We start from the raw sequence: 72,089 nt of genomic DNA, 5'->3' as shown, positions 1-72,089 counted from the left end.
CAAGTGGCGGGTTATGGGGAGGACTAAACTGGATGCCAGGTAAGAAGGAGGCTCTTGCTAGCCGTAGTCATCTCCCTACAGCCTCATCCCCACACTCCATATAAGGAACAGTGAGAGCCATATTTCCCAAATTGTCTTCAGAAAAGAATGTTCTGGGAAGGTTTGTCAAAAAAAGGCCCCTCCTTGCAGATGGGAATAGATGTTGGTACAACCACCTTGGGAACCTTTGTGGTACAACATGCTAAGTTGAATGTGGACATACCCTATGACTCAGTGATTCCACTCCTAGGTGTTTAGCCAATGAAAATGTGTACTAATGTCCACCAAAATACATGTACAAGAATTATTGTAGTGATTTTTTTTTTGGTAATAATATTTTTTTTAGATTTATTTATTTTGTTTTTATTTTAGAGAGGAGTGGGGAGGGGCAGAGGGACAGGGAGAGGCAATCCAAGCTGAGTGTGTAGCTTGACATGGGGCTCAATCCCAGGACCCTGAAATCATGACCCAGGCAGAAGGCAGAACACTTAACCGACTGTGCCACCCAGGCACCTCTGTAGTGATATTATTCTTAATTGACAAGCAGAGAAACAACCCAAATGTCTGTCCAGAAAATAGGCTACTATTCAGCAAGAAAAGTGAACTGCTAAACACAAAAGTCTATAAGAATTTCCCACACAAAATGAGCTATAGAAGTGAGAACACAATGCATAAATTTTCTTTGTATAAAGGTCAAAAATATGCAAAATTAATCTGTGGTGTGAGAAGTTAGAACAGTTGGTTTTCTTTGGGGGAGGAGTGTAGGGGTATTGATTTAGAATAGCCAGGAGGGGGCTTCTGTGGCCCAGAGATTCTATTTTTTAATAGGGAAAATGATTATAGGGACATGTTCTCTTTGTGATACATTATCAAACTGGGGTGCCTGGGTGGCTCAGTCGATTAATCGTCTGCCTTTGGCTCAAGTCATGATCCTGGCATCCTGGGATCCAGCCCCACCTCGAGCTCCCTGATCAGTGGGGAGTCTGCTTCTCCCTGTCCCTCTGCCCCTCCCACCACTCATGCTCTCGCTCCCTCTCTCTCAAATAAATAAATAAAATCTTTAAAAAGTTATTGCATTTTAAAATTATTTATTAAAAAGGAAAAATATCACTTTTAAAAGAGGATGGTATCATTCATTTATTCCTTTTGTTGATGCAATACTGGAACATATTTTCAAATGCAGAATCACAGAAAAAAATGTCATCAGTATCTAGATCCAAAGGTGTTTTGATAGTTTAGAGAAAGGCGCAGTTCCTCTGAGAACACAGAGAAGAGGCAGTATAACTGGATAAAGGTTCAACAACTTTGTAAGTTTTGTTTTAGGGGTGCCTGGGTGGCTCCATCAGTTAAACGTCCCACTCCTGATTTCAGCTCAGGTCATGATCTCACAGTCATGATCTCAACAATCATGAGATTGAGCCCCGCATAGGGTTCTGCGCTTAGAGCAGTCTGCTTGAGATTCTCTCTCTCCCTTTCCCTCTGCCCCTCCCCCAACTCTCTCTCTTTCTCTAAAATAAATAAATAAATCTTTAAAAAAGAACAGTTTTGTTTTAAAACTTGGCAATGCCAAGTAAAACCGAACATTTGTGCACTTAGCAACCATCAGACTTTTAAGTAGAAAAGTGACACAATTTGATGTGCTTTTTGAAAAAGATCATTCTTGTAGGGTATAGGACAGATGGTAAGAAGGCAGAGATGGAAGTGAGGAGACCAATAGGAAGTTAGTGCAGTATTTTAAGCAAGAAATTAGGTGGCTTGTATTGAAGACATAACAGTGGAAATGGCGAGTTTGTGTCCTGAATAATAATAGATGTGTCCTCTGGGCTTTTTGTTTCAGTGGTTTCTTAGGCCAATATATAATAAGTTGGTATCAACTACAGGAAGTCTACCATCCATCCCTGGTCTTTTTTGTTTAGAATTCTCTTGATGTTTCTTGGACAATTACTTTTCCACAGAGATTTTAGTATCAGTTCACCAGAGTTCTTGGAAACTATCGATTAGAAGCACATCAAATTTAAATATTCACTTGGGGGACTTCAGACCCGCTCGAGCTCAAGCTTCCCTTTTGTGGTGACTATGGCTGGGAGTGAACTCATTCCTTGTTACCCCCTTAGGTCAAGGACCTTTTGGCACTTCAGTGCAGCCACCATTCAACTTAAGTTCCCCTTTGCGATTGTCCTAACTGCCACTGCAGCTTCTAAAGATCAGACTGGTTTGGCGACGCTTGGGTGGCTCAGCTGGCGAAGCTTCAGCCTTTGGCTCAGGTCCTGATCGCAGGGTCTCTGGGATCGAGTCCCGAATCAGGCTCCCTGCTCAGTGGGGAGTCTGCTTCTCCCTCTGCCTGCCACTCTCCCTTTTTGTGCACTCTCTCTCTCTCTGACAAATAAATAAAATATTTAAATTAAAAAAAAAAGGAGTCTCTAAAAAACAAAATGATCGGGCTGGCTTGAAAACTAAGCAGCTGCCTCATGGGCCTCCTCATTTGATCAGTTCTAACCTCTGACAAGCTCATTCAACATACGCTTGCAGTTTCTTGATCTGTGCCACTTAAAATACATGTACATCCGTATCTCTCCCTATACTTACATCTGTACCATTACCAATACCCGTACCTACATCAAACATGTGTCTATATCCAGCTATCTTAGGATTTCTAGATGTAATGGACAGTGTGCCTAAATGACACGTAACACCCCTACGGTATCCACATAGCCCCTAGAGATGCCAAACAACCCAGTGAGAAGTGTCGGTGTAGATAGTCAGGCTTTTACCCCTGGGTAACACAAATACTGTTGTTCTAGTGATCTTTGATTTAATGTAATCCTCATGTCAACTCCTGTGGGATAAATGCTAGTTTACTTCCTACCTTATAGCTTAGAAAACTGAGGTAAAGGTCCCAGAGTTATATTGCCAGGAGGTGGTAGAGACAGTCTGGTGCCAGAATCGGGATCCTAAACCTCTGAGCCACATCACCTATTGCGAAGTGCTTACCTTCAGAAAATGGGCTTTTGGTACCATAGCTTGATTTGTTTCAAGTCATTCTTTTCAGGTAACCTTCCCCAACATCTCTCAATCCCCAAAGTCTTGCTGGTTTCACCTAAATTCACCCTTGGAATTATGCTTTCAGTTTATTCCGAGAATCACCTCAAAAATCAGTTCGTTGCAGCCATTACGGTAACAGTATGGACGTTCCTCAAAAAACTAAAACCAAAACTACTGTATGATTTAGCAGTCCCACTTCTGGGTATTTATTTTTAAAAATTTACATCAGGACCTCAAGGAGATGTTAGCATTCCTTTGTTCATTGCAGCATTATTCGTAATACCCAAGATGTGAAAATAACCATCGATGGATGGATGGGTAAGGAAAATGTGTGTACGTACACAATTCTGCTGTCTGTGACAACAAGGTGAACCTTGAGGACGTCAAGCTAAGTGAAATAAGCCAGTAGCACAAGGACAAGTACTACACAATCCCATATATAAGACGTATCTAAAATAGACAAACTCATAAAAGCAGAGAGTAGAAGGGTGGTTGCTGGGGCTGAGGAGGGAGAAATGTGGAGTTGCTCCCCAATGGGTATAAAGCTTCAGCTATGCAAAATGAGTAAGTTCTAGAGATCTGCTGTACGTTATGCCCATCTTAACCAAAACAGTATTGTGCACTCAACAATTTGTTAAGAAGGTAGATCTCATGTTAAGTGTTCTTAGTACATGAAAGTAAAACAGTCATTTCCTCTGATCTCAAATTTTATGACTTCTGGCTTTTTACAAAATTCAACTTACTCTTAGCATACAGTCCAGCAAAGCATGCCCTTTGGTATTTTACCCAAAGTAGTTGAAAACTGATGTCCACACCAAAGCCTATACACGTGTGTTTACAGCAGCTTTATTCACAATTGCTAATACTTGGAAGTAACCAAGATGTCCTTCAGTAGATGCATGGGTAAATAAACTGTGATACATCTGGAAAATGGAATATTATTCAGTGCTAAACAGAAATGAGCTATCGAGCTATGAAAGGACATGGAGGAAGCTTAAATGCATATTACTAAGTGAATGCGGTCAATCTGAGAAGGCTACATACTGTATGATTCCAAGTGCGGGACACTCTGGAAAAGGGTACCAATAGACCATATATTATATATATAGTATACCAATACTGTATATAAGTAAGACCAGTGGGGCACCTAGGTGGCTCAGTCCGTTCAGCATCTGACTCTTGATTTCAGCTCAGGTCATGATCTCAGGGTTGTGAGATCGAGCCTACACAGGGTCCCATGCTCAGTGAGGAGTCTGCTCAAGATTCTTTCCCTCTCCCTCTGCCTCTCCCTCTGCTCTCTCTCTGAAATAAATAAATCTTTTTAAAAATCTAAAATAGGGGCGCCTGAGTGGCTCAGTCGTTAAGTGTCTGCCTTCGGCTCAGGGCGTGATCCCGGCGTTATGGGATAGAGCCCCGCATGAGGTTCCTCCCCTGGGAGACTGCTTCTTCCTCTCCCACTCCCCCTGCTTGTGGTCCCTCTCTCTCTGGCTATCTCTCTCTGTCCAATAAATAAATTAAAAAATCTTAAAAAAAAATCTAAAATAAAAAAAATAAAGTAAAAACCAGGAACCAATATAAAATAAATTTAAATTAATTTCTATGTGGTATACAGTTGACCCTTGAATAGCATGGGTTTGAACTCGTGGGTCCACTTATAAATGGATTTTTTTCTTTTTTTGAATTGAAGTATAGTTGACACTTTAGTTTCAGGTGTACAGCATAGTGATTCAACAAGTCTGTATGTTATCTATGCTCACGTACATGAATTTTTTTTTTTCAATAAATACAGTAAGGCACTCTAAATGTATTTTCTCTTCCTTATGATTTTCTTAACATTTTCCCTAGCTTAACTTTATTTTAAGAGTATGGTATATAAGACATATAGCCTACAGAATCTGCATTCATCTACTGTTTATGTTATCAATAAGGCTTCTGGTCAACAGTGGTCTATCAGTTGTTAAGGTTTAGGGGAGGTAAAAGTTATATGTGGATTTTCAACTGCTCAGGGATCAGTGTCCCTATCCATATGTTTTTCAAGAGTCAACTGTATACAGATAAAAAGTACATATCAGTAAATTAAGCAGACACACACGAAGCAGTATTTAATATTTTACAAGAATACATCCACACTTAAAGAAAAATGAAACACATCAAGTGGGTGCTCAGTGGGGGTATGGAGAACAGGAGGGAGGATAGAGAAAGAGGAGAGAAATTTAAAAACAAAACAAGAGGGGCACCTGGGTGGCTCAGTCAGTTAAGCGTCTGCCTTCGGCTCTGGTCATGATGCCCAAGACCCGGGATCAAGCCCCATATCACATCAGTCTCCCTGCCTGGTGGGGAGTCTGCTCCTCCCTCTGCCCCTCACCCTGTTCTCTCTCTCTCTCAAATAAATAAAAAACAAAAAAAACAAAAACCACCCAAAGAGAGTGGCCTTGTGTGAAATGATAATGAGTCTGAACTAAAGAGTAAGATTAAATAAGCTGCCTCCAGGTTCCCAATCAAGTTACCGTTGTAGGTGCATTATGTGTAATTCTTTCATTTTAAACACTGCCGTGGTATATCATGTGCCATAATTTAAACAGTCTGTTGGGTTTTTTGGGTTTTTTAAAGATTTTCTTTTTAAGTCTCTACACCCAACCTGGGACTCAAAGTCATAACCCTGAGATCAAGAGTCACACGCTCCACTGATGGAGCCAGCCAGGCACCTCTAAATAGTCTGTTATTAATAGCAACTTATGCAACCTTCTCCGTAGTATTTCTGTAAATCTTAGGAATAGAATTACTGAGTCAAACGTCCTGAGAGTTTCTACTGAGAAATATTGACAATTGCTGTATTAAGTCTGTCATGTTGCATGTACCCACAGTAAACTTCTAACTGCATGTACATTTTACCTCCATTTTTTAAAAGTGTAATAGAAGAAAATCTGAACCCATAGCATTTCTACTGATAGTGTATGACTTTTTTTTTTTTTTTTTGGTACCAGGAGTGGGGTACGAGATAGTGTATGACTTTTGTCACAATTCCCGACAATTGGATTTTTAGGATCTTTTTAATTTTTTTTAATTGCATGGAAGAAATGTGCATTTGAATTAGCTGTTTTCCCTGATTGCCACTGTCAGTATCTGTCCACTCATTAATTTGTATTTCTTAAGAAATTGTCTGGAGAACCCTCCTTTTGTCTTTAGCTTCTCTCTCTAGTTATCATCCCTTCTCAGCACCATTTAAGACACCTTTGTGCTGATGGCTCAAAATTTTTCTGCAGTTTGTCCCGTTTCTGGACCATTGGTCTTCTGTATGCAACATCTAATGCAAGTATCCACTTGGATTTCTAATGCATCTCCAAATGCACAAGTCCAAAACAGAAATCCCATCACGTGCTACGACATGGATGAAGCTTGAGGATGTCATGCTAAAGCAAAGGAAGTCAGTTACAGAAGAACAAATGTTTTATGATTCCACTCATATGAAATATACAGGCAAAATTATAGATTCAGGGGCGCCTGGGTGGCACAGCGGTTAAGCGTCTGCCTTCGGCTCAGGGCGTGATCCCGGCGTTATGGGATCGAGCCCCACATCAGGCTCCTCCGCTGGGAGCCTGCTTCTTCCTCTCCCACTCCCCCTGCTTGTGTTCCCTCTCTCGCTGGCTGTCTCTCTCTCTGTCAAATAAATAAATAAATTCTTTAAAAAAAAATTATAGATTCATAGAAACAGAAAGTAGAAAGGTGGTTACCAAGGACTAATGGGAGAACGGATGGGGAATTAGTGTTTAATGGATGTAGAGTTTCAATGTTGCAAAATGAAAAAATACTAGAGATCTGTTGCACAACCATGTGAATATATTTAATCCTACTGAACCGTACATTTTAAAATGTTTACAATGGTAAATTTAATGTTATATGTTTTTTACCATAATAAAAATAAATTTAAAAAATTTAAAAATTTAAATATAGCCTGAAGTACTTCCTTAAATACAAAAGTTATGTATTGTTTGAAAAAATCTAACAGAATTACAATATTAGGTAAATCTTTGTCACTGATATACGAGCCTATCATTTATATATATATATACACGTATATACACGTATATACATATATACGTGTATATACGTGTATATATATGTATATATATGTATATACGTGTATATACGTGTATATATATATACACATTTTTCCGCCTTGCTATTTTATGTTGAAGAAATCAGGTCCATTGTCCTGTTGAGTATCCCACAATCTGAAATTCTCTCCGTGGTCATTAATTTCCATCACATCTTGAAGCTCTTTCTCTCTCTTGACAAAGAGGATTAAGAGTCAAGATGAATTTGAGTAAAGTTGATCCAGAGCTAGGGGATCAGTGGTTGTCTTCTCCTGGCAGCTTCTTCTAGAACTGAAGGAAGGGAAGCAGAAACAGGCTTGTGGGGTTCTGGTTTCCTGGGACCCTAGAAGACTTCAGCTTTCTTCAGGAAAGTGAACACTGAGGAGACATCAGTTTCTTATCTTTCCTACTTCATTGGATCACACTTACCCCGAGGGGAGTTTCCTCAGACAGAAACCCTCCCTGCACAATGCCCTTCGCAGCCTCCCTGGCCGAGCTCCAGGTAGAGGCCAGCTGCCCCACCTGCCTGGATTATCTGAGAGACCCAGTGACCACTGACTGTGAGCACAACTTCTGTGGCTCCTGCAACCACCAGTGCTGGGAGGACCTACAGGACACCCTCCCCCGTCCTGTCTGCCTCCACCACTGTCCCGACAGGAACTTGAAGAGGAACATCCGGTTAGGTCACGTGGCTGGTATCCTCAAGCAGCTTCCTGCCAGGAGGAGCCAGAGAAGACTGCAGGAAGAGAAAGCCCTGTGTGAGCAGCACAGTCAGGCTCTGGCCCTGTTCTGTGAGAAGGACCTGGAGCTGCTCTGTCCCCAGTGCAAGGTCTCCTCGGGCCTCCTCCTCCTCCAGGGGCCACCCCCTGACGCCCATCAAGCAAGCTGCGCCGGCCACGGGAAGAAGCTCCAAAGCTACATCGAGCCCCCGCAGAAGCAGGTTAAAGATGCTGAAATGAGGTGTGAAATCCAAGTTTCAAAATTTCTTGAAGTGAGGAGGAAGATGAAAAATTGGAGGGAAGAGTAGCTCTCAGAATTTGAAGACCTTAAGGGTTTTCTGAGAAAGGAGCAAGCCGCAATTCATGCCAGGCTGCTTATGGAAGAGAAGGAGGTTGAAGAAAAACTAACTGAAAACAGCAGCCAAATTTCAAACTATATGTCCATACTGAACAATTTGTTAAGTAAAATAACAGAGAAGTGTTTGCAGACAGACCTAGATTTACTGACAGGGACTGAAAGTATCCACAACACATATGAACACCTACAACCACCAGCAGCCTCCCCATATGAATTAAAGAAGGAGGTATGCAGTCTCCCCCCACGGTATTTTGGCCTGCAGAAAACGATCAGCACGTTTCAGGTAGATTTGACGCTAGATCCCAAAATTGTCCATCCATACCTTATTATCTCAAAAAATAGAAAAAGTGTAATACTTAGAACAATGAAACCAAACTGTCTTGATAATCCCCAGGTCTTTACTTTTACCCAGCTGTCCTGAGTTGTGAGGAATTTGAGGCTGGCAGGCATTTTTGGCAGGTAGAAGTAACAGGCACAGGGGAATGGTCCTTAGGTGTGTGTAAGGAATCTTTCCCCAGAAATGCTCTTCTATCCCTGTCCCCAAACAATGGCTGCTGGCAAATTCAGCAGTCAACTAATACACGTGATCATGGGCTTACAGTACAGCCATGCGGATTGGCATCTTTCTGGACTGTGAGTTGGAAGAGGTTTCATTTTATAATTTGAATAGCAGGTCATATTTGTGTATGTTCACTAATATCCTTACAGGGAAACTTATGCTGTATTTCTCTATTGGAACTTCTTCATTTAAAAAAAAAAATTATTTATTTGACAGAGAGTACAAGTAGGGGAAGCGGCAGAGGGAGAGGGAGAAGGATACGCAGGCTCCCCACTGAGCGGGGAGCCCGATGCGGGGCTCAGGGCTCAATGTGGGGCTTGATGCGGGGCTTGATGTGGGGGCCCAATCCCAGAACCCTGGGATCAGGACCTGAGCCGGAGGCAGATGCTTAACCAACCCAGGCACCCCATTTTGGACCTTCTTCAAAACCTCTTAGAATCAGTATCCTCATGGCTGAACGATGAACTGCTTGGAGGACCTTCGTGTATGTGGCTATATTCCTGTGTTCTTGGGGGGTACTGGCAATAAAGATTTTGATTCCATTTTTGATGTTTGATTGCTGAAAATTTTAGGACTCACCCTTCTCTCTCCCCTTTTCCTTACACCTGGGAAAACTAATGCAAAGCATGAGTGTGCCATCCTCTGGTGCATGTAGTTCAAACCAAGAAAGCCCCGAGCAATGCCGGAGCCCTCACACTAGTACTGCCCATAACCACCATAAACACCACTCACTGGTCTCTTCCTGTTTTCTGGAGTCATTTGGGGAAGTACTGTGGTGGCCTGCCTCCTCCTCTCATACAACTTCATTATGTGAGTAATAAACATTTTTATACTCATCTGGTGTGTGTGGAGGGGGGGCATTATCAGCCTTGACATTTGAACCAAAAAAATTTTAGGTAAGCTCTGACCTACCAGGGGTTCAAACTCACGACCCTGAGATCAAGAGTCAGGGCGCCTGGGTGGCACAGTGGTTAAGCGTCTGCCTTCGGCTCAGGGCGTGATCCTGGCGTTACGGGATCGAGCCCCACATCAGGCTCCTCTGCTAGGAGCCTGCTTCTTCCTCTCCCACTCCCCCTGCTTGTGTTCCCTCTCTCGCTGGCTGTCTCTATCCTGTCGAATAAATAAATAAAATCTTTAAAAAAAAAGAGAGAGAGATCAAGAGTCACGTGCTCTACCAACTGAGCCAGCCAGGTGCCCCCCTGAACCAAGTTTTGGATGGGGATCCACCATAGCTATGCAAGCTGGTGTTGTGAGCAGGATCGTGGAGATGTTGAGTGCCATGACCAGGAATTTCTCCTCTGCCTTTGGCTTGTAACCACCGGCTCTGCTGCCAGAGGAAGGCCCGCACTTTCTTCCGTGCTGCATTTTCTGGGTTTTATTGAGGCTTACTTCTAGATTTAACTATCCTGTGTCAGATGTTTTCATAATTATTGGCATTTAGGGATTGAAGAATGGATCGAGCTCTTCTGTAATGTGGCTCTGGGTCATGTGTCTCCATCTAGACCTATCTGCAAGTCTTAGAATGAATTAGCGTGTCTAGATTCTGGCATCAGCTGTGACCCGTGTGGTTTCAGGGGAAAGTCTCTAGCCCCTGACTGATTGGTTGAACGTCTCACTAGACATTGGCTCCTGCTCTGTAGAGCACTCAGGGTAAAGATTCTATGTCTGTGACATCCCGGATGCTGAGTAGTCACATGTGTGGGGCAAGGGCAGTCATATGTCAATGACCATCATTATATGAAGATTTGAATTACTCAGCCCCATGCTCCTCAAACAGATGGCTCACTAAGACTCTATAAAACGGCTTTGCTTCTTCTGCCACTGCTGCCTGTGTCTTTGTCAAAACAAAGACCCAAATCTTCAAGGTTACAAGGCAAAACACCCAAGGCTCTCCTGTGGCACACTGAGGGCACACTAGACTTAAGCCCGGGGTCCTTTTTTAAAAAAAAAAAAATTATTTGAGACAGAGAGAGTGAGAGAGAGCACGAGAGAGTGAGCACAAGCTGGGGTGGGGGCGGCAGAAGGAGAGGGAGAAGCAGACTCCCTGCTGAGCAGAGAACCCGATGCGGGACTCGATCCCAGGACCCCGGAATCATGACCTGAGCTGAAGGCAGACACTTAATTGACTGAGCCACCCAGGTGCCTCTAAGCCCAGGGACCTTAAACTCTATAAGCCAACCATAGCCATGGGGGACTTACATTTTGATCATACAAATTTGAGGTTTTCTGAGTGAGAAATTTACAAATATGAGCAGGAACAGAGGACCAACTCATGAAGTATACCCAGTGTCCTCAAATGTCCAGTGTCCGTCCTCAAATGAAAAAAAAAAAAAAGAATAAAGGAGCGGGGGGATGGAGGGATATAGGGAGGAAAGAAGGAAAAAAGGAAGGACAAGAGGAAGGAAGGGAGGGACTTTCCCCTTTCTGTTCCATTTTGCGGAAAGAAGGAGGAAGGAAGGAAGGAAGGAAGGAAGGAAGGAAGGAAGGAAGGAAGGAAAAAGTGAGCTGAATTCATTGGAAGGGAAGAAACACTGGAACAGAGGTCTGTAATTTGACCCAATTAGAAATTCAAAATTTATTAAAAGAATTCATACAACAAAAAAGATTGAAGGGCGCTGATTAGGTTTTGGCCTCTACCACCTGGATGCAGTTTTAAATTCAGCATCTGCTAAAATGCACCTTTTATAAAATTTCCATGAAGTTAATCAGTGCTGAGCTTCAGATGAGTTACACCCAAGGATCCCAATAATTTAAGGATCCCAATAATTTAATCAAGATGCCCCTTAAATCTTAGTGATGTTACTGCACATAAAATAGAGGTCAAAAGAGCTGTGCCTCATCTTAACCATCAGAACTGCGGTCCTGACTAAATTCCCGTGAGTGGACATACATTGCCCTAAAGTATCCTGAGAAGGCATGGTTCCTCTGAATTGATGTGTAATAAATTAAAATTAAATTAAGTCCTTGGCACTTACAGATCAGCCCACCTCTAATGGGACCCCTCTAGGAAAAGGCTCTAATATTTCTCTAAATTGGAATAGACATTCCTATTAGTACTGCCAGAGACATCTTTACTAGAGAGCCTTCAGCAACTTCCTCTCATGCTTTTTGGAGTTCTGGACCATGAAGGTGACCATAGATTGGCCCTGGGCTCCTGAGGCAAGACACTGACCTGCTTAGCTTTATGCCATTGCCATTACTAGCCATTTGCAGGCATCTCCCTGGAAACAGAGGCTCCTATAGTCCCTGAGTCTATAACCCTCCATACCCAACTGTTCAATATTCCCATGTGCAGTGGTCACAACAATACTTAGAATATTGTATAATCACAATTCTTGGGATGTTCTGATCCCAGGAAGCACAGTGGATTTGTGCTTTCCAACTACTGAGAAATAGTTTTTGGACCCTTTTTTCCGCTATAATTACCTATAATATTGTATTTATTATTTCTATTTCTCATGGCAAAGGTACAATAATCTCGTATAATTTCTTTGCAATTCTAAAATAAAAATCTTTACAAACCAAGAAAGGAATATACTACTGGTTCGCCACAAAAACGGATATAAATAAAATATATCTCAGGTTTTACACTGAAGAGGCAATGACTGCTAGAAGCAATAGATGAGGGACGCCTGTGTGGCTCAGTTGGTTAAGCGGTGGACTCTGGATTTCGGCTTAGGTCATGACCTCGGGGTCATGGGATTGAGCCTCACATCTGGCTCCGTGCTCAGTGGGGAGTCTGCTTGAGAATTCTCTGGGTCCTTCTCTCTCTGCCCTTTCTCCCTGCTCTCTTTTTCTCTCTCTCTAAAATAAATACATCTTTTTTTAAAAAAAATAATAGATGAAATGGATCTATAATGTGGATATGAAAAAACCCTCTAGATACACCTAAGTGTAAAAAGCAAAGTGCAGAAGACTGCACATAGCATGCCCATACTGTGTAATTAAAGCACCATAAAAAGGTATCTAGGCTTATATACTGTATACAAATAGGATTTTTCTGGAAGGTACAGTAAACACTTAGAAAGGTCCTGCTGGGGAGGAATGAGGAGGCCTGGTGACCTGAGGAGTGAGAGCAATTTGCTTTTCAGTCTGTCCTGAATTGACAAATTGTTTCCTGGAAAATTGCTACAATTCAGGTGTTAGTTTTGCTTATTAAGGAAAACCTTCGTTTATTTATTTTTAGATTTGAACAAAGAGCATTTTCCTTTTTTTTTTTTTTTTAAGATTTTATGTATTTGAGAGAGAGTGAGAACATGAGGGAGAGTGAGCATGAGTGGGAGAGGGGGTGTGGTGGGAGGGGCAGAGGGAGAGGGAGAAGCAGACTCCCCACTGAGAGGGAGCCTGACTCAGGGCAAGATGCCAGGACTGGAGCCTCCAGGAGAGGTCTCCTTCTATGATGGGTACCTGCTCTCCAGGCTTCCTTTTACTCACATCACAGATCTGTCTTACCTTTGTGGAAGCAGGACCTGGGCCTATTAGAATAACATTCAAACAGGATGAAAGGGTAAAAAGCCCAGCAATATGGTCTTTACAAGAGACCTGCAGGAAATGCCCAAATGCACATCCAGCATGCAGTTCCTGGGAGGCTGGGTAAAGGTGACCCTCAGAAAGGCCCAGGCCAGGCACTAGTAACGCCAAACCATCCCTCTGCCAGGAAAAACTTTATTTTATTCCTTGATTGGACACAGCCATCACATGGAGGAAATCCTCAGTCCACACTGTCTGTCTTTGTTCTCTAGACTGTGAGTTCTCTGACGGTGGGGACGCCAGATGGGATCTTTGCATCTAGGCTTCTAACTCAGCGTCTCCCATCTAGTGAGAGCTCATAAAAAGTCTACTTGATGCATAATGAACTAAGATGCCTACCTGGGATTTATGAGATCAGGAAGACCGGGTTAGAAATGCAGATCTGTTTTCAGCCTCTATGCGAATGAATTTAACAGGAGCAACAGGCAGAACATACCAGAGATCTCAGTCCAACCCAAAAAACTCAAGGTATTACAGTGAAGCCTGTAGGGAAGCCCGGATCTGCTCCCACCTTTATGCTGTTCTCTTCTATATCAGTGCAGTGCCACAGAGGGTGGAACTGTTTGGTGGACTTTCTTCTGCCTGGAAACCCTGGGGGATGAAGAACCAAAGATGTCAGTGGAGAAGAGAGCCATCAGAAGAAACCCGGGCATCAAGCACATTTGGGGGCAAAGGAAGCCTAGATGAGAAGGTACAGCGGAGACCAGTCAGCAAGATTTAGATCCTGAGCAATCAAGAAACCTAAAAGCTATTTCAATATAGGGGACAGGTCACTGATAGAACTTGGAAATAGCTTCAAATCAGTGGTGGAGGTAAATGACAGATGGCTTCTTGTTGAGAGGAGGACACAATGAGTATTTCTGGTCCAGAATATATATTTAACATGGGAACACTTTTTTTTTTTTTAAACAGTGTGTGTGTCATGGGTTAAATAATCAGGTTTGTCTTTCATGATATAGTCATTGCATCTAGTTTTCATACTACAGAATAGATGAAAGAAATGATCAACACCCAAAGTAATAATACCTAATAAGTGATTTGTTCTTACCAGATGCTGGACAGTTTTAAAATACTTGTTGTGGGGGCGCCTGGGTGGCTCAGTCGGCTAAGCGTCTGCCTTCGGCTCAGGTCATGATCTCAGGGTCCTGGGATGGAGCCCGCATCAGGCTCTCTGCTCAGCGGGGAGCCTGCTTCTCCATCTCCTTACTGCTTGTGCTCTCTCATTCTCTCTCTCAAATAAATAGAATCTTTTAAAAATAAAATAAAATAAAAAATAAAGTTAAATACTTGTTGCGTATTAACTTACTAATCTTCATGTCATTAATATTATAGTCATCCTATAGCAACCCTCAGTTTGCTCCCTACTGTTAGGGGTCTCTTATGGTTTGCCTCCCTCTCTGTTTTATCTTATTTTATTTTTCCTTCCCTTTCCCTGTGTTTATCTGTTTTGTTTCATAAATTCCACATATGAGTGAAATCATATAATTGTCTTTCTCTGACTGACTTATTTCTCTTAGCGTAATACCGTCCAGTTCCATCCATGTCATTGCAAATGGCAAGATTTCATTCTTTTTGATGGCTGAGTAATATTCCATTGTGTATATATACCACAACTTCTTTATCCATTCATCTGTCGATGAACATCCGGGCTCTTCCTATATTTTGGCTATTATGAACATTGCTGCTATAAACATTGGAGTGCATGTGCTCCTTCGAACCATTATGTTTGTATCCTTTGGCTAAATACCTAGTAGTACAATTGCTGGGTCTTAGGGTAGTTCCTATTTTTAACTTTTTGAGGAACCTCCATACTGTTTTCCAGAGTGGCTGCAACAGTTTGCATTCCCACCAACAGAGTAAGAGGGTTCTCATTTCTCTGCATCCTCGACAATATCTGTTGTTTCCAGAGTTGATAATTTTAGCCGTTTTTGACGGGTGTGAGGTGGTATCTCATTATGGTTTTGATTTGTATTTCCCTGATGCCGAGTGATGTGGAGCATTTTTACATGTGTCTGCTGGCCATTCATATGTCGTCTTTGGAGAAATGTCTATTCATGTCTTCTGCTGGCCATATAGTTCATTTTTAATGTAAAATTATACTCATGTGTTTGTGAGAATCACAGAATTTTAAGGGTCAGAAGAGACTTGAGGGTGCTTAGTTCACCTTCTGTCTTTTGATGTGCACAGTGTTTTGTATAATCAGCCAACGAGAAATCAAACAGACCTAAGGCTAAAGAATTCAAATCAATGACTGGAATGTGTTAGTGTGTTTTTGTCCCAAGAAATTTCTGTTATTTAAGAACAAAATATCCCACAAGCTTTCTACATTCTTCCTTTGATTTCCTGACAAGGTAGGAAAGAGATGAGAGATTTACCCAGCGTCCCTGAATCCTTGTCAGGAAGGTTGAACTATTCACCCCAACCAGCTTACACAGCCTCAAGTGAGGAGTCAGAACGGGCTCCAATCCGTGTAACATCTATTTGAATCCAAACAGTTGCTTTTTCTACAACCCCAGTCAGCCCAAGTCCAGTGATTTCAGGTGCCCAGGGTGTGGGGAGGAAAGAGAGAATGGAAACCGGAGGGATATGTAGCCATAGTGTGGGAAGGATAAAACTGCAGCTAATGGGATAAAGAGTGAGGCAGGAGCCTGGACAGAATGTCTTCTCACTCACAGAAATAAAACAGGGTGAGCTGGGCAGCCTGTCAGGGGAAGTTCACACTTGAGTTTAGCTTTGTTGTTTTTTCTTTTTAAGATTTTATGTATTTATTTGACAGAGAGAGAGAGTGCGTGTGTGCACAGGTGGGGACGGGGCGGGGGAGGCAGAGGGATAAGTAGGCTCCTGGCTGAGCAGGGAGCCTGATGCGGGGCTCGATCCCAGGACCCTGGGATCATGACCTGAGCCGAAGGCAGACACTTAACCGACCGAGCCACCCAGGCGCCCCGAGTTCACACATTAGTTGCCTGAGGACATCTTCAGACTCCCTCTACCTGTGGAGTCCACAGCTTTATCCCCCAGGGGTCAAAGATCTTCCCTCTAAAAGGTCACTGTTTTCTTGAGTGCCCTGGATTCATTCTTGTGGCATCATTTCACGGGTTCCTTCTCCCAACAATGACTGCACAAGACACTATGCTAAGGCTCTGGTCAAACAGAGGTGGATCCACCCAGTCTCTGCTTTCCCTGAGTTGCTAGTCCACGAGGGAGTTTGCAGTCGAGTCCGAGGATGGGCACGACCTGAGCCATTTCACTAGACATGCTGAGTGTCAGATGACAAAACAGGAGACTGGGCAGCGGGTGACAGGCTCACCCCACCACCCAGCACACAGGGGCCACCGAGGGCCCCCTTGGGGGTGACTAAGGTCAAGTGAAGTCCAGTCTCCGCAGCGGTGATCCGGGCAAAGGAGACAGGACAGTCCAGTCCAGGCAAAGTGAACAATTAAGGGAGTTCTGGTGCAGAAAGGGACATGAGGTGGCTGGAAGGGCAGGAATGCTAGGAGGTGTGCAGCACTGGTAAGAGGGCGGGCAGGGGAGACTTGGCTTAGGTGAGGCAGGGGGCCAGGTGAAGGTCAGATGCTTGGGGTCCACTAGGCCAGGGAGGTCAGACCAGAGCCAGGCAAGCCAGAGAAGGAAGGGGTCCCCAGGTGTCCCTGGGAGGGGGGATCAGAATCCAAGGACAGAGTGCAGCAGACAGACAACAGGACGCGCTGACAGGAGACAAAGCAGAGATGCCACTAGGTTTTTGCTCTAGCTGGGGAGAGACAGGAGCTGCCATTGACCGAGAGGGAGAAGACCGGGGCAGAGGGCGGCCCTGAGAAAGGCCGATCTGGGAAGGACGGGGAGAACAGTTATTCTGCAGATGCCTGTTCCTAGTGCAAGCAGTTCACAGCTGAGGAAAGGACCTTCCAAACTGCCCGTCCCCACCTCCATCCGGGTGTTTCCAGAGGAGCAGGCTGAGGCTTGGGGTGGTGGAGGAGCTTTCCCAAGGCACCAGATGAAAAAGGGGAGCCAGGATTTACTGAGGGTCTATGGTGAGCCAGTAACTAAGCCAAGGGCCTGCGAATATAATGATTAAATTTCTCTTCCAAGCTTTTTTTTTAAAAATGTAAACTATAGACAAATGCTGAAAGAATAGTATAACAAACACCTTTTAACAATTTAAGAATAATTTGTCACATTTGCAAATACATTTCACCCCAAATGCTTAAGCATCAAACTTCCTAAGAATGAGGATATTCTTCTCCTAAATGGGGTAATATTATCATAAATATGAAAATGAATAGAAATTCCACTATTATTTTATGTGCTCTGTTTTTAAGTTTCTCCAGTAGTCTCCCAAATGCCATTTACCTTTTCCGCCCGCCCTTGGTCCGATTAAGGTTAGTGCATTGCTCTGTAGTCTCTTGGAATCTGGGAAAATTGTCCTGCCCTTTTTATCTTTTCAAGAGACATTCACTTTTTGAAAAGTCCAGCCTAATTGCCTTTTAGGGTTGTGAAAGAATTTCAATCTAAAATGGAACTGGAGGATACAAAATGGAAAATCGCATGCAGGTGTCCTCAGGAAAATAAAACTTAAGGACTGAGAGATTGCTTTCCCATAAATGCCTAATTTATAGAAACCTGATAATTTTGGAATTTTCTTAAATGATAGGGAGTTGGCCAGGGATTGCCTCATATTAACCTTGGGAAGTTTTGCTTAGGGTTTCCAGAGGCATGAACAAGAAATGACCCTGGTTGGGTTGGTCTCACAAAATCAGCTGAATTGAACTTGGTTTTATGACTGGACTGGTTTTCTCTGCTTGGGGAATCTTCAAAGCTGGCCTCTCTTTTTGATTTTCAGACTCGAACTAAACTCCCTCCTCTTCACATTCCCTGCCCATAAATACAGCCCACCCCCGATCCTCAACAGACTTGCCTTAGCTTGCTATAGTTTGCATGTCCCAAATTGCAATTCTTTGCTATTCCCGAATAAATTCATCTTTTTGACAATTTTGAATTTGCTTCAGTTTACCTCTTTCTTTAGGTCTGCAAGGTGGGCCACGTTCTCAACTGACTGATGATTCCCTCGTGGTGTTCTTTAGTCCCTCTTTCCCCTGTATTTCCCGTAAACTGAAAACCAGGTCTAGAGACTTGATTCAAGTAAAGCATATTTGCAAAGAATCTAGCACGAATGACACTGAGAACTTGTTAAAGTTCTGTATACCTTTTGTACATACGTGTGAACGGTGCTATCTTTGCACATGTTTCTACTGGGGTTTTGATCATTTGCTTCTCAGGTAGTCTGAGGCCAGTCTCTATTCCAATACTAACCTGGATAAGGGGGTTTACATTCATCTACTCATCTTTGAGCTCACTGCCAAAAAATACAAGGGCAAGAGATGAGTAATAAAAAAGCAACTCCCACCAATCATGGAGAGTATTTTATTCTCTATATTATTCAAAATTACCTATTTCATAAGGCAGAATACAAATTATGTTTTATATTAATATTTTAAATCAAAATTATTTAAGCTGAAAGTTGCACTTTTTGAAAATTGAGTTAATCGTACTAGACATGCAAAGCGGAGTTCTCTCATAGTTGGCTGTGGTACAACTCACGAGTCCCCACGACACCCAGATAGAGCAACCACTTTTGTTGAGTGGACAGATGGCAAGACATTTTGAAAAGCATTTTTCTGGGGCCTGACTGGTGTTAGCAACAAGTGGACGCTTAGTATTACAGGTGCTTAGCATAGCACCACATTCTGAGTGACAGAGGCAATCATGAGTTTCTTAATAAATTTGCATGTGTTGTAATATGCTGGATCCTCTGAAGCATGAGGACTCTGGTAGGAATCCTTTTTAACTTGACCTAAAGATAGAACAATATCTGTAGCCCTTTGTCAGTTATATGCGTTGTAAATATCTTCCTTCAACTCCCTTTTCATTCTCTTTATATTTTCATTTTATTAAAAGGAAGTCTAAAATTTAATACAGTCAAATTTATAAATCTTTTCTTTTATGGCAGGTACATTTCCAATTTTAAGAAATTAATTTTAATACAGAAATCATGAAGATACTCCTCTACTTTAGCTTCTTTTTTTTTTTTTTTTAAGATTTTATTTATTTATTCGACAGAGACAGAGACAGCCAGCGAGAGAGGGAACACAAGCAGGGGGAGGGGGAGAGGAAGAAGCAGACTCCCAGTGGAGGAGCCTGATGTGGGACTCGATCCCAGGACCCCGGGATCATGCCCTGGGTGGAAGGCAGATGCTTAACAACTGAGCCACCCGGCACCCCTACTTTAAATTTTTTGAATTTAGATGAGAATGACGCTATGGCAGTTGACATTTTCATAACTCACGTGGAAACATGTTCTCGGGCTCTCCTGTCCGGTGGAAGGACATAAAATCTAATCAGTGGTATCCTGGCACTTTAATTACCTGGGGAAAAGGCTGTGCTTGTGTCATGCTGGACGATGCTATCAAGCCAGTCTGGGGCCAATCTGGGTCGCTTCTCGTTTATTAAAGGTTCGACATGAGCAAGCGGAGGAGATTCGCGTTCCATCCAATGCCTCTGATAATCGATCTCAAGGGCCTTACCCTACAGACCACCAAGATCATGCTGCCAGGAACTGAGACGGCGAAGATGCCCACATGGGGTCAGATCAAGAAGCTGACCCAGAAAGCAGAAGTAGTGCTGCGTAATGAACAGCACCCCATTACCCCTAGCAATATGGCTGTTACTATGATGGCCTTATTGATGGCAGCCGTAAGTATCCCACTGTCACACGGCATCAGCCACCAATTTTACTTACTGGGCCTATGTACCCAATCCCCCTCTTACCAGGCCAATTGAATGGGATGATAATGTCCCTGTATACATTAATGGATCTAAATGGATCCCAGCGATAGCAGACCCTAGACTCCCGATTTTCCCTAGAGGAGGAGGACAAGAAATTAATATCACATTGGGCTTTAATACGAGACCTGTATGCATTGGCTGTTAATGAAAATTTGCTTAAGATCGTTAAACCAAGGATGGCTGGTGACCTCTCCTGGAGACGTTAATTCCTCCAGAATGCAACTTTATTTGGTATCTACTGTGGGCTTTGCCTACGATTTTACTGAAGACAATTTAACTCTTGATATTAAACAACTACAAGATACCATTCAAGGCATCACTCATGCTGACTTAACAATGTACCAGGCTTAAGCTTGGGGGAAATATTGATGGGACACTCTCCCCCTCAAATCTTTTCCAGTGGTTCAGCAATAATGGTACTAGCCTTCTAGGAGCTCTACTATTACTTTTTATGTCTTTGTTTGCAATATGCTTAGTCCTCAGATGCCAAAGAAGAGCCTTCGACGATGAGTGATGGAACGCGAAGTGGCCAAGTCTGCCTTCCTGCTTCTGCAAAAAGAAAAGGGAAATGCAGCAGCCCCTGGCCGAGAACTTATGCTAAGGATACAATAGGAAAACATGTTTGTGACCCTGAGGGCTTCAGTGTAAATATCAGAGCCAAGCGGACGGGAATGCCCCGCCCACCCAGCGGCTGGGAACGCCTGGCTCATCCAACAGTTGGGAACGCCCAACTCCTTCAGGGCAGAACACTGCTGATTGCTCTTGACAATAGCCCATAGGGTCCAAAGAAACATGTTTAAGAATAGGGCCCCCTTGCTGAACATCACATCATCTGATCCCGACCTTCCCCATGATGATCTATGCCGTGAGCTTCCCCTTGCAGTATTCACTAGGATGTAATGCGGATCACTCCCTTGTTTTTGATTGTTGCCAATAAATAGCAAGGTTGCAGCTGTTCAGGGCAATTGCACTCATGGCAGTGGCGCACCACGCGGTTGTCCCCTGCACCCACGCTCTTTCGCAAGCCAACGTGTCTGCCTTGTTCACCCGAATCAACGGGCCGCAGCGCTGCGGGTGGTGCCGCGGCAAGAGCACATGTCTTAAAATAACCTGAACCCAAGTCTGCTTTCCCTTAAGGCCTAATCTTAGGTGCTATACAGAGCAGGCATCAGGAAGACACCAGTCTTACCATGCTCCAGCCTCCTGCACCCACCTCGTACCACCTTTGGGCTTCACCTGGAGCAGGTGGCAATGGGCAGGTCTGAGGCCAGTCCCTAGGAATGGTGTCAGAAGCCAGTTTCGCAGACGATTGCTGGGTCAATGATGTGACCATTGCATGCATATATACATCCCAGTAGCAAGGTGGAGCTATTAGGATCCCGCCCACCAAAAGATGGTGGCTCCTCCCTGGCGGAGGGAGGGCAAGATCTGGTTGAGGTCACATCTTGGATAGAGGTGTGGAAACTTACCTCCCATGATTAAATCAAGTCAGCATGGACACCGTTAATGTGCATAGTTAATTTGCATCTTTGTAATCTTCCCTTGACCTCAACTTTTTTTTTGAGGGGGAGGGAGGCAGGGAGGGGCAGAGGCAGAGGGAGAAAACCTAGCTAGGAGCCTGATGCAGTGCTCAATCTCAAAACCCTGAGATAACCTGAGCTAAAATTGAGTCAGATGCTTAACTGAGCCACCTAGGTGACCCTCAACATCTTTCAATCCCATCTTTACGAGGAAGATGAAATGTAAAACGCTATGTGAAGCCTATTTCTCACTCAGGGATGTTTAACTCTGGGCCTCCAGTTTCACCCTCCCTCTACGTTATGTAACTTGTAGCACCGTACAGTCCTGCCCTCTCCTCCACACTTAGGACATGGCATCCTCTGGCCACAGGACCTTTGCATGAGTGGCTGTCATCCATGGCAGGTCCCTTGCCCTATATACATTACTGCCTTGTTTACTGGCACTCTATACATTACTGCCTTGTTTACTGGCACTCAAAGATTTTAGAGAAAGTGGCGGAAGGGGCAGAGCATCTTCAAGTAGACTCCCCACTGACCTCAGAGCCCGACTTTGGGCTCAGTCCCACACCCATGGGATCACAACCTGAGCCAAAACAGCTGCCTGAGCCTCTCAGATGCCCCACTGGCACCTCTTCTAAAGATCCCAGCCTAATTGTCACTTTCTTTGACACATTCTCTGAGCTCAGAAATTCTGCATTACAGTTTATTTTCTGGCTCATTACTTTTTAGGTAAATTGGAATTCATATTCATTGTCAAAAAAATTCACCCACATTGTTCTCATGATCATATGCTATGAATACATAAAACAGTCCTAGGAAGCAGAAAACTAGTACAGAATCACAGCTGATTCTTAACCAATCTCACTGCCAAAACAGTCATTAAGCAAAGAGACGTGAAGACCGAATAGTCAAGTAACTGCTGCCAGATGAGTAATGAAATTACTGAAGACAATTTCAGTGGCTGATTAGCTCAGGTGCCAGATCGCCCCTCGTGAAAACTGTGAAGAGACAAGGATATGTTTTCAAACTAGGAGATTCAATTCCATGAGGATTGTTTTCCCCTCCAGTTTATTTCCATAATCTAATCCCTATTACAGACAATGGGACTTAGCAGCCCAACAGGGAGCCCATGAACAATAAGATAAATTAGCCTTAGAGAATCAACCCTCTGAAGACACAGGACAGCTGGTAAAAAAAGTGAAGTTGAGATTGTAAGGGAAGTTTGTTTTCGTCTCTCCTAATGGCATACTTTTTTTATTTTCTGAGATAAGATGGGTCAATTTCTGTATCTAGTGTCAAATGGACCTTAAATAGGTTGATCATTCTCTGTAGGTTAAAATACTACTCAGAAAAATACATTTTTTTAATTCATATGTGAAGAGACTGATGGAATGTCCGTTTTCATAACTGTTACAGTTACTTTCAGTATCTGTGAGTAACGCCTGTCCTGACGGCTCACAACCTTCTGCTGCTTCAATCGGTAGATTCTTTGGGGGTGGAAACATGCTCTGAGAATTGTTCTCATTCTTTTTTCTTGAATAGCCTTCTCTTCAATCTGTATTTTGAAAAGAACTAATTCCTCCCTTATACTCTGATCAGAGTATAATTTAGAAAACAGTGCCCCTTTTGATTTACCATCTTTATCTTCAATTCAAATGATTTTGAAACTTTTAATTTCTAACCCCCTTTCAGTGTCTTCAACCTGCTTCTGCGGGGGATCGATGTAGCTTTGGAGCTTTTTCCCGTGGCCAGCGCAGCTTGCTCGATGGGCGTCACGTGGTGGCCCCTGGAGGAGGAGGAGGCCGGGGGAGACCTTGCACTGGGGACACAGCAGCTCCAGGTCCTTCTCACAGAACAGGGCCAGAGCCTGACTGTGCTGCTCACACAGGGCTTTCTCTCCCTGCAGCCTTCTCTTGCTCCTCCTGGCGGGAAGCTGCTTGAGGATACCAGTCACGTGACCTAACCGGATGTTCCTCTTCAAGTTCCTGTCAGGACAGTGGTGGAGGCAGACGGGACAGGGGAGGGTGTCCTGTAGGTCCTCCCAGCACTGGTGGATGCAGGAGCCACAGAAGTTGTGCCCACAGTCAGCGGTCACTGGGTCTCTCAGGTAATCCAGGCACATGGGACAGCTGGCCTCTGCCTGGAACTCCACCAGGGAGGCTTTGAAGGGCATTATTTAGTCAGATTTTTATCAAAGGAATCCCCATTAGAAAGTCTGGTTCTCCTGACGTGGGAAAAATGAGAAGCTAACGACTCCTCAGCCTCACTCTCCTTCCTAGCAGGTAGCACACAGCAAGCCACCGCCCCTACTTATTATACTTCTGCCTTGTTCCCATTAGTCTCAGAGGACGTTTCCATGAGGAACCACAGTATACACCGAGCAGAGATATTCCTGGCATTTCTCTTCTCATCTCAGGCCAGCCCAACTGAAGGACAGTTATGGAGTCCTATCAATCAGGCAAGAGCCATAACCCATGTCACACGTTGTTCCTATGGTCCAGAAGATAGTGTCACCTAAAACTGAAGCTCAGCAGAGCATGAACGCTGTCCTTTCAGTACAAATCCTGCGTTATTAATAACCGAAATGTTGATGAGGGGAAATTTTTTTACAGATGTATTCCACCTAAGAAATATAGTAGGAAATACAGACGTACATACTGATTTTGTTTCAAAAGAAGATATTGTAAAATCGAACAAATATAACAAAAGTAACAGCCACAACTACAACTCAAATGGCCAACAAATGGTAATTGGATCAAGAAACAGTATATCCTCACAGTAGAATAATGTTTAGGAATTCTACTATAAAATACTATCACAAAAAGGAATAAACTATTGACTCAGAAAACATGAAGGAACTCAAAATCATTATGCTGAGTGAAAGAAACCAGATCCTCCTCCTCCCTCCAAAAAATTGTACGTATACTATATATTCTTTCGTTTAAATAAAATCCTAGGAAATGTAATCTAATGGCGTAACAGAAAGCAAGAGAGTGGTTGCCTAAGGGTGGGACAGTAGGGGGGTGGAAGGACTATTAGGGGCCCCTAACATTGGGAGTTGCTGCATACAGTCATTATCTTAAGTGTGGTGATGGTTTCATGGATAGCTACACGTGTCAAAACTTACCAATGTTATACTATAAAAACCTAGAGTTAGTTGTATGTCAATTATTCCTTAAAATAGTTTTAAGTTCACAAAATTCCTTTCCTATTATGCACGTTTAGCCTTCAGTTAATTTTGTCCATTTTCCAGTTCTGTTCCTCTAGCAACCTCACAAGGTGGCTTGTCACTTATGCTGCTAGACAACACTGCTTATGGCAAAAATGATCCCTAATTGGTAAATTGCATTTGGTCTTGAAAAAACAAAAAATGCACTAAAAATACCTCATGGGAACACTCTAGCTTTGTCTCTTTTTGAGTATGGTGACTTTTGTGATTAGATATGTCCCTTGAAAGGACCATGGAAACTATGTCTTGATCCGTGAGGCTTTTTATCCAGTGATTCCCCCACCTGTCCAGCATGGATCTGGTCTCCTTGATCCTGATGGGTCACCTGGTAAGTGGGGGTGGGGGGTAAAGATTCCCACAGAAGAGAAGTACCTTGTGCTCTACTTCTGGGAAGCTGTTCTATTTCATATCTTTCTAATCTGATAGTAAGTGCAGCCTGCAATCGGCTTGTAAATCAGAACGTGTATAAAAAAATTTGTTGGGGCGCTTGGGTAGTTCAGTCTGTTAAGCGTCCCACTGGTGATTTCGGTTCAGGTCATGATCTCAGGAGTCGTGAGCTCAAGCAACGCATCGGGCTCTGCACTCAGCCGGGAGTCTGCTGCAGATTTGCTCTCTCTCCTCCTCTCCCTCTGCCCCTCTGCCTCTCCCCCTGCTCTCCCACACTCTCTCTCTCTAAAATCAATAAATAAAATCTTTAAAATAAAGTCTGTCTGGTGCAACAAGAAAATCATGCACATGTGAGCTCTGGCTGAGTATATGATGAAGAAAAGAATTGCTTTAATTGTGAGGATGAATATTTTTAAAAAGACAATCCTTACTTGGCTCAAATGTACTTTTTTTTTTAAGATTTTATTTATTTATTTATTTGACAGATAGCCAGCCAGCGAGAGAGGGAACACAAGCAGGGGGAGTGGGAGAGGAAGAAGCAGGCTCCCCGTGGAGGAGCCTAATGCGGGGCTCAATCCCAGAACGCCGGGATCACGCCCTGAGCCGGGGGCAGACGCTTAACAACTGAGCCACCCAGGCGCCCCATCAAATGTACTTAAATGTAATTAGTGCAGGAGAGAAAAGAGTGTGGTATAGATAATACAAGATCACCTGAGAGTTGATAAGTATTAATCCTAGATAATGGGTAGACAGGGGTTCATTTTGCTAATCTATTTTTTAATGTGTGTAAAATTTTCTGGTATAAAAGGAAAGAGTTCTGCTTCTGGCCTAACTCTTCCACTAAGAACAACTATGAAAGCAGATAAAATACACAAAGCAACTGATTGAAGGTACTGGAGAGCAAACAAGCTGTCAGGATCCACGTACCAAAAATCCTGGACGTAGCAGTACACTACACTGTTCTCCCTTTGTATCTGTCATGGGAGGGGGGCACTCTCCGCATGGGCAGTACATTCCTAGTTTCATATATAGTGTGTATGTATAGTATATGAAACATGGGCGTCTGTGCATCCTCTCTATATTCCCTGACGTGCCTGGAGTCATTGCCCCTCCCTCCTGCATCAAGTTATGCCTCTCGCTAGATTATCGTATCAGCGTATGAATGAGGTGTCATTGCTCCCCTCTCAGAAAAGAAAATCTGCTACAGATCTAACTCCTCTTGCCCAGGTACCAGCTCATTCCTCTGGTCTTTTCGTAGCAAAACTCCTTGGAAGAGCTTTCTGTACTTCCCCATTTCTCTTCTCGTTTCTTTTCAACTCAAGAAAAAGCAGGTGTTCACAGTCACCATTCCAAGAACACCTCTCCTCTTAAATTTATAAATGAGATCTACTTGTCTAAATTCAGTGGTCATTTTCTGTCCTCAACATGCTTGATCTAACGGCAGCATCTGACATACTTTGTAACTCTCGTGCTGACACACTCTTACTTTGGCTTTCAGTCTACCACACTCAAGGTTACTCTTTCCTTTCTGGCCATTTCTTTACATCTCTCTCCATAGGTTCTCCTGATCTCCATTACTTCTCAAGTAAATCAGAACTAGGGTGACCAGATACAGCAAATAAAAATGCAAGACAACCAGTTACATTTGAAATATTTCATAGGACTACTCACCCTAAATTTATCTGAAATTTATCTGAAATTAATTTTTTTAACGATTTTATTTATTTGACAGAGAGAGTGAGTACAAGCAGGGGGAGTAACAGAGGGAAAGGGAGAAGGAGAGGGGAGCCTGATGTGGGACTCAATCCCAGGACCCTGAGATCATGACCTGAGCCGAAGGCAGACACTTAACCAACTGAGCCACCCAGGCGCCCCTGAAATTCAAATCTAGGTGGGCATCTGTAGTTTATCTGGCAGCCCATACCGGAACTCCTGGGCTTGTTATCTATTTTATCTACTTTGCTCAGAGCCTGCTCTGAGTCATCATCACTTCTTGTCTCGATTATTATACTTACTAATGGTTTCTTGCTTTCCATCTATTTTTAACACAGTAGCCAAAGTCCCTGGTAAAATATAAACTGATCGTGTCATTTCTGTTCTAAACCTTCCGGTGTCTTTCCACTTTACTCAGCAAAAACCTATATCCCGGGGCGCCTGGGTGGCACAGCGGTTAAGCGTCTGCCTTCGGCTCAGGGCGTGATCCCAGCGTTGTGGGATCGAGCCCCACATCAGGCTCCTCTGCTATGAGCCTGCTTCTTCCTCTCCCACTCCCCCTGCTTGTGTTCCCTCTCTCGCTGGCTGTCTCTATCTCTGTCAAATAAATAAATAAAAAATCTTTAAAAAAAAAACCCTATGTCCCTAACATGACCTATAATGACCCAACATATACTTCCCCTCTTCCATTCTCTGACAGTCTCCTAAATTCTCTATTTCTGGTTCACTCTGTTCCAGCTCCCTCTCCCTGTGTCTCCCAACTCCTAGGGTGGGGCCAAGTCTGGTTTGGCCTGACTTCCACCAGCACACGTAGTGTATGTGGCCTGCCCAAGGAGGAATCCCAGGTACTTACGGTACAGCTGCCAGAAGCAGCTTCTTTGCACCTCCACCTGTGCCAAGGTGGTGGGGGCTCTGGGATTTCTATTCCCTGTTTCTCAGGGGACACTGAGCAACCCTCTCCAGCATCCTGAAACATTGGTAAAGCAGCCTCACCAGGATACCCCACTCCCAGCCTCAGCTGGTGCAGTGACCACAACTAGGGTCCAGGTAAGTCTCCAGCCCCTTCCAGAGCCCCAGCTCACCTGCAGCCACTGGGTGCTCACCCAGCCTTGCTCTGCTTGGGTTTTGGCTGTTTGGGGTGTAGAGAAGCCCATGTTTACATGCCTGAGGCCTGGGGGCTGCCCTCAAGAGATAAAAAGTAATTGTGGCCTCAAGAGAGAAATCATATGGAAAGTGTACACAGGGCGCCTGGGTGACTCAGTCAGCTAAGCGTGCGATTCTTGGCTTTGGCTCAGGTCATGATCTCAGAGGCATGAGATCCAGCCCCGTGTTGGGATCCATGCTGGACATGCAGTCTGCTTTGGATTCTCTCCCTCCCTCTGACCCTCCAAACTCCCTTTCCCCCACTCTCTCTCTCAATTAAAAAAAAAAAAAAAGAGTTTGTAGATCAATTCTAAAATTACAGCACGCATCAGAATCAGGTAGTGTTTATTAATACAAATTGCTAAGCCCAACCACCCTCTGATTCAGAGGGTCTGAAGGTGGGAAGGGACAAGAAGCTACAACTCTAACAAGCTCCCAGGTGATGCTGATGTTGGTTTGGGAACAACACTTTCAGAACCACTGGTATGAAGTAACAGGAGGCCACATATAACCTTTTGAATTCTCTGAGTGCCTCATTTGCCATTTCTTCAAGTTTCTAGTCCTTCACCAAAGCAACAGATCACTAATACATGTTGAACATAGTCATTCTCATTCTCTACCAGTATTCATATAATCAGAAATACAAAATAAGATCTGTTTAGGGGCACCTGGGTGCCACAGTCCCTTAAGCCTCTGGCTTTTGGTTTCAGCTCAGATCGTGATCTCAGGGTTGTGAGATCGAGCCCCACGTGGGGCTCCACACTCAGCAGAGTCTGCTTAAGACTCTCTCTCCCTCTCCCTGTTCCCTCCCCAGCTCTAAAATAAATCTTAAAAAAAAAATGCTTTCATTTGACTCTAAACCCTAACAGTTCATTTCCTTGGATATTTTGAGGGAACAATTCCAATTTCCATGGTGCTGGTGGCGGGAGCACAGGCAGACTTTAGCTGGAGCTATCCAGCCCGAGAGAACTGACATAATCAACTCTTCAACTCTGATTCAGGAATAAATGCTTTGAGTTACAGTATCTACTATTATCAAGCTTTTGCTTCCATCAATTTCACAGATTAGCAACATCAGACAGGGCCGCTCTGATCTCCGATCAAGACAAAAACAAGACTACTCTTACTGGATCTGACTATCAAAAAAGAACAGGCACATCATGAACACACATGACCAAAAATGACCAAATACCCACGTCTCCTGGAGAATGGGACTGACTGATAACTCTGCCCATTACGCTTCAGCCCATGATTTAAGACTCCAGTCATAGAATCCTCTTCCTCCCAGCATCCTATCAGAGCACTGCCCTGTTTCCTTAGATCCTCCAAATCACCTAACACAGCCCAAATCCTAAAATAAGTCCTTTCCACCACCACCTCACTGAAGCTCTCGGGAGGTTCTTCATGCTGTGTGTTCCTCACCGAGGGTGATAAACCAACCCACTCAAATGCAAGTGTGTTCCTGCACCGTTTGGATCGAGTGTGTTGACAGGGTAGAGGAGAGGTAGACCTTGTGGGAAGAGAGGGCGGAAGCAGGCTTCCCTCGTGGTAGTGGGAGGGACTGCGGGAGGTGGGCACGTGGTTAAAAAGGATTCTGATGTGCCCAGAATCACTGCTCTCAAGCCAAGTTCCAGCTCTGATCTCTGTGCTGAGTGCCAAGGCTGGGACCAGGGGGAGGAAACCGAAGGACTCACTTTAGGCAAAAAATTTAAGGGGGTAACCAACAAACTCAGTATTGAAGACAAACACTATTTTAAGGCAATATATTTTTAATTTTTTTAAGATTTTATTTATTTGAGTTAGAGAGTGAGACAGAGAGCGAGAGACAGAGCAGGAGCAGGGGAGGCACAGAGGGAGAGGGAGCAGCAGGAGCCTGATTCGGGGCTCGATCCCAGGACCCTGAGATCATGACCTGAGCCGAACACAGACATTTAACCGACTGAGGCACCCAGGTGCCCCAAGGCAGTATTTTTTAAAATCAAAATTAATGCAAAAAATACATGAGGAACAAAATGTCAAAATATCGAAGAGTATTGATTTTTCCTTCATAAATGCTTTCTTCCAAACTCATGTGTAACTAATTCATGTAGAATACCTGTTAAAATTGTATTTGATTCAATACTTTAATATTAAAAAAATTAAGTATTACAGATAATGTTCAAGTACCCCAAAACCATTCTTCTCATTCCTTTATGCAGCAGAATGTGGTACCTCTCAATCTACTATTAAAATAATATGAAACATTTGAAAGATATACAGAAGCAAAAAGAAAAATTTTAAAACAGTGTATTTTCATTAATCCACATTTATTGAATGTTAATTCCTGTTTGATTTTCCCCTTTTGGTTGCTGTCATTTCATTCACATATATATATATACCAAAGCACCTACTACTAAAAATATGGACACTGGGGGACCTGGGTGGCTCAGTCAGTTATCGTCTGATTTTAGCTTGCATCATTATCTCAGGGTCCTGGGATTGAGCCCCGTGACAGGCTTCCCGCTCAGTGGGAAGTCTGCTTCACCCTCTCCCTCTGCACCTCCCCCCAAGTTCTTTCTCAAATTAAATCTCAAAAAAAAAAAAGTGAACATTATCTTACAACACCTTTATAATACCTAAGAAAATAATCAATGCTTTTAATACGTAATCCAGGGGTAGGTGGCTCAGTTGGTTAAGCATCTGCCTTCGGCTCAGGTCATGATCCCAGGACCCTAGGATGGAGTCCCACATCGGGCTCCCTGCTAAGTGGGGAACCCGCTTCTCCCTCTGCCGCTGCTCGTGTGCATGCTTGCTCTCTCAAACAGATAAAATCTTTAAAAAAAAAAACTTAATCCATATTCAAACTTCCCCTAGCGGCTCGTTAATTGTCTTTTAAAATTCGGTTTGTTCAAATCACGAACCAAAGACCCAGGTTTCACATTTAGAAATGTTCAGTTCCATTACTTCTTGCCCTTTTGGCTAAAATCAAGTATAGAAATTTTCAGTTCCAACTGGCTTTTGGGGGGGGGGTATTATTTACTTAACTGCCTTGGTCATTCGCCTGGATAATTTCCACATAATTGTGTTGTTCCCTCATAGTGCATTTAGCTTATTCCCCTCTACTCCATGTATTTGCTATCAACTAAAGGTAGCTGCAAGGGTTTGTTGAATTCAGATTCAAATTTTGCAGCAAGAACAATTCATAGGTGATGCAATGTTGTTCAAAAAATTTCAAATGAGTGTACACATACTGTCTAGCTGTTCTACTTTAGTGATGCTATGATTGGTCAATGGGTTGGGTGGTGACAGCCCGACAGATCAATTAGAAAGGCTGGAACGAGCTCAGTTAAAGTGCTGCTGAAAACCTCAAGCACTGAAAGGAAACAAAGGTGTTATCTGCAAAAACATAATTGTCTTTTAGAAAACTCACAAGAATGGGTGCCCAGGGGGCTCAGGTCATGATCCCAGGGTCCTGGGATCTAGTTCCGCATCAGGCTCCCTCTGCCTGCTGCTCCCCCTGCTTGTGCTTGCTATCAAATAAATAAAATCTTAAAACCAGAATCAGATAAAACAAGAATCCAGATAAAATCTTGAGGGTATTTTTAGCAAGATTACTGTAAAATGTGTGTATGTGTAATGTGTATCAATATGTAAGCAACAAACAGAAAATACAATGTTTAAATAGTGAAACTTTACCCCCATGTTTATTGCAGCGTAAGGGTAGGTAAGCCAGGATAGGGAAGCACCCCAATTGTCCACCAACAGATAAAGATGTGCTATATAGAGCACACACATACAAATGGAAGATGACACTGCTGTTAGAGTACGAGATCTTGCCGTTTGCAACCACACGGATGGATCTAGATGTTATGCCAAGTGAAGTCAGTCAGAGAAAGAAAAAGACCATATGATTTCACTTCTACGTGGAAGCTAAATAACAAATGGAAAAATGAACCAAAAAAAGTAGAAACAGACTCATAACTACAGAGAACTGATGGCTGCCAGAGGGGAGGAGGTTAGGGGGATGGGCAAGATGGGTGAAGAGGAAAGGGAGATACAGGCTTCCAGTTACAGAATGAGTCAGTCACAGGAGTAAAAGGTACAGGAGAGAATATAGTCGATGGTATTGGAACAGTGTTGTATGGTGACAGATGGTAGCTACTTGTGATGAGCACAGCGTAACATAGACTTACCCAATCACGGAAACTAATTTAACTAATGTAACATTGTGTATCAGCATTGTATATTCATCACTGTGTATTCATCAGCAACACTGTGTATTCAAAAGAAGTGGAAGTTTTACAATTGCATCAAAAATATTAAATAGTTAGGAATTAATCTAAAATGAGTATGTATTGTGAAGAAAATCATAAATATTTAGGGGAAGGTATTAAGGAATACCTTTATAAATGCAAAAGGACACCATAGGCATGTGTGGGGAACACTCAATATAGCAAAGGTGCCAATTAAAATTACGGCTTCAGTGTAATCCCAATAAAATCCCCAAAGACATTATAGCATTAAGGTAAGCTGAAGAACAAAATGCCAAGAAGAATCCATATGTCTTCATATATATATATATATATATATATATATACACACACACACACACACACGTATATATATGTGATATATATTTTTTTTCATATATATGTGTGTGTGTGTATATATATATATATATATATAATTTTATCTTCATCCCATGACCAGATGCTCATCCGTAGCTCCCTGGACACTTTCTCCAGCATCTCTCAGTGCTCCAGGTTGACAATGGTGAGGAATCGCAGGGCCAATAAATTCCTTTTTCAAGGATCAGAGAAGAAATCCTTGGGGAACTGGATGGGAACCTGGACATGCTTTCCCAGGAGCCTAATGTCATTTCTCAGGTACTGGGCTTTGCAGGGAGGCAGAGCTGGCCGCCTGTATCCACTGTATTTCATGATCGATGCAATGACGCTTGGATGCAACTGCAGGTTAATGTGTCAGATGTGTCAGCACACGACCTCGAAGCCCAGCCAGGAGTAGGGGGACAGCACATCATAGAAGAGCTCCAAGGTGCATGGCAGGGCCTCATGTTGCAGCAGCACCCATTCACATAACTTTTAAAAATGCAATATACTACAATGAACTATACTCTATCAGGTGGGCGAAGATAATCTTCACAGAGAGAGCGAGAAATCACAAGCAGGGGGGAGAAGCAGACTCCCCACTGAGCAGGGAGCCTGATGAGGGACTCAATCCCAGGACTCTGGGATCATGACCCAAGCCAAAGGCAGATGCTCAACCGAGTCACCCCAGGTGCCCCAGAATACCATGGTAATTCTTCTGAGGGTTAGGGGGTGGGCAACTAGAAATATACATCAAAAGGTTCAATGTATACAGCTATAAACCGAATAATTATTCTTTGAAGAATGTGTGCTATTCAAATTTATAAAAATGCAAATATATGCAGTTTTCAATGAGATTTCTAGTATTTACACTTAGTTATGAATAAACATTTATCAGTCTAACATGAAAAGTCTGACATGAAGGACAGAGACCAAATAACCAGGAGGAAGGAGGTTAGAGGAGTAAATATAGGAAGCAAAATACAATTTCAAAAATACAAGAGATAAAATTCTTAAACAAGAAACTAACCACACCTACTATGTTCCAGGAGGAGCAAGTAGGCCAGGGTAGATAGAGGGGAGATTCTTTAACAGGAAAATCTGATAAAGTTACTCTCTCCCTCAAAAGCCTCGAAGGACCCATTTACTTAACTAAAATACCTAAAATGGCCTATTTGACCCTACAAAGGCTGGTGGTCCCCCCCCCAACTCACCTCTCTGACCTCACAACTCCTCCCCCACTCGCTCAACTCTCAGGCTTCCTCGCTGTCCCTGGTGTGCCAATCCCTTCCCTGTAACATTTGCTTCAGCCATTCCCTCTGCAGCGTTCCACCACTGCTATTCCCTCATCCAAAGTTCTGCTGAGTCCATGTTCTCTAAAATGCCTACCCTGACCACCCAAGTTCAGGCAGCTAACGCCTTCCACCATAGTACCTCACTCCCTGGACACTGATTTACTTTTCCCTGTACCCACTGTACTTTATTAGCTTCTAAGTTGCTGTATCAATTATTTATGATTATTTGATTATCTTTTTTCTCCCTTCTAGGAAGTATGTTGCTCAAGGACAGGAATCTTAGTTTTGCTCACCTAGTACAATTTCAGACTGAAGATATCCCTGATACTTAATTTTACGTGCCACTTTGCTGGGCCTCGGTGCCAGGTACATCATCAAACATTATTCTGGATGTTCCTCTGAGGGAGTTGTTGGGCAAGACCAACATTTAAATTGGTGGACTTTAAGCAGATTGCCCTCTAATGTGGGAGAGCCTCAAATCTACTGAAAGAGTGAATAGAATGAAAGTCTGACCTACCCTGAGCCAAGAGGGAGTTCTACCAGGAAATGACCTTCAGACTTGAACCGAAGCACACCATCTTCCCTGGGTCTCTAGGTTGCTGGTTTTTTAACACTGGCCAGGCCAATCTTCACAGGTTGCCCAGTCTCCACTACCATTTGAGCTAATTCCTTAAGATGAATCTTTCTCTAAAAAATACATCTTACTGGTTGTTTCTCTGAAGAATCCTGACAGAGTATCTCACCACTCAGCAAAATAAATGGACAAAGCTCAGAACACTAGGAATAAAAAAGATCTTTAAAACATCCTAAGAAAATGGTACCCAAGTATCAAGAATCAGACCAGTATCAAACTTCTCAGAACAACAGTATGTTTTGAAAATTAGGTAATACGACTTCCAAAGTTGCCATGTGTATCTGGCTTAACTGGCACCTCAGTATAGGCAGAACAAAATCATTTTGAAACATGCAAAATCCCCCAAATCTTAAAATATCAGGGGTAGGATGACACTCCAAATGAAAAGATAAACAAGTAGAAAGACACGGGATTAAACCAACAAGGAATTCAAGAACAGAGGCAACTCCCAGGATAGTGGGGACAGAGAAAGCTATACACATAGGGAGCTTGTTCAGACTGGAATGTGAAATCCAGAACCATGTCCACCAGGAAAAGAAGTATTAGACTATCTTTGATCTGTATAAATGTGTGTAGGGAAAGGGCCTCTAAAGGCCAAATCCTCAGTATCTATAGTAATCAGTCAAACTGTGTCAACTGATAATAGACACATTCAATAAAGAAAGAAGAAATATGGTACTAAGCGTTATGGAAGTAGGGGCGCCTGGATGGCACAGCGGTTAAACGTCTGCTTTCGGCTCAGGGCGTGATCCCGGCGTTCTGGGATCGAGCCCCATATCAGGCTCCTCTGATGGGAGCCTGCTTCTTCCTGTCCCACTCCCCCTGCTTGTGTTCCCTCTCTCGCTGGCTGTCTCTGTCGAATAAATAAATGAAATCTTAAAAAAAAAAAAAAAAAAGAGTTATGGAAGTAAACAGAAGAATCCACTAAAGGTAGATACATGGTAAGGATGACTGTGAAGACAACAACTTACTCAACTGTAAAAGAATGACTATAATTAAAAGACAACTTTTGGCAATTTCAACAGGAAATACTTTGTTGTATCTACTAAGTAGTATAATTCTCATACACTTTATCTAAGAAATTCAAAGCACTTGGCCATTGATACCTAAAACATCTATAAAATTGGCATTACTACCATGTTTTAATAGTCGGTAAAAATGAAGGAGAAAAATCTGTTCTGGTTTTTCAGCAGTAAACCTTAAGAGTCCAGGACTACTGAGACTAAATTTACTGGCTAAGCTACCCCGACACTGAAACGGTATTGTCCCCAGGTCCTTCATCGCTCATCATCTGTTACTGAAGAGAGTTTAAGAGGTTCAGGATCTACTCCAACATAGAAATAGGGACAAACGGCTTCTATGAAACAATCATTAAAATTACAGAGAAGAGATCCATCATTCATGTTGTAAAAGGAAACCTCACCCAACTCACAGTCCAGAAAAATGCCAATCTTACTGGGTCTTACTACAGGCAGAAGCTGGGTTCTTTTATGACCCAGAATAACATAAATGCTTTCAAAACATCTCCCAATTGCCCACAATCCACCCTCAGCTACCGCCCTACTCCCCCAATTCCTAGGAAAACAGTCTCGACACACCCCCAAGGTCCATTTAGGCTTGTTTCCCACTTCTACCTCCCAGTAATGCCGGCCAGAACTAAATCTCCTAGAACCCAGGACAGCAGGGCGGAGATAAAACCTCCTTGGGTTGTAACAAAGGTGAGTTTTTTTGTTTCCATATCGCACACTTTTTCTATCCTCAGAGACAATTAGCTGAGGGTGTGCTGTTTCAAGATCTAGAATCACATCTGCTCGAAATGGCTTGATCATTCTGTCCAAGCCAGAATACTGTGGAGGAAGGCTAAAGCCGTATTTCTTTAACTGGAACACAAAGAGCTCAGGGTATTTTAGGTTTTGGTACCTGTAGTAGATACCCTTAACGCGGGTCAGTAATTCCAGCTCTGACTGCACACACTTGCACTCTACCTCCTTCAGCAGATGTTTTAATGCGGAAACGTGATTTAAAAATGTTCTTCGGTTCTCATTTAGTTTCATTAAAATGTCCCTCTCTTCATCTTCCATCTGCCCAAGAAAAGCCTCCTGCTGATTCTGTAGAAACAGTCTAATTTGCTCAAATTCGGAAATGATTTCTTCTCTCCTATACTCTACCTTCTTTTTCAGGTCCACTATTTTGCTGGCTTGAAGACTTATCACTTTTTCTACTCGTTCCATGTTGTCCTTCAAGGGCTCAAGGCTATATTCTAGAATTTTCCTGTGAAAAGAGGCAGCTTTCTTAATGGGGCAAATGTAGTGTTTCTGATGTTGAACAGAGAAATTGCACTGTGTACATAAAACCTCTAGGTCCTTCCCACAAAAAAGGGTCAGAAACTGATTGGGCTTCTCACACACAGAATACTCTTCCTGCCTTTTCCTCTTGCTCCTTCTGACCTGCAGTTGTTTAGCAATTTCAGTCAAATTACTGAGCTGGCGGTTGCTCCTGAAGGTTTTGTTATGAAAGCAAAAACGGCAGATAGGACAGGGGAAGGTATCATCTAGATCCTTCCACATCATGTTGATGCAGGAGCGACAGAAGTTGTGCCCACAGTTTATAGTCACTGGGTCTTTCAAGTAATCCAGACAGACAGGGCAGCTAGATTCCTCTTGGAGTTGCACCAGGCCTGTCACAAATTCCATTGAGCCGACAACAGAAGTGGTGGGCAAGAATGCTCCCCTTGGCAAGGCCTGTCTTAAGCTCAAGACCCAGTGAGTAGATATCCTCCCCCAGACCTCACAGGTTTAGCTCTCACTGGCCCAGCACGCTGATGGCAGCCACTGAAGTCTTGTTTCAGGTCCTGCCCCTTAGCTTGAGGGCGAGAAGGATTCACTGTTTGCAGCTCTCTCACACACAGAGGAGCTCGCCTAAATTTAAGATTAACAACTTTCTTCTTCAAGAAAGTAGCCACAGGTCCAAGTAGGCAATCACTCCTGTGGATGAGAAAAGTTTTTAATTTTCAAAATCTCCTAGACTTGCTATCACAATATAATAATTAATTTAGGCAACAATCATCAATAACTGTAAAAACTATTCAGTGAGGTTTCTTGGATAATAATACATTCATAAAATCTCAAAATATCACTCTAACAATTATATTTTATTTATAGAGAGGAAAAATAAGTGCCTTTACAATGTAGAGATCTAAAGAATTCCTCCTGACCAATGAAAGGACGAACTGATGGCTGCAATGAGGAAAACATAACTTACAGAGTTATTTCTGCCCAAAAAAAGAAAAGAAAGAAATTCACCTCAATTTATTTATTTACTTTTTTTTAGGATTTTATTTATTTATTTGATAGCCAGCGAGAGAGGTAACACAAGCAGGAGGAGTGGGAGAGGAAGAAGCAGGCTCCCAGCGGAGGAGCCTGATGTGGGGCTCGATCCCAGAACGCGGGGATCACGCCCTGAGCTGAAGGCAGATGCTTAATGACTGAGCCACCCAGGCGCCCCTTCCTCAATTCAATCACAAGGAAACAATCACTAAAATCTAAACCATGGGAACATTGAACAAGTCAATGGTCTTCAACTCTATGCAATGGCACTGAAAAAAAAAAAAGGGAGAACTTCTACATTAAGAGACTAAAGAAACAACGAGAAATTTGTGATCTTAACTTTCTAGAGTCTAGATAGGCAGATAAACTGCTCTAAAGTGGATAGCCTAGGGGTGCCTGGGTGGCTGTTGGTGAAGCATCTGGCTTCAGCTCAGATCATGATCTCAGGGTCCTGGGATCAAGTCCCACATCGGGCTCCCTGCTCAGCAGGGAGTTGCCTTCTCCCTCTCCCTCTGCCCCTCCCCCTGCTTGTGCGAGAGAGCACACTGTCAAATAAATAAGTTCTTTTTTAAAAAATTAAAAAACAGGGGTGCCTGGGTGGCGCAGTGAATAAGCGTCTGCCTTTGGCTCAGGGCGTGATCCCGGCGTTCTGGGATCGAGCCCCACATCAGGCTCCTCCGCTAGGAGCCTGCTTCTTCCTCTCACACTCCCCCTGCTGTGTTCCCTCTCTCGCTGGCTGTCTCTCTGTCAAATAAATAAAATCTTAAAAAAAAAAAATAAACAAAGCGGATAGTATAGAATAGCAAAAATTTGAATATGCACTGTTTATTAGATAACAATAACATCAAAATTAAATTTCCCCGGATTCAGTAATTGCATCATAGCTACAGAAAATATCCTACTCCTAAGAAATATATTCTGAAGTATTTACAGAGGAAGGGGTCATGATCTTTGAATGTTACTCTGAATGAAGTATTACTTAAAAAAAAAACTCTACAAGAAAAAAAACTATGCATACTTATTTGACCAATATCCAATTCCTGGTTTTGATATAGTATTAAGAAACATGGGAATCTGGATGACAGATACATGAGACCTCTCTGTACCGTCTTTCCAAATTCCTGTGACTCTATTACTATTCTAAAGTATGAAAGTTTAAAAAAAAAATCACCTTCGGGCTCATCTAAATGTTTAAATCAAAGAGAAGTGGTGTAGTTCATTTTTCAGAGCATTGGGATACACAATTACTTATGTCCCTTTTCTTTCTACTCATTGACTTTACTGTGTATTATTTGGGCAGGCTGCCACTTTTTAAGATATAGGGACCTAGCATAGCAGCTTAACCTCCCCCAAGCTGCATTCAGCTGCCAGAGGATTAGGGTGCCACCCTTCTACCTGGTCAGCCTGCTTCCGTTCTTGCTCCCTTGTATCCATTCAAGTAATAAAAACTTTCTTGGAATATATAACTCGTAACATTCTAGAGCTTAAAATCCTCCAGTTTCTTTTTTTTTTTTTTAAGATTTTATTTATTTATTTGAAAAAGCGAGCAAGCACGCATGGGGGAGGGGCAGGAGAGGGACAAGCAGACTCCCCACTGAACAGGGGGCCCAATGGGGGGCTTCCTCTAGTTGCTAAAGGTACTTGAAATCCTCAACTCCTCAACATGGTGTACAAACCCCCGTACCACTTCCCTTTGAGTTAAACATTTGGATGAGCCTGAAGGTGATTTTTCTAAAACTTTAATACTTTGAAATAATAATAGATTCACAGGAACTTTGAAAGATAGTACAGAGAGGTACCTTGTATCTGTCATCCAGATTCCCATGTTTCTTAACAGGCTGAATACTGACCATACTTGTCACTCTGACCTTGACTTCTATCCTCCTTGTTTCACTGCAGTGGTAATTGTCTTGGTTGAACATGCTGAGGTAACTGCATGTACCATCTATCCAGAAATCTCTGTACACCTTGGCCTTTCCCTCTGATCTTCTTTCTCCAATTTTATCTCCTCAGGGAAGTGGTTTCTACTCACCTCGTCTAACACGTATCTAACACATACCTTGAATCCAAGTAACTCGCCAGATCTTTTGGCCACTGTCATCCACACGTGTGTGTGGATAGCAGGGTTCGTGTCCTGTGTGTGGATGGCAGGAATGGGTTGGTAGAAGGTGGGTTTTCCAACATAGACTGACCCACAGCTCGTATCTCCACTTCCTCTGATCTGGCAGGGCTCAAGATTTTTTAGACTCTTCTGTGTTAATCTCCCACCTCGGTATTCCCTCTAACTAGCGACCCTTTCCTCACATTTTCAAGAGGTGGAATTCTAAGGCTTTTGGAGAGAGCTCAAAAGTCTCTGGTGTGTCAAACACTGTGCTGAGTGCCTTCCACACAGTCACTGACTCTCCCAACTTTGTCAATTAGTGCTGGGAGAGGTGCTCTCACACAGGCCCTGACTGTCCCTGCATGGTCTCTTGGTGTGCCAAGAATGCAGGGCCCTCACTGCTCTTCACTCGGGCCATTTCTCTTCCCTGAAAAAGGAGGCAAAGTCTCCTCGGGGGACCAAGAACAGGCTTGCTGTAATAGTGGACAGCCAAACTCAAAGAGTTCTTTGGCTGTGACAAACCTATGGTGTACACAGCATCCAGCTCAGGAGACTTGGGAGATACGTGGCACCGACACCAACCTGATGCTCAAGCTGTGGGCTGTGCCAGTAGTAACTGAGTCCCGTGTCTGAGCCAGGAGTGTGTGTCGTCTGGCAGCAACCATGAACATCAACAGGCTAACCTATTTGCTTCGAGTAGGGTGAAATCTTAAGCCTTGACAGTTGGGAGTTGAAATCCTTAATTATAGCTGTGAAACTTAAATTGATGAGAATTGAACAGACTTATCCAAAGTCATAATACTAACTGCTATTAACTACTAGCATATTAAACCATTAAGCACACTACGCTCTTCTTGGTACTCCTGTGACATAAGTAGAAATATCTATTTGGTCTTTGGCCCAGGTTCCTGACATAGGGCTCTTAACATCCTTAGACTCACCGTGGTAGTGGTAAGGGTTCATTTTACATGCTAATGAGATGAGTGATGGCTGAGGACCCCTAGATAACTTCAGAATGGAGGTGTGTCACCAGAAAGGCCTAGGCAAGATTAGAGGGTTGGGACTATCAGCCCTAACCTGCATCCTCTTGGGCAGAGGCTCTGGAGTTGCAATCACCAAGGGCCAGTGATTTAATCAACCGTGCAAATGCAATGAGACCTGGATAAAAACCGCTAAATGTTGAGGTTTAAGGTTTAGAGAACTTCTGGGTTGGTGAATACATCCAAGTGCACTGGGGATGGCATGCAGCGCCTGCCCAGAAGAGTAAGTGGTATTGTGCAGAGAAGAGGGACCACAACAGGCCTAAGGCTGCCGTCCTTAGAAAGGCCTGCTTGCAAGGGTGCCCCTTGGCTCCTGTCTCAGAAGTTGGATTTTGGAACAGTTCCCACCATTCCCTGGTAACAGTGGCTCACTGAGCCTAAAATGTTGGTACAACTAATGCGGTTTATGCTAGCTACCAGCATTCGTTCTGATAACCTAGAAATTTGATATATTCTAAGCAGAGGCTGACCTCATGACCTGTTCCCAAAGAAAAAAGCCTTGGACAATGAGCTTCTAAGAGCTTTCCTGGTGGACATTTCACATGTGTTATCGTAACTTGTTGCTAAAGGAATTAAATGGGTCCTATGTGACTTAACTGGGAAAGAACTGTTGAATGTTTGTTATGGTTTCCTCCAGACTTCAACTCATGAGACTTTTCCTTCTGCCAATTTTGCTTTGCGTCCATTCACTATACTCAGTCTTAACTGTGAGTACACTTTACACTGAGCCCCCGAGTCCTTGTAGCAATGTCTGAATGTAAGGTAGTCTTGGGAACCCATAGACACAAGTATTATTAGAAAAATCTTATAAAGCTTCTAGAAATCTAGCCCAACTACCTACATACTTATAATATCATGTAATGTATTAAAGTATATATTATAGCACTATTTTAGTCTAAAAACACTATACATCTTATTGTTTCTTACCGTTTCATGAGTAAAAAAGGTGTTAATTACTCATGGTAGTTTGGCAAAGAAAGTTTGCATAGATTCTAATTTTGAAGAAGCAATAAGGTATTACATTAAACATTTTTAAATGATTTTTTTAAAAATTTGTTTGACAGAAAGAGAGCACAAGCAGGGTGAGTGGAAGAGACAGAAGCAGGCTCCCCGCTGAGCAGGGAGCCAGATGCTGGGCTCCGTCTCAGGACCCAGACATCATGACCTGAGCCAAAGGCAGACACTTAACAGACTGAGCCACGCAGGCATCCCTACATTAAACATTTTTATTATATTGCAATTGGAGGATAGCAAGATATGCTATCCCAAAACATGCCTCTTTGGCATAAAGATGATTTTGAGCTGATTATTTGAAAAACAGACACAGAAGCTCTGAAAACAGACTAGAAGCTACCCTTTTGTAATCGCAATTTACAACACAAACATGGCCTGTGCGAGGAAGAGAACTCGGTATAGGTAACTTCTTCACCTGGGAGACTAAATCCTTGTCAGGGCCAACTTTACCATGCATTTTCTCTTTTCACTGTCCTGTGAATCACCTTCCTCCCCATGCATTTTCTCTTTTCACTGTCCTGTGAATCACCTTCCTCCCCTATTTCCAGATCTCTTTCCTTAGTTCATTCAGGATGAACTGCCTGGTTGCCTTTTTGAGTCTCACCTTTGTGAGTCTCCCTTATATACAGATGTGAGTACATAATTAATTTTTTTTCTCCTGTTACTCTGTCTTTTATTACAGATGGGGGTCTCAGCCAAAAACCTAGAGGGGTAGAGGGATAACTATTTTTCCTCTCCCACACTAAAGTAATGTGTCTTGTAATTCTTTTTGTTTTCCAATCTAACTTTTCATGAGTAACACTGTCACAACAAGGTCCCTAATCTTTGTTTAAAATTCCATATTTGGGGGCACCTGGCTGGCTCAGTTGGAAAAGTGAGGGATGCCTGATCTCAGGATTGTGAATTCAAGTCCCATGTTGGGTGCAGAGATTACATACATATAAATTTAAAAAAATAAAATTCCGTATTTTATGGATACTTTGGGGCTGGGTAAATATGAAAGGAAGTTTTAAGAATATTGCCCAAGGTTTATAGCTAGTATATTTTAAAAAATAGGAATGGAATTTTTGAAATCAGAACAGCTATATGGCTTTAAAGAGTATTTCATTTACTTATTATATTTCTTAAAAGATTCACTTATTTGAGAGAATGCATGGGGGGGAAGCAGAGAGAGAGAGAGAGAGAGAGAGAATCCTCAAGCGGACTCCCTGCTGAGCTCAGAGCCCAATGCTCAGGACCCCAGTGTCACGACCTGAGCTTAAACCAAGAGTCAGCCACTCAACTGACTGAGCAACTCAGATGCCCCTAAAAAGAGTATTTCATTTAAAATAAAAAAGAGGTGGGTGGTGTTCCTGCACAGATCCAGGTTCCTAGTGGGTCCTCCCCTTCCCACATACTTAAGTCCTCTAACCCACCCTTCTAGACCCAGACCACAAAATTTAACGAACAACTTTGGGGCCATTTTCCCACTCCAAGCTACAAACAGCCTACTATTGTCTATTGTCTTCTCTATTCCTTCAATTAGTTCCGTAACTCCACAGCAACACTTTTTCATTACTGTAAGAGTAAGACTTTGAGGACACTAACATCTGGTCCCTACTCTTATTTCCCGACTCCACATATTCATAGCACAGATCATACTTGCGGTTTTACATTTATTTTTGTCAGCTTTTGGTTAGTGACATGGGAATGGATGATTCATGATCTGAATTCTTCTTCATTTTTCCTCAAAGCTGTATTACCTACTTTTATTCTTGTGGCTGCTGAAAAATATTGGCTAATATGAACTCAATAAATATTAAGCTAATAAACCAAACTTGTAGTAGATTCCAAGCTCTCAAGATTCAACCCACGCGAAGTGAAATCATGCTTAACATACCAGAGCCTCGCCTTATCGTTTAAAAAAAAAAAAAAAAAGGATAGTTCCCTACCTACAAGGCCTACAAATAAGGGCTACAGGGTGACTGACTACACCATGGAGGTGCCAGCACTGTAGGTTGGAGGACCCTACCTTAACACCCTAACAATCCTCCTTCGGAGAGCATGTGGCCACTTTGCAAACTATCATTCCAATAAAAACCTCCTCACTTCACGCAGTCTCACAACCTCCATTATGACTACATGCGTCTGAGCTGCGGCCAGGGATCCTATACTTTTTTAAAAACATATTTATTTGAGAGAGAGAGGGTGCGCATGTGCACGCGCCTGAGAGAGAGAAAAACGGAGAGCCGGCGGGAGGGCAAGCACAAGAAGGGGGAGGGGGAGAAGCAGGCTCCCCGCTGAGCAGGAAACGGGCCTGACATGGGACTCGATTCCAGAACCCCAAGATCACGACCTAAGCCAAAAGCAGACAGACGCTTAACCGACTGAGCCACCCAGGCATCCCAGCCAAAACTTATTTTAAAAAGAAGTACAGGGGGTGCCTGACTGGCTCAGTCGGTTAAGCGTCTGCCTTTGGCTCAGGTCGTGATCCCAGGGTCCTGGAATCGAGTTCCCCCCATCGGGCTTCCTGCTCAGCGGGGAGCCTGCTTCTCCCCCTCTGCCTGCCGTTGCCCCCGTTTCCACTCTCTAACAAATAAATAAAATCTTTAAAAAAAGAATTTTCGGTGGAGGGCGGTTGGAGGCAGAATCCTGTGTTCCTCAAAGAGATTTACAGAGTCTGAGGAGAACCAGGGTCGCGCACAAGCCTCGACCCCGAAATCAGGAGCCCATAAGATGTTCAGGCAGCCCCGGCTCAGCTAAGCCTCATGACGAAAGACCCTGCTTACCTGAAATACACCGCTCAGTGGCTCAAGCGGGAGACTGCGCACTTGATCTCAAAGACAGGGTGCTGCAGGTCAGTGATCCCGACATGCTCCTCGGTGTGTGTGAGTTTCTGTGTCAGAGGCGCGTATTTGTTCCGTGCTGTGATTGGCCGTTCCCCGGGAAGTGGGCTGGTGTGGGATCTGCGCATGCTCAATGGCCATGCTTGGACGGGGAGAGTGGGAAGAGGTCCTGAGGAGAGCTGGGACTCGGTAAGGCTCAGTGACCAAGATCATTAGTCCTAGTGTAATTTGGGTTATTAATATGTCTAGTCCTGTGAGAAACTTGGGAGCCAAAGTAAGGCCAAACCGTACTTGCAGGCTGGTTTTAAAATCTGCAATATCCCATCCTCCTTGCAGACAGTGAAGGAATGATTCTGCACTGTAATCGTTTCAGCTCGTGTGGGATTACAGGTTGTTGAAGGTGAGGCGGTAGTTAGCCTTGAAAGAACAAGCCTCTTTGGATCAATTTGCATCTCAGTGAGTGCTTGGGTGGGTCTGTCCCACCCTGTAGATTATGCCCACCAACTGAGGCTGCCCAGGTCTCTCCTTGAAGTGTCTTTTAAGGTGAGTCAGTTGGACAACTTGAGGATAAAACCTTCAAGGCTGAAGGTTCAAGAATTGAGATGCCTCTTAACTCTTAGAACTTGTACTGTGGGACTGAAAGAGGCTAATATTTGCAGAAGAAATAATAAAATTAATGTATCACCTTATAATTGAAATCATAGGGCTAGATTCTCAGGAGAATAACCTACTGTTATGTGGTCATCATTCAGATGATCCAAATATATTTCTCATACATATTTGGCCTTTGTCTATGGTTTCTGTTTCACAGCCCCCCAAACCCTTGTAACTTCGGGGGTGACAAGAGTAATGGAAGCATCTTTTGTTGCAATATTTAGTTTCCTGTCCTCAGTTCCTTCAGTGTGTAAAGGTGAAATGGGTGTTTGGTTATTCATAACCAGCCCCTTTCAACCACAACTGTCAATGAGGTGACTTTTAGAAATTCCCTAAAGATCTTGGGGATACTGTTTGCCAGGAGAAATTACTGAGAATGGAAGGTTGGAACTTTTGGTCCCACCCTGATTTCTAGAGAGGGGAGGGAGACTGGAGGGTCAATCAGTCACCGATGACCAATGATTTAATCAGCCATGCTTAAGTAATAAAACCTCCACAAAAAACAAAGAAGGGGGCTCCTGGGTGGCTCAGTCAGTTAAGCGTCTGCCTTTGTCTCAGGTCATAATCCCAGAATTCTGGGATGGAGCCCCAAGTCAGGCTCCCTGCTCAGCGAGGAGCCTGCTTCTCCCCCTCCCCCCACCAGGCTTGTGTTGTCTCTCGTGCGTGTGCTCTCTCTGTCTTTCTCTCTCAAATAAATAAAAATCTTTAAAAACAAAACAAAAAAGGAGGGGGGTTTGGAAAGCTTCCAGATTGGTGAGCCAGAGAGTTCCCTTGTGCCACCATGCTGGGCCCCAGACTCCGCAAGGACAGAGTCTCCTTTGGAATCTTGCTCTACGTGTTGCTCCATTTGGGTGTTGATTCTTATCTTTCAGTATCCTTTAGATATAATCCATTGAGTAAATGGAAGGTATTTTAAGCTAACAAATGGAAGAAAACATAATGGGGAAATAATAACAGAGGAGAGGACAGCCTACAGGCTTTCCAGAAAACATTCATTACATTTATAATATTTCCCGTTTAGGCATTTACCCAAGTTTGCAACACATTTTAAAATAAAATGAACTTTATGTGAGGACATGGACAAACTCCTAGATAAAATTTTCAGAGAAAAATTTACAGAATACACAGGACGCTCCCATTTCTTGAATCCATACACACACTCGTACCATACACACGCTCATATGCATAGGTTATTTGGGAGGTATGCAGACGAAGCTGCTCCAGGTAATGTCTAGATTCTAGGGAACTGACTGGAGCACACAAAGTCGCCATGTAAACCTTTTCACTCATGAATTGTTTTCATGACCTTCAGAAGACCATTTTAATTTTTTGTTAAGATTTATTTGTATAAGAGAGAGAGAAAGAGCATGGGGGGGGGCAGAGGAAGAGAGAGAATCTGAAGCAGACTCCCCGCTGAGTGCAGAGCTGCCTCAGGGTCAATGTCACTGCCAAAACCAACAGTGGGATGATGAACCAACTGTGCCACCCACGCGCCTCCCACCCCACCATTTTAATTTTAAAGTTTCAAACTGATATTTTCGGGTGCAGGCATTTGTGTTCGTAATTAAAGGAAAATCTTTTCGCTCTGTTACGTGCTGTCTTCAGGAGATCTATAATACTTGTTTGCTTTCCTCACTCTCTGTGACGCTAGTAGGCATGCTGATCATTGCCTAAACCAATCAATAAATTTGGGGTTGCAAAATGGTAATGGTCTTCTACCTTATTTTATTTTTATTTTAAGATTTATTAATTTGGGGTACGTGGGTGGCTCAGTCAGTTAAGCATCCAACTCTTGATTTTGGCTCAGGTCATGATCTCGGGGTCCTGGGAATGAGCCCCACATTGGGCTCTCTGTTCAGCAGGAAGTCTTCTTCTCCCTCTGCCTGCCGCTCCCCCTGCTCATGCTCTCTGTCTCATGCTCTCTCTGTCTCAAACAAATAAATAAAATATTTTTTAAATGATTTATTTATTTTAGAGAGAGAGAGACAGAGCACGACAGAGGAGGGGCAGAGGGGGAGAGGGAGAAAGAGAATCTAAGCGGACTCTGCACTGAGTAGAGCCTGACTCGGGGTTGGATCCCATGACCCTGAGATCACAACCCAAGCCGAAACCACGAGTTGATCGATGCTCAACCGACTGGACCACCCAGGCACCCCCATTCTATCCTATTTTAAATACTAGTGGAATATATGTTTGGTAGTAACTTTTCTTGTTATTTGACCAACGTGAAGTGCCGTTTGTGTCAAAAGGGAAGAATAAATACTTCACTGGGCATCCTTTTAAAAGGGGAATATTGGGGGGCGCCTGGGTAGCGCAGTCGTTGAGCGTCTGCCTTCGGCTCAGGGCATGATACCAGCCTTCAGGGATCGAGTCCCACATCGGGCTCCTCCGCTGGGAGCCTGCTTCTTCCTCTCCCACTCCCCCTGCTTGTGTTCCCTCTCTTGCTGGCTGTCTCTCTCTCTGTCAAATAAATAAATAAATAAAATCTTTAAAAAAAAAAGTTGGGGGGGAATATTGGGACGCCTGCGTGGCTCAGTCGGTTAAGCATCAGCCTTCGGCTCAGGTCATGATCTGAGGGTCCTGGAATCGAGCCCTGCATGGGGCTCCCTGCTCAGCGGGGAGCCTGCTTCTCCCTCTCCCTCTGCCTGCCTCTCCCCTTGCTTGTGCTCTTGCTCTCTCTGTGTCAAATAAGTAAATAAAATCTTTAAAAAACAAAAGGAAAATATCTTTGGGTTGGGGCACCTGGGTGGTGCAGTCAGTTAGGTGATCGACTCTTGGTTTCAGCTCAGGTCTACATCTCAGGGTTGTGAGATCAAGCCCTGAGTGGAGCTCTGCACTCAGCCCAGAGTCTATTTCAATTTCTCTCTTCCTCTCTGTCTGCCCCTCCCCACCCCACATTCTCTCACTCTCTCTCTCTCTCAAATAAATAAATCAATCTTTTTTAAAAAGTGGGAGGGGGGATATCCTGTCCCTGGGAACAATATAGTGCTGGTAATTGGGTTTTTTCCTCACCAAGAAGACTCCACAGTGACCTTCAGTTCATTTGAGCCAGTGAATATAGGAAGATCAGTAATTCTGTGGAGATCTGTGGCTCTTCTTGGAAGATTCCTCTGGAAATAAAGGAAGAGAGACAGAAGCAAACTTCAGGGACTGTATCTTCCTAGGTACTGATTTCTAAAAGGAGAAGACTGAGGATTCACCAGCTTCTCATTTGTCCTTAGCTCCTGGAGAACCAGCCCCCCGCCCCCCACCTTTTGGAAATCTTTTCCTTTGTTATTGAGAAATAATTGGCATACTGACTGTGTAAGTTTAAGGCGTGCGGCATGATGGATGGTTTGATTCACATATATTGTGAAGTCAGTCCTTTCTTAAGACAGAAACCTCAGAAAGAAACCCTTCCTGCACAATGGCTTATAAAACCAATCTAGCCAAGCTCCAAGCGGAGAGGCCAGCTGCCCCATCTGCCTGGATTACCTGAGAGACCCAATGACCCGTGACTGCAGGTGCGGTTTCTGTGGCTCCTGCTTTCCCCTGTGCTGGGAAGATCTAGAAGACATTTTCCCCTGTTCCAGCTGCCCTGACAGGGACTTAAAGAAGAGCACCCAGTTTTGTCTCATGAATGATATTGTAAGCAGCTTCCCACCATGAGGAACAGAGGGAATGACAGGAAGAGAAACTGTAAGCAGCAAGTTAGGGGTCCCTGGACAAAGAAAGAGGAGACAGAAGATTTTGAGACATAAGAAAAGTCATTTTAGGCCCCCAGCGATTTTATGATCTATGCCTGACTGACTCTAGTACCCTTCTTGCAGAACTTCCTAGGAGGTGTCGGAATTACAAAGAAATGCAAAAACCTCAGTAGTTAAGGATTTGAAGGGAAAAAAGAAAATGCAAAAACGAACAGTCTCTACCAGGCAAGGAAATAGGCTAACCTATCAGACACAATAAAGCAATGGTGAAATTTCCAGGGCAGTTTCAAAAGTAAAGATTTACCTAACACGCATTCGTGAGTTGTTTTTGCAGTATTTAAACCCCTTTGAACACTCAAATACCAGACTAACTGGAGCAGAGACTTGATGACGCTGACCCTTGCTGGCCCTTGTCACATCTATCCACAAGGACCTGGCCTCTGTCAATTTAGGATAACTTTTGCCCCAATTCTATAGGAACTCTCCTTTGCCAAGCCCCATCATGAATATGCATGAACCCCTAGCTTAAAACTTCCCTGGTCTTGTTGTTGGGGAAGACACCGTTTTGGGAAACGTCCCTGATGTTCTCTTTTGCTTGTTGCAAGGAAAACCTCTTGTTTTTTTTTTTTTTTTTCCTATTCTTTGGCTTGTTTGTGTCTTTGGGCTCAACAGCCACCAAGAGGCAAACCCAGTTTCCAGTAACAAAACCCTTGTGTGAGAAGCACAGATTCTGGCCCTGCTCAGTGAGAAGGACCCGGAGCTATTATGTCCTTGGGGCGGGGTCTCCCCTGACCTCTAGGATCACCCCCTCCCCCTGAGGCCCATTGGAGCAAGCTGCAGCTGGTCATGGGAGGTGGGTCAGAGGCTACATTAAGCCTCCAAAGAAGCAGGTGGAAAATGCTGAGAGGGGGTTAGAAATCCAAGCCTCAGTTACTTGAATTAGGTGGATGATGGAAAAGCAGAAGGGGGGGGGGGAACTCCACTGTGAATATGGAGAACTTCAGCATTTACTGGAAGAGGAACAGAATGCCCTTTTATAAAATTAATTTTTGATGGAAAAGAAAGATGTTGAACAAAAACTAATTGAAAACAAAAGCCATATTTCAGATCATATTTCTATTTCCCCAAAAATGCTAAGTGAAATAGCAAAGAAGTTTGTACAGTCAGACTTAGATTTACTGATAAGTATTGAATATACGCATAACAGATATAAAAACCTAAAAAGTTCCAGGAGTCTTTTTTTAATCAATTAAAGAAAGAGAGATTTTTTTTAAAGATTTTATTTATTTATTTGACAGAGATAGAGACAGCCAGCGAGAGAGGGAACACAAGCAGGGGGAGTGGGAGAGGAAGAAGCAGGCTCATAGCAGAGGAGCCTGATGTGGGGCTCTATCCCACAACGCCGGGATCACGCCCTGAGCCTAAGGCAGACGCTTAACCGCTGTGCCACCCAGGTGCCCCAGAAAGAGAGATTTTTGTCCTGCAAAAAATTATCAGCACATTAAGGTGGATTTCAATCTAGATCCGAAAACTGCCCACCCCAAACTTATTCCATGCAAAGACAAAACAATTGTAAAATATGGAAAGATACAAACTTTCCATACAATCCCAAGCATTTACTTTTTACCCCGGTGTCCTGAGTTTTGGCGGGCTTGATGCTGGTGAGCAGACGGAAGGAGGCCCTGGTGGATTTTCCATAGGTTTGTGCAGACTCCTCCCCCAGAAATGCTTTTACTCCACCAACCAAAAGGTTGCTGCTGGCAAACTCAGCATTCAAATGGGTCATGGAGTACAGTCCAAAGCATATGAACTGGCATTTTCTGAATTATGAGTTGGGAGAGATTTCATTTTATAGTATGAGTAACAGATCTTTTATTTATATCTTCACTGGTACTTTCACAGAAACGCTTTGGCCTTACTTCTCTATTGGACCTACCTTAAACTGTCTCACTACCTGTAAAATCACAGATGAGTAGTGAAGTCCTTGGAAACCTGGGTATCGTTATGTTTTCTTTCTATAATAAGAAATGTCCTTAAAATAATGTATAATCTCTGTTAAGTTTCGGATAACACGATTTCAAGAGTTACAGTGTTTATGTTTTCAGTGGCAAGAGCCGCGTTTTGGCTTTCTGTAGCAGTAACTAACGAGAATACAAAATTTGTGTTGTTTCATGCAAGTGACATGGGAATCAATTAGTAATTGCAATTTTGCAGTTCTTTTTTTTTATTTAAGATTTTATTTATTTATTTGCCAGAGAGAGAGCAAGCACAAGTGGGGGGAGCCACAGGCAGAGGGAGAAGCAGGCTCCCCAACTGAGCAGGGAGCCCAATGTGGGACTCAATCCCAGGACCCTGGGATCATGACCTGAGCTGGAGGCAGACGCTTAACCCACGGAGGCACACAGACGTCCCGCAGTTTTGCAGTTCTAAAAGTAAAGACTTCCAATTGAGCATGATTTATTTACCATTCCTGTTTTATCAACACCAATAAATGTGTTTTATGACTTTAGCTAATGCTATATATCAACATGTCCTGTAAATTCACCAGTTTCAAAAGTGTCTTGAAAGTCCATGTTTGACAATGGAAGAGATCTATTTAGACAGAAGTCTTCAGACTTCTGTGTTGTTGCAGAAATGGGAATCAGGAGGAGTTGAATACTTGGAAGTGTTTGGACCATTATTTAAAAACTCGCCATTTACAGAAGACTTCCAAAAAGAGATGAGGAGGGCGTAGTTCATGGAGTGGAAGTCGAATCAGTGGTATGGTAGTGCTGGCTGGGGTCCTCCAAAAAGGGCTGACAAAATTCTTTTTTCATACAATTAACTAAGACAGAACTGGGTAGCTAAGTTTAATAACTAGGACATTTACAGAGTTGGGTAACTAATCTTCCCAACCAATTCATAGGTGCCAGGCTTACATCCTAGCAAAATTTGTAAAATTCAAGTAAAAGAAAAATTATAATGCTGTTTTTCTCCTGAAGTGTACTCTTTTTAAAAATGGCATACATTTTGGGGTGCCTGGATGGCTCAGTCAGTTAAGCAGCTGCCTTCGGCTTAGGTCACAGTCTCAGGGTCCTGGAATCCGGCCCCACTTCGGGCTCCCTGCTCAGCAGAGTCTGCTTCTCCCTCTCCCACTCCTCCCTCCCCCTGTTGCTGCTCTCTCTCTTTCTCTCTCTAAAATAAATAAATATTTTTAAAACTAAATTCTTTAAAAAAAAAATAAAAGGCATACATTTTAGTATTCAGTCTACTTGTCTCGTATTTTATGCATAAATATCCAGTGATTAACTCACAAAATGGCCAAACTGTATTGCACACATTGTATTACACCTGCGTTGTTTCAATCACATCCTAAATTACAGGATAAATGTGTGCATTATTTTGCTATTCATAACTATTATTTTAAGAAAGCGTAGGGTAAAAAGGGTGTGAGAGTTCCTTTGATTTTTTTGAGAACTCATCTTATTACAATGTAGTTAATTTCTCTAGTAGTCACTGTATTAATCATGTTTTTCCCCAGTTGCGGAGATTTAATTGACTTACAGTCTGTTTCAGTTTGAAGTGTACAGCATAATGACTTGACTTACATATATTGTGAACTGATCAGCACAGTAAGTTTAGTTAAGATCTATCATCTCATATAAACTGATGTGGTTTTGGAATACAGGTAAGATTTGGTGGGGTGAGGTCCGGAGCCGACAACCAAGAAGGAATTCTTGAGACGTCTTTGGTGCAAATATGTGGTGTATTAGAGCTTGAGCCTTGGGCGGAAAGAGCTGCCGCACTGGGGTCGTGAGGGGTGGCTGATTATATACTATGGGGTTGGGGGAGGTAAGGAAAAGGGAGGTTTCAAAAGAGTTTTCATACATTAAAGAAGACTCACAGGATACGAGCCCTTGCCTTTGTCATGTTAAGGTTGTTTTTCCCTCTAGCAAGGCATTAACATTAAGATAGTTGGGAACTTCCGGGAGGAACATTACACTCCCGGCACTTCAAGTATCAGTCAATGGGCTGCAGGTTATAAGGACAATTAATTGTATCTACATTTCCTTCTGAAAGCTAGGTTATTGATAGAAATGCTTTGTTCTTGTAGATCGCTAAGACATTTGTAAACCGAGGGAGACTCTTGTCATGCAGGACTGTGAGCTCTATAAGTTAGCTATTTGTTTTTCCTCTCCTTAGCTTTAGGGCAGTCAGGAGTGCATAAGGAAGGTCACATATATCCCATAGGAGGGAGGAGTTGTGGGGTGTCAGCTTTTGCTATGTCCTCAGCTTGCCTTCTGTTCCCTCATCATAAATGAGTAAGGAAAGGGTTAAGGTATAGGCAGGGAGAGGTGGGGGGCCCCTGGCGAGGCTCTGAAACTCTGGCAGGCAAAAGCACTAAGCCAGAGTGCACAAGAGATAAGGGAATAGACCAGATCACCTGGCCCCACATGTTAGGGAGTATTTTTCTTTGACAGCTACAGCGCAATCTCGGAAAATGACCAAACCTCAAAGAAGTCAGTCATCCAGGGTGTTACCAATAGTCCTAGATCAAACCGAGATGGCCCAAGAATCTCAAGGCCACAAGTTCCCTGGTCAAGTGTTCAATAAAAGACTGGCCTAAAAACCTTCAGTGGCAACCCACTGGGAACCCCGCTCACTCTAGAGCTTTTTCTTTCCTTTCTGTTCTCACCTTCGCTTTATAAACTTTTACTTCACTTCACCCTGTGTCCCTGAGATTCATTCTTCGACTCTTTGAGACAAGAACCCCGAAATCCTGCAACATAAACACACCAAAAACAGAATTTAAAAAATGTTTTTCCTGTGATGAGAACTCTCAGAATCAACTCTCTTAACTACCCAATATATCATATAGCAGTTAACTACAGTCATCATTACGTACATTTCATCTCCACTACTTATGTATCTTATAATTGAAAGTTTGTACCCTTTGATCACCTTCTTCCACCTTCCTTCCTCACCGCCCCCCTTTTTCTGGTAACTACAAATCTGATCTCTTTTTCTAGAGTTTGGATTTTTTTTTTAAGATTTCACATACAAATGAGATCATACAGAATTTGTCTTTCTCTGTCTGATTTATTTCAGACATAGCATAATGCCCTCAAGTTTCATCCTTGTTGTCCCAAATCACAAGATTTCATTCTTTTTTTAGTGACTGAATAATATTCCAGTGTGTGTGTGTGTGTGTGTGTGTGTGTGTGTGTGTGTGTGTAAATCCCGGAAGAGACTGCCTCTCCTTTGGTTAGCTAATCCCTAGAAAGAGCAAACAATTTGCCTATGGCTACGGCTTTGATATGTAAAACAACCACTTCTAAGACCAGTCCAGCATCAGCCTGCTACTACTAGGGCTTTTGAAGTTCAGAACACTACCCCCTAAATCACCCCAGTTACCAGATAATAGAAACCACCTATCAGAACCCACCAATCCTAAATTTGTTCAGCTGCCGCAACCATTCATTCCCTTGAAAACCCCAATAAAGGTTTATGCCCATGCTTTTCTCTTGCCTCTTGACTAGCTCTGGTAATTCCTGCATAACTCTGCAGGACGTGGCACGCCCTCTATTCTTGAGAATGGTAAATAATAAGCTGTCTTTTCAATGGTAATTGTTTCCTGATGTGTTTGGCGTCACCATACCTAAATAAAGCCAAAATGTTGCATTTTTCTCAATGTAACAGCCCTGGGCCCAAGTCAGACGTACCCAGCACAGACTGAGGGAGGGTGGGGGCAGTCATCTCACTGATGGAGAATACCTCTTTAAGTCTGACTGGGAATGATATAGTCAATAACAGAGAGAAATGTAATCTCTAAGGGAAAGAATTGACACATTCTACCAAGTTAAATGTTTTTTTCATAAAAAGATATATAAAAAGTAAAAAGGGAAGCTATAAAAATCAGATGATATCAGCAGTGTATATAATTAAAGATTCATTTCTAGAATATATAAAAATGTCCTATTTGTCAATAAGGAAAAGAAACCCTATTGTAGATTGAACATTTGTTTCTCCCCAAAATTCATATGTTGAGCCCTGACTTGGAATATGATGGTACTTGGAGGTGGGGCCTTTGGAAGTTAATTAGGTTTAGATGAGGTCATGATGGTGAAGCCCTCACAATGCGATTAGTCTTCCTATAAGAGAGGAATCTCTCCTTCTTCAGGATCTTGTGCCTGGAAAGGCCATCTGAGCAGAGTGAGAAAGCGGCCATCCCCAAGCCAAGAAGAGGGCCCTCACTAAAGCCAGAACATGTTGGCGCCCTGATCTCAGATTTCTAGCCTCCAGAACTGTGAGAAATAAATGTTTAAGCCACCTGGTATATGGTATTTTGTTACAGCAGGCAGACTAAGCAAAACCCAATATGAAAATGGATATATTGTAGAAGGTGCGTCACAGTAGAGAAATCATGAATGGCCCATAAATATATAAAAAGATGGTGAAGTTTATCAGTAATCAAGACATTGTAGTTTCAAACTGTACACACTACACTTGTGACACCATAGCACACCATTCAGTTAAGTGGTAGTCAAGAGTGATAATCCCCTGTACTGATCACCAAGGGCAGCCACACAAAATGCCCTAACTGAGCTACTTAAACAACAGGCATTTATTTTCTTGCAGTCCTAGAGGCTAGAGGTCCAAACCAAGGTGTTGCAAGTTTGGTTTTTTTCTGAGGCTTCTCTCGCTGGCTTGCAAAGGGCCTGCTTTTCCCCTGATCCCCACATGGCTTTTTCTCCGTATGCGTGCATCCACAGCGCCTCTTCCTGTTCTCGTAAGAACACAACCAGATTGGACTTCGCATGCGTTACCCATTGCCAGCTCATTTCCCAATTCTGTATATTGAAGATAATAGCAATCACTGCTTTGTGGGTTAGCTACAGATTCAATTAGGTATTTAGATAAAACACTTGTAACAGTGCATATGACACGGTTACGAATTCGTAAAATGTAACTATGTCACCGAGTCCCAACCCCCCCCCCCCCCCCCCCCCACTCACACTGCAAGACAGGCCAGTAAATCCAGAGGCAAGATGCTGGGGCCAGGAAAGTGACTTTATTTGAGAAGGCAGCAAATCTAGGAGACAGTGGACTATTGTCCCAAAGAACCATCTCCCCCCAGCATGAAATTTGAGGTTCTTTCCTGTTAGGAAGAGTTGGAAGGGGAGGAAACTGGAGTCAAAAGATGATTGACATCCGTAAATTTCTGAGGAAAGTATGTAACTTCTTTGTCATGGTCAGTTGATCTTATGATGCAGGAGTCTGGTCATATCATTTCGGTAAATCTTCAACATAGCATAGTCATTTCTATATGTACTTATCTCCTTGGGTGAGGTAGATTTCCGGTGAAAAGCAGAGTTTGCAAATCTTAGCTATAATGAGCCTATATCCAGGGTCAAGCAGAAGTTTCTACAGGTCACAGCCGCAGGGAATAGAAGCGATGTGGAGTCAGACATGCTAAGTTTCTCCCTGTTACAACGTCAGTGTTCCATTCCATTATCTTGTGGGATCTGGGACAAGGGGACATCATCTCTCATCTGACTACTTCCTGTTGGAGAGTTTCAAAGGGGGCAATTGTGGAATAGAACAATTTGACTAGACTTATGAAACATTCATTAGTGTCTCCTTTTGCCATTGAGGTCTTAGAAGTAACTATAGGGGGGCACCTGGGTGGCTTCGTTGTTAAGCGTCTGCCTTCAGCCCAGGGCGTGATCCCGGTGTTCTGGGATCGAGCCCCACATCAGGCTTCTCTGATGGGAGCCTGCTTCTTCCTCTCCCACTCCCCCTGCTTGTGTTCCCAATCTCGTTGGCTGTCTCTCTCTGTCAAATTAATAAATAAAATCTTAAAAAAAAAAAAAAAAAGAAGAAGTAACCATAGGCATTTCTCCCCCTAAAATCGAATGAATTCTGTTAGGAATCCAGGAAAAGAGCCCCTACAAGCACTTACCCATTCTGATTCATGTTCCAAGTTTCGTTGGAGCCAAGTGGCTAATTTGTCTAATTTGGTCAATACAGGTTCTTACTTCCGAGGAAGAATTAATGTAAGTGTAGCAGGTGGTGTTAGCATTCATAGAGACTCTGCCGCCTTCAGCAATAGCATGGGTAATTAATAAGAGGCATTTCTAAGGTAACAAAAGAAAAACACAGGTTGGAGCAAATTATAAAACTAGGGTCTGAGTCCTGAGTGTTGACAATAAGTGGATTTTTTAAAAAGATTTTATTTATTTATTTGAGAGAGCGTGCGCGCGTGAGTGCGTGAGCAGTAGGGAGGGGTGGAGGGAGAGGGAGAGGGAAAAGCAGACTCCCTGCTAAGCAGGGAGCCCGATGTGGGACTCGATCCCAGGGATCCACAGGGATCATGACCTGAGCCGAAGGCAGACGCTTAACTGATTGAGCCACCCAGGTGCTCCCAATAAGAGGATTTTTAGATGTTGGGCTCAAAGCATCCTCAGATGGAGTGGGTGCAGGCAGCCATAATCTGATAGATTTTTCTGGTTTGTAGTTCAGTGTCTTTGGTGATCCCTTTGAGTGGCCCGTAGAGCAATGGGAGCTATTGTGACAATTTCTCTGACATTGCTCTCAAGTTGTCCAGCTTCAGTTCACAGGGCTTTAGGAAAGACAGCAGTTTTAGTTCTCAATAATTTCAAGTCAAGAGAATGAGAGAAAATTGGAAACCTTAGTTTGGAGAATCATAGCCAGATATTGGAGGAAACCAGAAGAATTCAGGATCCAGCCCAGTTTTATAGGCAAACTACCAACACTCGAAGATAATTAATTAGAACTAGAATCTAACATCCACAAAGGTGTGTTTTTTGAAACATAATTTTTCTCTCTGAAATCACCCTCATATTTACCAAAGACAGCTAAATTAAGACTAATTTGTTTCTTAAATAAATCTAGTTTTAACACACTTGACCTAATTATTTACATAAGTGCAGCAAGAATAGCATTTTACCATATAGGTCTTTGCTGGAACTTTTTATAAGGAATTTCAGATTGAACTTTTAATAGCCTCTCAAGGCCAGAAGCCAAGCCAAAATAGTTGCCGTATTTGCCTGCAATACCTGTAGATCTGGGTGAATTCGTCCCTTCTAGAGGTTCCCAAAATATCCTGATGTTCCTGCACTTGCCAGGAAGTGACTTTCTTCACTCACCTGGTAAGGCTACTGGGAACTCTGTAAACAATGTATCAAGTCACAGTTTCCAAGGGGCTCTATCGACTCCTTAACCTCAAACTTAGTTCCTTAAAGCTGTCTGGTCATATCTGAGTCTATGCATGTCTCTCTCAAATATGACACTCCAGTCAAAGCCCTGGTTATATAACCAGTATTTTCAATGGTGTCCTATTACAAGGAGAATAGACTCTCCCTGAACTTATGCAAATAACCATATTGTCATGAAAGAATGAATACTCACTGAATGCTTCTGAATTCTGAATGGTTCAGGTAGGGAGAAAAGATAAATGTTTCAATTTGTTTATATATATATATATATATATATATACACACACACACACACACACACACACACATATATAAATATACATATGTATACACACACACATATTTTTTTTACAAAGGAATATTTTATCAAATTTTTGCTAGTCATAGATATCTTGAGAAAACATTTCCTTAAACTACAAAAGCAAACATTAGAGAATCAGCAAGTTTTCAAATAAGAGTCATAAAAACTATAATCATCTTTCTCAATTCATTTAGTCTCGTGTTACTAATTCTTATTCTCTTTGTCTTTTCTCGTTCTGTTTGAATGTAGTTTTTCATTAGTTCTGGAAATTCTTAGTTTAGTTTCATGATCTTAAAGATATCAGAATCCGATATTTGTCAAAAGTCCTTTTTACGAATCTCCTTGAAGCTGAAACACATTTGTAAGAGTATCAGCATGAAATAATAACTATAAATGGCAAAAGCCTAAAAAATGGCCGTGGTTAAAAATCTAATGGGATATACACCAACAACAAGACAGAAGAAAGAGAAATTAAGGAGTCGATCCCTTTTACAATTGCACCCAAAACCATAAGATACCTAGAAATAAATCTAACCAAAGAGGCAAAGAATCTGTACTCAGAGAACTATAGCATACTCATGAAAGAAACTGAGAAGACACAAAAAAATGGAAAAACGTTCCATGCTCACGGATTGGAAGAACAAATGTTGTGAAAATGTCCATGCTCCTAGAACAATCTACACATTTAATGCAATCCCTATCAAAATACCATCAACTTTTTTCACAGAAATGGAAAAAATAATCCTAAAATGTGTATGGAACCAGAAAAGACCCTGAATAGCCAGAGGAATGTTGAAAAAGCAAAGCAAAGCTGGGGCATCACAATTCCAGACTTCAAGCTCTATTACAAATCTCTATTACACCATTACGGTACTGACCAAAAACAGACACATAGATCAATGAACAGAATAGAGAGCCCAGAAACAAACACAGTGAAGCCCAGAGTACTTCTGTGAGTATTCATTCCTCACCAAAAGTTGCACTTTCACGAACTGAACTCAATGGCTTCCTAGACAAGCTAAGAGAGCCAAACCCAAACCCCCTATCTGGAGGCAACCAAATGGAAGGAAGAAAGCCAAGAGTCACTAACAGTTGTGGACATCACAAAGGCCTAATTCCCAAATATCTCCCTTTTACAAAACAAATCTAACATGGCAGGTCTTGTCCAACACACCAAAAGCTGCAGCAACAAACCAACCAAATGCAAATGAACTGGTTCACCAACAAATCAGGTAAAATCCTAACGAGGATTCCCCTTTCCAACAGAGTACCCTGGACAAAGGCAAGCAAAGTGGCTTCTCCCGAGGAAAAGCCCAGACACCGGGGAAGGGAGTTCCTGGTTGTGTATGCAGGAACAACTTACCCTACTTTTGGGTCTGTGAACTCACAGAAGTTTGTTGAATTCTTGCCCTAACAGCTGGTCGAAGTGCAAGGGCAGCCGGTCAAAGAAGTCAAATCAAAGAGGAAGCCACTGGAACCAACTGTCCTGGTAGTTGCTAGGCACTTACCTGAAGCATCTCTGAGGCAGGCCGGCTGGCCATTAGCTGGCTTGCTAAATTCGTCATGTTGTCCAAGCTTGTAGAGAAGCAAGGAAAGCAAAGCAAACCAAGTTGATGGCAGACTACTGTTCCAAAGAACCATCTCCCCCAGTCCCCCAGCATGAAATTCAAGCTTCTTTTATGTTAGGAAGACGGGGAGGGAGGGGAGTTCTTCAGAAAACATTCATCATGTATTGAGGCTTTTCCTTAAAGATGCCAACACATTTTAAAATGTAATATATGTGTGGGGCATCTGGGTGGCTCAGTCGGAAAAGCATGCAGCTCTTGATGTCAGGGTCATGAGTTCGAGCCCCATATTGGGTGAAGAGATTGCTTAAATATTTTAAAAAATAAAATAAAAATGAAGTATATGTGCTCATTCATACAGGATAAAAACAAAAGAAAAACAGCTTTGAATATTACATTGCTCCCATTTGGAGATATACAAAGAGGAGTGTTCTGTACAAAAACACATTAAAAGCATTTAAACATTTGCTTTTATTATGTATTGACTATTTGGGAAGATTCATCAACCCCCCTAAAAGGCTCCCACCTCCTGAATGAGCACAAAGAAAGAAGATGCTGCTGAGAGTTTTCTTCGGCTTGTCAGCTTGTGGAAGTTGAGAATTACAGAATGAGCTTGTGCACCAGAAAACAGACACAAGGACAGTTTCTGGAAACACCTCCTTTAAAGGGCTGAAGATGGGGCGCCTGGGTGGCTCAGTGGGGTCCAGAGCTTCACATCGGGCTCCCTGCTCAGCGGGAGCCTGCTTCTCCCTCTGTCGCTCCCCCTGCTTGCGCTCTCTCTCTGTGTCAAATAAAAAATAAAATCTTTTAAAAATAAATAAAGAAAGGGCTGAAGATACTAAAATAGGCTAAGAAAGAACAGGCCAAGACTGCTCAGCAAGTCCTGCATCTCACGAATTGAGAAAAGCAAGATGAGGACTTTCCAAAGCATTCGGTGGAGCAAGAAACCAGATCACTGATGGAATTAGAGAGGAATTAGAGAGGAGGGTAAGTGCAGAGTGGAAAGAGGTGGGAACAAAGGATAACCAAATCTAGCCTGTGCCCAGAACCCGCAATCAGAGAGGAAGACGGGAAGTGTCAGGAGCCTGTCATTTCCCCCGAGGATGATTGCATCTGGAGTCTGTCCAATGGGACAAAGGAAAGAAAACTCCCTACAAGAGTATAAAATCAAACCGGGTCAGATTCTGAACGTAACAGTGAACAGAGAACGTAGCGGGGTTGTGTCTTCCCACCTGGATCAGAGAAGACTAAGGGCTCTGTGAGGAAGGAAGGAGCCTGCAGTCCCCGGTGGGTGGAGCCGACAGCGCCCCTGAGGCCTTAAGAACTCAGCGCAACTCTCCCCACCCAGCACAGAGCCGGGACTTGAGCCGACCGTGAGTAGCTGAGTGCGCCTGCGGCCACAGGTGAGCGAGAACTCAGGGAAGGGACCAGAATGAGGGGCGCAGTAAAGCAGGAGCAAGGGTGAGAGTGAGCAAGCGGTGGACTAGCAAGTGGGGTGACGGGGTGACCAGGTGACCGGCGCGGGCGCCTCTCCGCGGTGGGTGAGGGTGGCAATGCCAGAACCGACAAGAGTTGGACTGGTCTGGGAGGCTTCAGATAGGTCGGGCAGTGCCTGTTGGGTTCATTTGCAAAAGATTTTCTAGGCAGCAGAGGGGATAATTTAGTGGGCTCAGAGAAGGAGGAAGTACGGGGAGGGGAGGGTTCCAGCTGTGGGTGTGTATGTGACCCAACATCTGTTGCTCACCTGGACCACACCTGAGGGAGGTCTGCGAAAGTCCCAGGGGCTTCTGCGTGAGGACCTGCAGGGTGCCAGACCCCATGCTCATTGTTGTTCCATTTGCTTTCTCAATGAACTTTGGTGCTGGTTTTATATGTGTGTGATTTCTTAACTGAAGACCAGTTAGATATTTGCTGATATTTTCATATGCGCACGCCTGCGCGCGCGCGCACACACACACACACACACACACACACACACAATTTCTTTTTATGTTGTGATCAGCCTGTATGCTGGGAGATTTCTGTGGAGTTAGAGGAGTGGGGACAGGGAAGGGGAGGATTTGGAGTGGAAAGAGAATGGGCAGATTTGGATCACAGAGAAGAGGACTGCAGGGACCAGAGGACTTTGAGATGGAGGAAAAGCTCAAAGGAGTTAGTAGAAGTTGCCCTGGCTAGAATGGGGAAGATGAGCCTTTAGGAAAAAAGCTTTAATTATAGAATGGTTCACTTACCTATAATAGTAGGAAGAAATTATAATGAATCCCCGTGTACCAGGACACCACCTTGTACAATTATACATTTATCTCCAATCTACCTATAGCCCCACCAACTCCCCGGAACTATTAATTTGAAGCAAATCCCTAGGCATCTTAAGATTTCATCTGCAGACAATTCCTTATATATCACCTAGAAGATTTTTTTTTGCTGTTTTTTAAAATATTTTTATTTAAATTCAATTAATATGTAATGGATTATTGTTTTTAGAGGTAGAGGTCAGTGATTCGTCAGTCTTATATAACACCCAGTGCTCATTGCATCACGTGCCCTCCTTGATGCCCATCACCCAATTACCCCATCCCTCCACCCACCTCCCCTCCAGCAACCCTCAGTTTGTTTCCTATGCTTAAGAGTCTCTTGTGGTTCGTCTCCCTCTGATTTCATCTTATTTTATTTTTTCTTCTCTTCCCTTATGATCCTGTTTTGTTTCTTCAGTTCTACATATGAGTGAAATCATGTGACAATTGTCTTTCACTGATTGACTTATTTCACTTAGCATAATACCCTCTAGTTCTATCCATGTCATTGCAAATGGCAAGATTTCATTTTTTGATGATTGTGTAATATTCCATTGTGTGTGTATGTGTGTATATATATATATATATATATATATATATATATACCACATCTTCTTTATCCATTCATCTGTCAATGGACATCTGGGCTCTTTCCATAGTTTGGCTATTGTGGACATTGCTGCTATAAACATTGGGGTGCAGGTGCCCCTTCAGATCACACTACATTTGTATCATTGGGATAAATACCCAGTAGTGCAGTTGCTGGGCTATAGGGTAGCTCCATTTTCAACATTTTTAGGAACCTCCATACTGTTTTCCAGAGTGGCTGCACCAGCTTGCATTCCCACCAACAGTGTAGGAGGGTTCCCCTTTCTCTGCATCCTCTCCAACATCTGTCATTTCCTGACTTGTTAATTTTAGCCATTCTGACTGGTGTGAGGTGGTGTCTCGTTGTGGTTTTGATTTGTATTTCCCTGATGCCGAGAGATGTTGAGCATTTTTTCATGTGTCTGTTGGCCATTTGTATGTCTACCTAGAAGATATATTTAATTTTTAAAAATTTATTGTTTTTTAAATAGGCTCCATGCCGAACGTGGGACTTGAACTCATGACCCTGAGTTGCATGCTCTACTGAGTCAACCAGTCACCCCTAGAAGGTTTTTTAAGATGAAGATGTCTCATACCATTATTGCCACTTAAGATATTTAGCAGGGTTTTTAAAAAAATTAGATATCCACCTTGCCAAATTTAATTATATTTTCGTCCTGTATTTTAAATTGCAGACATATTACGTCAATAAATTGTAAATGGTTGATATGTCTTTTAAGTCTGCTTTAATCTCTTAAGTTTCCCTAGGAGACAGACCGAAGGGATTTGAAACCTTGAGACAGAGGGAGAGTAAGGATTGTGACTCAAAGAAGGAAGACAGAAGCTGGCTTGGCGATCAGGGGGCAGTAGCACCCTGAAAACAATGGTTAGCCTTTTTAAAAATGTTTTTATATAGAACATGCTAAGCTTATAAAACAGAAAAATAGTATAATAAACCCAAAGTATTAGTTTCCTGGGGCTGTCATAACCAAATACCATACACCAGCTGACTTAAACAACAAAATGTGTCTTGTCACAATTCTGGAGGCTGGAAGTTGAAGATAAAGGTGTGAGCAGGTTTGGTGTCTCCTGAGGCCTCCTTGGTTTACAGATGGCCTCCTACCTCTGTGTCCTCACATGGCTTTTCCTGTATGCCTGGCCATACCTGTATCTCCTTCTCGTACAAGGACACCAGTCATTTTGCATTAGGCCTCTCCTGAACAGCCTCATGTTAACTAAATCATCACTTTATAATCTTACCACAAAATAGGGGCACAGGGGTGCCTGGTTGGCTCAGTCAGAACGTGTGACTCTTGATTTCAGGGTCATTAGTCTGAGCCCCACATTGGGTGTAGAGATTAGTTAAAAATAAATAAATAAACTGAAATACGACATAACTTTTTTCAAAATAGGGTCACAGTCTGAGGTACTGGGAGTCAGGGCTTAACCATGAATTTGGGAGGGGGCACAATTCAACCAACAACATCTCATGTACACATCCAGGAAACTATGCCCCCGCTCTTCTACCCCTCATTATTGTGAAGCAAAGCCTAGATATCACAGGGTTTATATGTAAATATTATACTATGTGTCTTCCAAGGACAGAGTCTGTTCATTAACAAAATCATATTATTACCCTTTTAAAAAAATCATCAAATGTCCACTAACCCAAATAACTACAATTATCTTTTTTTAAAATGTATTCAAATACAGTAAATAAACCTGGTAAAATATTGTTAATGACATATATGCTCTTTATCTCTTTAATATATATTCTTTTTTCCCCTCCTCCTCATCTTCTTGAAGGAACCTGGTGAATTGTCTCAGATCTGGATTTTTGCTCCTTGTCCCTATACATCATTGATTTCTATTGCTACCTGGGGTTGTGCCTCTTTCCTAAGAAGAGGATTACAAAGGAAGCTTCAATTTCCAGCCACTGAGGAAAGGTTGCAAAAGTGCCAGAGAGCAGAGATTGACTGGGGGCTATCACTCCAGGCAGCTGCCGCAGAGCTGAAGGGAAAGGAGCAGAGACAGGCTTGAGTGGCCTCGGTTTCCTGCAGATACGGGAAACCCACCTCTACTGGCAGCTTTGGAAGGAACAGAGAGAAGGCTAAAGAATCAGCGGCTTACTTTTCCTAGCTCCCAGAGATCCAGGCCTTTCTGAAGGGAGTTTCCTCAGACAGAAACCCTCCCCGCACAATGCCCTTCACAGCCTCCCTGGCTGAGCTCCAAGTAGAGGCCAGCTGCCCCATCTGCCTGGAGTATCTGAGAGACCCAGTGACCACTGACTGTGGGCACAACTTCTGTGGCTCCTGCATCCACCAGTGCTGGGAGGACCTACAGGACATCCTCCCCTGTCCCGTCTGCCTCCACCACTGTCCTGACAGGAACTTGAAGAGGAACATGCAGTTAGGTCACATGACTGGTATCGTCAAGCAGCTTCTCGCCAGGAGGAGCAAGAGGAAACTGCGGGAAGAGAAAGCCCTGTGTGAACAGCACAGTCAGGCTCTGGCCCTGTTCTGTGAGAAGGACCTGGAGCTGCTCTGTCCCCAGTGCAAGGTCTCCCCCGGCCACCGGGGCCACCCCCTGACGCCCATCGAGCAAGCTGCAGCTGGCCACAGGAAGAAGCTCAAAAGCTACATCGAGCCCCTGCAGAAGCAGGTTGAAGACACTGAAAAGGTGTTAAAAATGCAAATCTCAAATTTATTTGAATTGAGACGGAAGGTGGAAAATCGAAAACATAAACTGTACTCTGACTTTGAACAATTTAAGCATTTCTTGGGAAAGGAGCAGAGTGCAGTCCACATTAGGTTACTAACTGAAGAGAATCATGTTCAAGAAAAAATAATTGAAAGCAAAAACCAGATGTTAGACCACCACTCCACACTAAGGAGTCTGCTTAGTGAAATAACAGAGAAGTGTTTGCAGACAGACCTAGATTTACTGACAGGTATTGAAAGTATCCACAACACATATGAACACCTACAACCACCAGCAGCCTTTTCCTATGAATTAAAGAAGGAGGTCTGCAGTCTCCCCCCACAGTATTTTGGCCTGCAGAAAATGATCAGCACGTTTCAGGTAGATTTGACGCTAGATCCCGAAACTGCTCACCACACTCTTCTTATCTCACAAGACAGGAAAACTGCAACATTTCAAAAGATGAAACCAAGTCATGCTTATAATCCCCAAGCATTTACTTCTTACCCAGCCGTCCTGAGTTGTGAGGGATTTGAGGCTGGCAGGCATTTTTGGCAGGTAGAAGTAACAGGCACAGGGGAATGGTCCTTAGGTGTGTGTAAGGAATCTTTCCCCAGAAATGCTCTTCTATCCCCGTCCCCAAACAATGGCTGCTGGCAAATTCAGTTCTGGACTAGGACATTGGGCACAGAGGATTCAGGAAACCTCAGACAGATTGGCATTTTTCTCGACTATGAGTTAGGAGAAGTTTCATTTTACAGCTTGAGTAATAGATCATATTTATATACATTCAATGAATTTTTTACAGAAAAACTTATGCCTTATTTCTCTATTGGGCCTTCTTCAGAATCACTTACAATAAGTATAGTCAAGGATGAATCCTGAACCACCTTGTAAACCATCCTATGTGGTCCATTTTCTTCCTACACGAATAGAAAATATTTCCAATAAAGAGTCTGTGTTCATTTTTGATGTTTGAAGCTGATGTCTTTTTTTTTAAAAGATTTATTTATTTTAGAGAGAGAAAGTGGGGGGGAGGGGCAGAGAGAATCCCCATGCAGACTCCCCGCTGAGCTCAGAGCCCAACTCAGGGCTGGATTCCATGACCCTGAGTCCACAACCTGACCCAAACCAAAGAGTCAGACGCTCAACCGATGGAGCCACACAGGAGCTTCTGAAGCTGATGTCTTTTAACCCTCACCCCCTGGCTTCACCCTCTGCCCCACACCTGGATAAGTTGTTAGGACAGACTAGGTGTTCCTTCATTGGACTTGGTGGGGTGGTTCTAACCAAGCAAGGTCCCGCTGCGGAGGAACTCTTACCAACCCCCTGCGCCCCCCCCCAGCCTCCCCTAAACCACCAAAAGACCCCTAGCTAGTCGTCTTTCTCCCTCTCAGGCCATTTTTGGATTGGTGGCCATCCTGCTGTCCACATAAAGCCTCTCAGTGAGTAATAAACCACCTGATACTCTTGCTGCATTTGTGGTGTGGGAGCCGGGACAAGCCACCCCAAAATACACCAACTGGCATATTGATTATTTCAAATTCAAGCTACTTAAAATACAGCCTACACAAGAAGGACACTCAGACCTTCCTGTTCCCCTGAAAGGAGGATATGAATCTCCTATGTGAACGATACCCTCCCTGTACCTGGAGATAAGGAGACACCCTCATCACCAGAGATGGGACATTCAGAACCGAGAAGGCTGTATAAAGTAACCCTGTTACTTTCCACTAATTTTACTACCGTAGCCAAAATTCTGTTTAGAATTCCTTACTAATTGAAACTCCCAAGCATAAGTTTTCTTTGTCCTGTCAACTCCTCACACATTTATTGTCTCTTTGTGTAAAATGTATAAAAAGTGCCTGCTTTGGTCATGCCTTTGGGTTTTAATTTTAATATTGGGCCTCCGTGCACACGTAATAAAACTTTTTTTTTTCTCCTGTTAATCTGTTTCATGTCAGTTTAATTCTTAGTCCAGCTGGAAGACCCTGAGGGTAGAGAAGAGTTTTTCTTTGCCTTTAGTGGCATCAGCAGCCTTGATACCAAAGCCAAATTTTGAGGGATGGGGTGGGGTTATGTGCAGTGACTATAATAGTATTTAGAATATTATAAAATCCCAGGTGAATTCTTGGGAGACTCTGATCCCAGCGAAGGAGCCTGATGCGGGGCTCGATCCCAGAACACCGGGATCACGCCCTGAGCCGAAGGCAGATGCTTAACAACAGAGCCACCCAGGCGCCCCCAATTTGCTCTATCTTGTTCCTTGAATGGACAGTCATCCACATTGAGGAAGTCCATAAACCATATAGTTTCTGTTTTTCCATTCTCTGGACTGTCAGTTCTCTGATGGTGGGGACTCCAGACGGGATCTTTGCATTCCAGGCTTCTGGTTTAGTGCCTCACATGTAGTGAGAGCTCATAAAGTCTCATGCATGAGTTATTAAATGAGATGCTAGCTGGATTTATGAGATCAGGAAAAAGACTACTGTTAGAAATGCACATCTGATAGTTTTCAGCCTCTGTGTGAATAAAGTCACCGAGAGCAATGGGTGTAACATATCAGAGTTTCCTGTCTATCCTAACTAACTGAGAGGTTTTGCTGTTAAGCGCCTTGGGAAGCCTGGATCTGCTTCCTTCTTCATGTGGCTCTCAAGAATACCCGTGCAGTGTGACAGAGGGTATAATTGTCTGTTGGAGCCTGTTCTACCTGGGACCTGGGGATAAGAACCAAATGTGTCAACTAAGAAGAGAGGGAAAGAAACCTGGCAATCACCCACTTCTGAGTAACCCCTTACACTGAGAAGGTGCATTCTGAGACCAGTCAGCAAGATCAAGTAATTGAGACATCAAAAAAACTAAAGTTCAGGTAGAAACTATTTCAATGTTGGACACCAGGTTACTGATAACATTTGGAAATGCTTTCAGAGCAGTGGAAGTGGTAATGACAAATGGCTTCTTGTTGAGAAAAGACACCAAAAAAAGAAGAAGAAGAAGAAGAAGAAGAAGAAGAAGAAGAAGAAGAAGAAGAAGATTCTTTAAGTCTCTTGGTCCAGAAGATATATTTGATATGGGAATAATAATAATTTTTTTGAAGACAGTGTCATGAGTAATATATTCAGGTTTCTGCATTTTGAGATAAAACCATTGCATCTTGTTTCTCTACCATATCATAAATGAAAGAATTCATCACTCAAATTAGTAATAGCTAATATGTCATTTGTTCTTTCCACGTGCCAGCTGGTGTTTTAAGTACCTGGCTCATATTAAATCACTTAATTTTACTGCGTTAATATCATAGCCATCTTACAGTCAGCCCTGAACTCCATCATCTTGTAAGTGGTAGACCCAACCCCAGCGATCTGGTTAAAGAGCTTAGGTCTTTTTCCATCAAGTTATGTATTTTGACTCCCTTCAGAGTGAACAAGAAATAGTGTCTTGCTTGTGTGAGGGTGTGCATGTGTGGGTATATTTACACTGTTTTGGAAAGTAACAGGAATAGGTTCACGTATAATGCATTGGTTTATTTTTCTGGCTAAGGGACAAGCAAAGCAAGACCCTTTGGCAATTGAGCAGTGTCGGAATATTTAAAAGGGCCATGTGCCTTTCTCTCTTCCTTTGTCAAAATCCTTTTGGGATTTCATCGTACTCCCTCAGTCTCCATGGGCAGTCCATCACCCATTTGTATATATCCACTTTGTAATTCACTGACGCCAGTCCAGCTCAGGTCTCAGCATCTTTCATCTGCACTACTGCAGTAGCCTCTCACCACACCCTTAGGGAAAATGCCAACAGAAATGCTAAGGAGGCCAGTCTCGTAGGTTTGGAATAGGAATCCTCTGATCTTTGCTTGCGTCCTCTGCTACCCATCCTCCACAACGCTCAGCGGACAGGAAGCTAGAGTTCTTTCTGACGCATTCATATTCACCACTGGAGACACACATACAGCTTTTCTTAGTCCAGTTGCCTTTGGGGCATCTTTAGTATTCTCCTTCCTCTTCCAGTGTTTACATTTTCTTCAGACTGGGATCCAGGGAACTCGACAATTAAAAGCTTCACAAAGCTCTTCTTCTTTTATTTATTTTTGTTTTGTTTTTAATAAAATTTTTTTTTATTTTTTAAGTAATCTCTATGCCCAACATGGGGCTTGAACTCACAACCCTGAGATCAAGAGTCCTATGTTCCACCAACTGAGCCAGCCAGGTGCCCCCACAAAACTCTTCTTTCTCCAGGAGCTACCCTCACTGTCGATGTACTCAGATATCCGAGGGTCCACCAATGGCTGTGTGTGCATGATAATACGTTCTACATGTGCTCGAAACTGCTTCAAACATCTGACATTCACCTCCTTCATTCTAACAATGAAAAAGAATACCCCCTATCTAAAATGAGATCTAAACAAAAAGGGAGAGATTTATGGCCAGACCAACTGTCTTCAGTTGGTTTCAGGACAGCTGGGAAATGAAATGTGTGAAGTGATTTGGGTGCTGGAGAGAGAGGGCATGGCAAGAACGCTGGAGTGTTGAGCACCTTCCGTGTGCCACGGTCATTGTCACATAGCTAGTAAGTGTTCTAACAGTGAATCAGGAGTTCGTTTTCTCTTATTTTTTTTTACATTGTTTATGAGAGATTCATAAAATGGCATACAAATATTATAAAATAATTTGAAATCCAGTCATTGAAACTGGCTCCAGGGATTCTGGTGGATTTTTTAATGTTATCACTTAAAAATCAGAGATTGATCTCTGTCTCATATAAAAGAATGTTAATAATGCTTAATATACAAAGATGTTATGATGATTAAGTAGAAATTTTAAAAACTCTTAGACTACAGAATTATTTCTTTCTAACCAACTTTCCCCTCATTTTTAAAGATGCATTTGTGGATATTTATCAATGTCACATTTAAATAGGTATGTCAGTACTCGGGCGCCGGCTCTGATGAAGGTCAGTTTTGCCTATCTAGAGAGGATGGCTGATGGGTCAAGTGCAGATTGCAACCGCGGTTGTAGTCTCTGCACATCTGCAAGGGTTGGGACAGAAGTAAGTTGAGGAAGTGTAATATTGCAGGTACTTTGAGAATATATGCAATAAAATAAATTATCACCAGAGGACACACCTTAGCGGAATTCGCCCCTTCAGTTTTCTTTGAGATGTTTTCATCTGTATCATTTTAGTTTTTCTAAATTTACCTCTTTGCCAAAGTGTAGAGTCATTTGTCCTTAGGGTGCTACCTTATGCAGGCTTGGAGGAGGACACAGATGACTTAGGAATTATAGAAGTATCATGTTTCTACTTTAAGGATGAGAACACAAGAATCAGCTACAAGAGAATATTTGGGCAATTATTAACTATTTTTATTCAGAATTTTCTAGCTGTCCATTATCACATTTAGTAAACCCCTCTCTGTGTTGTAGGCTTTTAAAGCATTTTACAGAAAAAGAAGCTGAGGTACACAAGGAAAGCAACCTGGCTAATACGAAAAAGCCAGTGTAGTAGAAGTGGAAACAAGGTGCTAAAACGCATGCTGTTAGCCATCATGAATAACCATATCACGGATCAACCACAGAGGGGCTGCACGGGCCTGTAGAAAGTTACAGGCTTCGGGACTAGAGTCCTTGAAATTGAGTGAGATTCCCTACTCTCTGGGGGGCCTGGGGGAAGTACTGAACATCCTCAACTTGAAGAGAATCGGGTAAATAAGGATAAAAATCCCATATTCAATCATTTAAACCTTGTGGCACCTGTCTGGCTCAGTCGGTAGAGCATACTTATCTTGATCTCGGGGTTGTAAGTTTGAGCCCACATTGGGTCTAGAACTTACTTAAAAATAAGTTCTTGAAAAAAAATAATTCAAATCTTGTGAGGAACCTAAAAAACGACCAGGCACTTTCTGCTCAAGTAAGTTGCAGTAGGCACCCCTTACCTGTAGCAGCTATCATCCAGACCCCAGTGGATTCCTAAAACCACAGATAGTACTGCACCCTATACAATGTTTTTTCTTATACATGTGTACCTATGATAAACTTTAAGTAATAAATTAGGCACAGTAAGAGATCAACATTACTACTAATAAATAGAATAGTTAT

At 42.9% G+C, this 72,089-nt stretch overlaps 3 protein-coding genes and 1 pseudogene across 3 annotated transcripts; 2 read left to right on the top strand and 2 right to left on the bottom strand.

The window, feature by feature from the left end:
- The first annotated feature begins 7,644 nt into the window (after positions 1-7,644).
- On the top strand, positions 7,645-12,207 carry LOC121101642 (annotated as a pseudogene).
- Positions 12,208-23,352: 11,145 nt separating this feature from the next.
- LOC103658133 (putative tripartite motif-containing protein 61) lies at positions 23,353-23,874 on the bottom strand. The gene has a single exon (XM_008685611.2). The coding sequence runs from the start codon at positions 23,872-23,874 to the stop codon at positions 23,353-23,355; it is 522 nt and encodes a 173-aa protein (XP_008683833.2).
- Positions 23,875-35,939: 12,065 nt separating this feature from the next.
- Positions 35,940-37,429, bottom strand: LOC103658124 (tripartite motif-containing protein 60-like). Its single transcript, XM_008685601.1, has one exon. It carries the CDS (start codon positions 37,379-37,381, stop codon positions 35,966-35,968), a length of 1,416 nt encoding a protein of 471 aa, XP_008683823.1. The 5' UTR covers positions 37,382-37,429; the 3' UTR covers positions 35,940-35,965.
- Positions 37,430-65,499: 28,070 nt separating this feature from the next.
- Positions 65,500-68,062, top strand: LOC103658132 (tripartite motif-containing protein 60-like). The gene is made up of 2 exons (XM_040625532.1): positions 65,500-66,592; positions 67,977-68,062. The coding sequence occupies exons 1-2, from the start codon at positions 65,500-65,502 to the stop codon at positions 68,060-68,062; spliced, it is 1,179 nt and encodes a 392-aa protein (XP_040481466.1).
- The last annotated feature ends 4,027 nt before the right edge of the window (positions 68,063-72,089 follow it).

This window comes from Ursus maritimus, unplaced genomic scaffold, assembly GCF_017311325.1.
Source record: "Ursus maritimus isolate PB19 unplaced genomic scaffold, ASM1731132v1 scaffold_11, whole genome shotgun sequence".
NCBI lineage: Eukaryota > Metazoa > Chordata > Mammalia > Carnivora > Ursidae > Ursus > Ursus maritimus.
This window is presented reverse-complemented; position numbering and strand designations above follow the sequence as displayed.

Excerpts from the sequence above, each read along its gene's own strand:
- LOC103658133 (XM_008685611.2), bottom strand. The coding sequence starts at position 23,874 with ATGCCCTTCAAAGCCTCCCTGGTGGAGTTCCAGGCAGAGGCCAGCTGT.
- LOC103658124 (XM_008685601.1), bottom strand. The coding sequence starts at position 37,381 with ATGGAATTTGTGACAGGCCTGGTGCAACTCCAAGAGGAATCTAGCTGC.
- LOC103658132 (XM_040625532.1), top strand. The coding sequence starts at position 65,500 with ATGCCCTTCACAGCCTCCCTGGCTGAGCTCCAAGTAGAGGCCAGCTGC. Across the intron at positions 66,593-67,976 it reads CACAGGGGAATGGTCCTTAG|TCCAGCTGGAAGACCCTGAG; the intron begins GTGTGTGTAAGG and ends TTTAATTCTTAG.